The sequence below is a fragment of the Dermacentor silvarum genome, chromosome 1, assembly GCF_013339745.2.
Source record: "Dermacentor silvarum isolate Dsil-2018 chromosome 1, BIME_Dsil_1.4, whole genome shotgun sequence".
Classification (NCBI taxonomy): Eukaryota; Metazoa; Arthropoda; class Arachnida; order Ixodida; family Ixodidae; genus Dermacentor; species Dermacentor silvarum.
This window is the reverse complement of record NC_051154.1, coordinates 139477298-139549386: the sequence shown is the minus strand read 5'-3', so window position 1 is coordinate 139549386 and position 72089 is coordinate 139477298. Positions and strand designations below refer to the sequence as shown.

At 45.3% G+C, this 72089-nt stretch overlaps 2 protein-coding genes across 2 annotated transcripts; both read left to right on the top strand.

The window, feature by feature from the left end:
- Window positions 1-19864: 19864 nt before the first annotated feature.
- Window positions 19865-23029, top strand: LOC119436136 (neuropeptide-like protein 31). The gene is made up of 2 exons (XM_037702899.2): window positions 19865-19970; window positions 22631-23029. Exons 1-2 carry the CDS (start codon window positions 19959-19961, stop codon window positions 23027-23029), a joined length of 411 nt encoding a protein of 136 aa, XP_037558827.1. The 5' UTR covers window positions 19865-19958.
- A 16786-nt stretch (window positions 23030-39815) lies between these two features.
- LOC125942670 (acanthoscurrin-2-like) lies at window positions 39816-45091 on the top strand. The gene is made up of 3 exons (XM_049660927.1): window positions 39816-39896; window positions 43803-44365; window positions 44993-45091. The coding sequence occupies exons 1-2, from the start codon at window positions 39885-39887 to the stop codon at window positions 44331-44333; spliced, it is 543 nt and encodes a 180-aa protein (XP_049516884.1). The 5' UTR covers window positions 39816-39884; the 3' UTR covers window positions 44334-44365; window positions 44993-45091.
- The last annotated feature ends 26998 nt before the right edge of the window (window positions 45092-72089 follow it).

Sequence of the window (72089 nt, the reverse complement as noted above, 5' to 3'; positions counted from 1 at the left end):
CAGGATAGCAAGGACGCAGAAACTCTTTGCACTCACCAGCGTCTTCCTTCACTGAAGTACGCATTTCTGGCCGATGTGACAACACGAGCGACAAAATGTCAATGTTGTTCCCTCTCTCTTACTGATACAATTAATGGTGACGTGCTTCTACGGTGTCCCACAAAATAAAAAATAAATAGAATAAAGTATACAGGTTCAACGCACAAGGTGGAATCTACATGAAGTGAGGCTGTCGTAAAGTGGTTAAGCAGATGGTTTACAACTAACGGCGATGCGTACAAGTTTGTTTAGTTTCAGCCTTTGCAAGATGCAATCTTATGGAATTTGTATGTTTAACAACCTCAAAAGTTCCCACTTTGGATGCTTAAGCATAAAATGGCCCATTGAGCGAAGAAGCCGGCGTCTGTAGCAGCGAAACGACACCTCAATTCCAATAGGTGACCCGTAAAACGAGCAATCGCAGGGAATTGTGGGGCGCGCCGTCTGCTTGCAGCTTCTGGTTCGACGGACGACGCAGCGGCATCGGCGACGTGCCCGGCGCACGTGTTTTTCTACGGGGTTTCAACTGTCAGTCGTGCGAAGCTTTCCGTCCGCTTTGTCGACCAGCAATGTCGTACCATTCATGCAGCTGATTTCTTGCTTTCAGTTCACTCTGGGTGCGACGATGACGAGCCAAGAAAGGCAAGGATACGCTTTTATTCATTAAGGAACTATGGTTTTCGTTTCGGTGGCCTTTTTTGTTTCTGCCAGGTTTAGCTCTACGACATTTGTCGTTGCTTGGACGCACCGTCACTGACTGCTCTGCCTGCGGGTCAGTCAGACAGATGAAAAAGTTATCGTTATCCGATAATTTATCAAGCGTATAGAAGCATTACTCAGAAAATCAGGTGCTGAGGCGATGGCTACAGCAATGCATGCTGTTCTGTGATCGTAGCTAGAAACCGATATCGTTGGTATAATGGCGCAGCTAGCGCTGAAAATGATACTTTTGCGCGCTGTCAACGGCATTTCTCGGTAGACACTCCAGGTTCATTTCAAGTGGTACGTAGTCAGACGTTCTCGCTTTTTTGTCAACAATGGCCGTATCGCCGTCATATTACGGCTGCACATTATCTCTATCTGTGCTGAAGGAGCTAAGGAGGGCTAGTTGGTTACGAGTATTATGTATGTATCTCGCTGTGTCCCTCTTAAATTCGCGCCGTAAAGCCTCGTTTCATAATACCTCTACATGTGCATGCGAGTACTGACATAGTTCTGGTTGCCTGAGTCAATGTTAGAGAAATATAGAATTATAGAATTTCTCGAGGGATCAAATACATGAATAATAACTGCATTGCCATTGCCAATGCCATTGTATATTAGATGGTGCAAAAGAACTATTGAACGCTACGCACTGTGAATACAAGTAAAGTATGTATTTTTTCATTAAAAATATATTCGTATGTTCCCAAAATTGTGGCAGAAATCACTGATATCAATGCTTCCGCATTTTTTTGTATCTTTAATAAGTACAGGAAATATCACGCGAACTTTAGAACTATATCAGTTCAAAACCAGCAACGCAGTGCATGCAGCTGATATGAAAGACGTAAAGGCCATGAAATTAACAAGTTGAGGACAAATATTTTAATGAATCTATGTCATTCACGAACCTTGTTTACATTTTTGTACATATGCAAAGGCCAGGAAAAAACCTGAATGACGCTGTCCTTCCTTGCAATGGATTGCGCAGGAGCAGCTGTTACCAGTCGTGTATTGTGAGTAATTGCACCGAAATTATAGTCGCCACAGTGGGAACATATAAAAAGCAGGAGTTGTGCAAAATATACATTAGAAATGCGAAGATCGAATGGAATATACAAAGGCGAAGATACAACTTGATAAAGGGCAAAAAAAGTGTCGCTGGAAACAAAGTTCACTGCTTGTATACACAAAACCTCGCAACAAGATATTTACATGTATGTATAAGTCTCCAATAAATCTAGGTATCTAAGCAAACGTCACTGTATATAATGTGTCAAACAAGACAAATAAACATGTTGCTCAGTCACAGATAGTAAACTTTACGCATAGAATGACAGACGATCCAGGCAAGAACAAAACTATGATCGCAGAAATCGTGATATGTACTTGGGCCATGCGGCGGTCGCGACAGCACCATATTGGTAGAATAATAAAGGAATAATGCAGAAATCAGTACGAAAATGTGTAACTTAACTACCTGAGAGCGGCAACAAATATACTGCACCCAAAATTAAAGCAGGGTATTGCTTCGGTTCAAAAAAAAAAAAGTAAAAGCAGGTAGCTAAAAAGGAAAGAAAAGGTCAAACGAAAGCCCCAGATGATGCGGCAAGTTGAAATACCCAATATCCGAGTCTGTTTGTTGGGAAACGCTGCGTGGGCCGGGCTTTCAATGGGCAAGGTCGGCCAAATTGGTTATTGATGTCCTCGTAATTTTCGTATTCGCATGATAATTTTGATCATGATGCTAACTGTTACAATAAATGGTAAACATTTCTGCGGTTTTCAAAGCTGATGAACAGTCATACGTTTTCATAACTACGAGTTCTGAAGACACAGAGCTTTTTTACATAAATTGATTTTCGCTGCTTCGGTGTCTAAAAGACAAACTTCACTCGGCGGGGAAGTTTAGCGAAGCGGTCAATGACTTCGGACAGGTTGATGCCGATGTCTCTGTGGGCTTATAAAAGATCCAGCCTAACCATGCGTTCCTCAGACATTGCAGAGCGCACGTAGTTTTCTAGTAATCTCATGTTTGAAAATATTTGCTCTGCGCTGACAGTGGTCACGAGAAGGGTGACTAGAATCTTCAGCAGTTTGTACACATTTACATAGAACCTCCAGTCGCAATGAGAGAGGGCATCTATTACGGTGCTAAAACCTAAATACACTTCTTAGATGTCGTTGGCATTCTTGTTTAGGTACCTTGCACAAACAGTAAGCTGTTCGATTCCAGCAATATACGTCGTTTCGTCAGCAAGTACGGAGAAATAACTGCAGCGTTTACTTTTGCATCTAGGCTTTCTTTGATAATTTCGCCAAAAATTTCTATAATTTGGTTTTGTACATCTGGGCTTAAATACGAGGCATTACTGGGGCAACTTTCCAAATCGTTCTTCAGATATGTATCTCCACAATCAGCTCGCATGCGAAGAAGCGCTTTGAAAATACCAGTATTTCCAGCCGGTGCTTTGCTTTAATCCATAGGACCACTGTCCCTATGGCCACGGAGATCCAGACTTTGTCGCCTGCAAAAAAGAACTGTCGCAATAATAGGCCGCTAACTTTCTTCTGTTTTATTTTATTTTACTTTGCTTGCCTTGGTCCAGCTGATCGATCACATTGGGCGCACTTCCTGAAAATGTTTGGAGAAATTTATCAGCTGCCAGCTGATAGTCACGGTGATATTTAATATTTTCGTGTATGGAAGACTGCGAGCGCGTGCTTCCATCTCTGGAACGGCGTGAATACGAGGGCTCCAGTGCACGCTTGTTGGCCCAAGTTTATAAGAACATTAAACCCGTAAAGTTCCAGAATTGAAAATCTGAAGCACGGCTTTGGAAATGTCAGTGCACTTTTCGCGTCAAAAGTTAATGAGAATTTTATACCCACAAAGTTCGGAATTGATATCCATGCGCTCCGTAGATTCCACGGCCGCTGCGAGATGCCGCGACGCGTCCGCTCGCTATCGAAAAGCCCTTGAAACTTTGTGCTCGGATGGGGCAGGGGCTCCTTGCGTTATGTGACTTCAAGCGCAGAAGCGTTGCCACGAAATCCATCCCAATTTCGCAATGTTCGTGCCGAAATGTCTTTTCGAGCGTGAAAAAGACATTGTAGACAAAATCCCTAATGGTTCCCGGCACCGGTGGTTGTTTTGCTGGGCGCCGGGAAAAAATTTCGAGAGGGGCTGAACCCCCATCACCCCCCCCCCCCCCTACCCCCTGGCTACGCCCCTGATCCGTAGTGCGCTCAGCCATCGCACTCGCCGCGGCAGCGCGGCGGCCACTGTATCTACGCTACGTAGCAGACCGCAGCTACCTGCAACTGTAGTGCGTATATTATGCTATATTACGAAATCAAGCAGCCCGAAACCAGTGAGGAGCAAGCTTCTGCTGAAAAACAGAGCGTTTGAGAGAAAGGTGACTTCGCGCTCCGCATGCGAGCTCCACGCGCCGCGCACGACTGCAAAACTTGGCTGAGAGGTTCACAGCACCGTAGGCTACCCGCGAACTCTGTTTTTTCCCCAAGCCCGAGGGGTGGTTCAGGACACCCTTAAACATAAGCGAGGTCATGTGATTATAGGTCATGGTTTGACAAACCGAACTTTACCTATTTATGAGGTTATACGTGACTTGTGCTGGATTATTTTTATGGCATCGAGATTTTAGCAGAAGTGTATACATGCATGTACGAGACAATGTGGCATTCAATCACCGTCTAAGCCACTCAGGTTTTTCTGTGGCATTGTTTTCATACACACGCACTTTTATTTTCTGTTTTGTTCTGTTATAGATGGACGGCTGTGGAGAGATCGATGTGAATAGTACTTCGGCTACACCATTTCGCTATGTCGTGCAGCAAAAAATAAAGGTATAAATGATATTTTCATAGCCTGAGAATACTTATCTAGATTCCATACACTGTGTGAACTAATTTTATGACAAACATCTTGCACATAACTTCATAGCTATCAAGCATCGTTTAAAGGTCCCCTAATCCACCCAGAGGTCGAAATTTAGTTGTGTTGCAGTTGTGCACGAGTCTACAACGACCACGTAGCCGCGAGAATTTTTCGAAATGGTGCAGGAATAGCGGAGTTACACGAGTTTGATGATCGAAACACGGCCCTCGCTCGTTTCGCTCTTTCCTTCGCTACTCTCCTCGTCGGCTGGTCTCTCCTCTTCGCCGAGTGCTCCTCCAAATGTCACGTGACATTCCTCGTCGGCAACGCACTTCTCAAAACACGGGCCATTTTCGGTTAAGGCACGTCCGCGCTAGCGGCAAATATACCAACGGCGAACTGACCTCCAGTGCCGCAGAACGTCTGCCGCGCGAGAGGTGTCCAAAGTATACGGCAGTTATGCGATTGGCCCGTCGATCGTGCAGCGTCACCACCCGCTGCACGATCGACGGGCCAATCGACGACGCGCGAAGCTGCGCGCCTCCGCCGCCGGCGACGAAAACATCGGCTGCAGCTGCTGTTCCAAGCAAAATTATTTCCGCTATAGATAAAGCGGTGCATAAATTGTACATTTTATGGAAACCAATGTCAGCTGTCAAATGTTTAATATGAACGAGAGCTCCGATACTCGTCGAGCTCAGCTGAAGCGCACGGCTACCGACGGAAGACGACCGGCTCGGCTGTGCTCGCATAGCAGTGGACGGCGCTCTTAATATCAGCGTATTTTTCTTTGTGCACAATTATTGCGAAGAACGACAACAACGATAAGAAAATATTGCGGCTCGTGAGCATCGATAATTCATTTCGAAGCGGCGTCTGCTTTAGCTTTGAAGGGAACCGGAAAAAAATTGAAGGACACTTTGTAAATTCGAAAGGTTGTTCGGCGAAAGCCTGTGCCCATTCGACTGACTAGGCCGCATGCGCATTCGCTCATTCTTCTTCTGCCGTTTGGTAACGGGGGAATCCACATTCTTGGGGCGCTTCTCCGAATCGCTTGCCGTGGAATCATCACCGGGCCGCTTCGGAGCCATCCGACTAACTCGAGTGCTGCAACGAGACGTCTGCCAAAGGAGCGTTGCCGCGCGCACCGCTGTGCCATCACGTGATTGCTGAGAGAGTGTGAGGGGGAGAGGCCACAGCTGGCACCGTTACAGGGCACGGACGGACGGACGGTCGGACGCTGCGAGTATGAGCCATTAAAGGCTTTCGCCTTAAAAGGCCTAGCGACGATATCGGCGCCATCGAGCGATCAGCGGCGGTGAGGCTGCCGCACAAATGAGTCCCGGTCTCATCCTCTCTACGTACGGCAAGAAAATCTCGCCGTTCGCGAGCGAAACCGCTGTCGAACGGCGGCCCGCGAATGGCAAACGGCGTGCGGCGAGTTACCGTGCCGGTAACGTGGACGGGCCTTAGACACGACTCAGCGCTTCTCGGCTACCCGCTGTTTCGTCCGTGCCGGCCCGTGCTCATGCGAAGTGTGCCGCTATGGACCCTGTGTTGCGCGCACGTCTAGAAAGGCCAACACTGTCGCACTCTGTTGGCGCAGCTAATCAGACCGCTAAGCATGACTGTGTTGGAACACGAGCGATTTGGCACTTGCGTTGCGGGACGATTCGCAAGCGCACACAAGCGAGCAACACGGCGAGGAAGAGCAGGGAGCGCGCGTAGCTGCTAGCAGACTAACCGGAAGTCACAGTTTCTTGCTCGACCAATCGACATCGTCTACGCCGGTTGCGTGTTTCTATTTCCGCCCAAGCCCAGTGCTCGACCGCTGGCGCCGCCATCCGCCGCTCGCACGTACCATGTTTTTAGGTGGTTTCTTTCGCCGAGGGCGCTTGAACGCAATCATATAGTTTGTATGAATGCAAGCTTTGTAATCGTGGCTGTATGGCCAACTGGTAAGCTCGTCACCGACTCCGTTTTTCTACATGCTGACCTAGCCGGACGCCCCTATCGTGCTCAAGACTTCAGAGATGCTCTCCGGAAAATTATAGACTTGAGAGAAATAATCTCAATCGGACAATTCCAGATGTCCCAAGTCTGGATGGTGACATGCAAGTCGCCGTCTGCGAAGGCCAGATTAGTCATCTGCGGTGCATTTCTTGTTAAGTTTAAGAGATGTGTTGTGATTGATCCAGAGCCAGCGGAAGTAAAGATTAAGATGCTATGGCTTCCTGAACATTTAGAGGATGCTTACGTACGCGAGGCACTACAGACTTTCGGAAAAGTGCTATCAATATCCAAGGAAAGCTGGAAAGTATCAGATATGGAAGAAATGCGAACTCTCAAACCGAGATGTTGTTATGTCACTTGCTGATGGTGTCAGTGTCGCCGATATCCCACACTTACGGACAGTCTGCGGAATACAAAGTCTTCTACTCATCCCTGGAAGACCACCACTGTGCCTTCGCTTCCACAAAGTTGGTCACATTTGCCGTCACTGTCACACGCCTAGGTGCGACGATTGCCGACGCTTTGGGCACACGACTGCAGACTGTGTAATAACGTATGCTGACAAGCTGCGACATCGCACAAGACCTTCAGATAACGCACTGCAAGAACACATCATGGATGTCACAGAGGTCCTAGAAGCAACGGGAGATCTGCCAGCTGACACCAGTGAAGTTCCGCCACCGGTCAGCGCAGAAGCTAGTGAGACTGCATCGACTGAGATCACAACGGCACAGTCTGATCCTGTGGAAGAGGCAACAAAGGGGAGTGAAGAGCCGGAGACCGTTGAGGCAGTTAGCGGCGAGCACGCAAAAGAAGATATTCCAGTTGCAGAAACCGACACTGCTCAGATACCGAACCAGTGTCCTACTCCTATGGAGAACACACTCTCCAACAACACTTTGCTGAAGCACCGTGCCTCGACAACCTCCGTGTCGAGTGAAGAGAACAGCACGCCAAACGCTTCCAGACAACTGCATCGCCGACGTTCGCCCAAACATAAGGAGAGGCACCAACGGTCAAGATCTAGAAGGCCTGGTGTTGGTGGAGGAGAGGAATCTCCTTCATCCTACGCGCCTGGTCTCACGCAGCATTGACAAGAAACAGTGTGTAGGCAACATGGCGCTCTCGCAGCAACTATCTTTCGCAACACTTAATGTACGAGGGCTTCGGTCCCGACAGAAACAGTTGCAGCTACGCCGACTGTTATCTAGCAAACGACTCGACTTTGTCGCCCTTCAGGAGACAAAGATCGAAAGTGATGAAGACACTGCAACGGCATTAGAGCCCTTTTTGTCCGAGTACAATGTTTGTGTGTCTCATGCAGTTGCGTTATCGGCAGGTTGCTTTTTGTTTTTCAGGAAGACCCTTCCGTATACCGCCTTCACTTATAATGTAGACTCTGAAGGGCGGTGGATATGTTGCGATATTTTGTTGCGTAACGTACCATGGCGCATCGTTAACGTTTATGCGTTCAATGATTCCGCAAAACGAATTGCCTTATTTGAAAATCTAGCTCCTTTATTGGATTGTGACCGTACTGTTGTTCTCTTAGGAGACTTCAACTGCGTGTGCGACGTGAGTGACCGTTCATTACGTAACACCCATAAGGACAAAAGTAGTGAAGTGCTATTTGGCATCACTGAAAATGCGGGCCTCATAGATACAGGAGCATCGGGGCAAATATCTTGTTCATATACATACACTCAAGGAAGTTCACATTCTAGACTCGATCGTATATATGTTTCGACATCGTTGATTTCTAGAAGTCTCCTATGCAAAACTCACCCTATTTCGTTCTCCGACCACTGTATGGTAATTATGCGACTAGGCGGAGACACTCGTGCTAGTTTCCGGCCTCAGTGGGCACTCTGGAAGTTAAATTCATCTATAATTGGTGATAAAATGTTTACTGATCAGGTATGCTTAGCTCTGAAAAATTGCTTCTCTCTTGATTTGCCACTATTCGCTGCATGGGAGCTTTTTAAGCAAGAAATCAGATCAGTTGCCATTGAACTTGGTTCTATTAAGTCGTTTTACAAAACGTATGAAGAGAAGAAATTGTTTAAAAGTCTTTATAGCCTTTATGAGCTTGAATGTGAATCTCCTGGAACGTACGCTGATGACATTGCAAACGTGAAATGTGACTTGCCAAAGTTTGACGCAGTGCGCTATAAGGGCGCCCGTATTCGGTCACGTAATAACCGCGCCTTGCTTTCTGAGAAGTCGACTCGTCAGGCTTTGATTGATGAACGCCGCCACGCTTCTGCGAAAGTTATTACCGACATGTATTCGAAAGACGTATTAGTAACTGACACGAGTGATATTGTGTCTCAATTCGAAGACTTCTATTCGGTGCTCTTCAGTGATGCTTCTGCAGACCAGAATATCAAGCTTCTACAATACTTTGCGCCTTTAGTAACTCCTCTAACTGATGAAGACTGTTCAGTCATTAGCGGTCCCTTTACTAAACAGGAGGTAGAGGTTGCCAATGATCAGTTACCCATGTCAAAAACTCCCGGTCCCAATGGCATTTCGGGTGAATTTTATAAAACCTTTAAGTCCATTCTTACGCCTGTTCTACTGAAGATATTTTTAACAAGTTTTGAACTGCAGGATTTACCACAGTCTTTCACAAAAAGCCACACAGTGTTAATACCTAAAAGTACTGACAGAGAAAAATTACGTTCTGTTGATGGTTATAGACCGATTACATTGTCAAACGTTGACTACAAAATTTTTGCTAAAATTTTGTCAAATCGGTTGCAGGTAGCGATTTCAATTCTTCTTGGTCCTCATCAAACATGTGGTATCAAAGGCCGTTCCATACAAACTAACATACACGTCGCTCGCACAGTTCTTGAGTACTGTTCGACTTCTTATGATCAACTTGCAATGCTCCAGATTGACTTCGCAAAAGCATTTGATCGGGTTCGTCATTCGTTTTTATTTTCTCTTCTAGAACACGCGAATGTAGGATCCACAGTGCTCAATGGCATTCGACTTTGTTATAGTCATTGTACAACCCGCTTTGTTGTCAATGGTAGCCTCTCAAATCCCGTCCACATCCGTTCTTCCGTGAAACAAGGATGCCCTATGTCCCCGCTCCTCTTTGCCCTTTACTTAGAACCACTCTGTTTGAGCATTTTGAACTGCAGCAGTGTTCGTGGTTTTAATGTTTTTGGTAATAAGGTAAAAGTATTAGCATACGCTGATGATATTGCATTCTTCTACAAAGACAAGCCCAGTATCAATAAAACTCTTTCTATCATAGAAGAGTTTGGTTCTGTTTCCGGTGCGCGGATGAATAGCACTAAGAGCTCAGGGCTATGGTTTGGATATTGGGCCATCACACCATCACATTATGCTGGCATTGAGTGGTCCTGTGTGCCACCTAAATATCTAGGAGTTCCACTGCATGCCTACAAGTTCAGTGCACACTACTAGAGAGAGCGCGTTCCAGCCCTCCAGCGCTACACAAATACCTTTGTCCCGCACCGTCTATCAATATTTGGAAGAGCAGAAGCCTGCAACATGTTTTTGGCAACCAAAGTTTTCTATGTCTTTCAGGTTCTTCACTGCGCAAGGCTTTACATTCAACGTCTTCATAGGATTTTTTCAACGTTCATATGGTCTTCCAGTTTTGAACCTATGAGACGCGACAACATTTTTCGGCCAGTGAGTGCTGGAGTGTTAGGGTTGGTGCATTTATATGTGCGACAGTTAGTCTCACGCTTTTTCTTTGTTCGGGATAGCTCTCGTCCGGTATTACGAGCTTTCATGCAGGTTAACCTGGCTCACGTCCTGCCAGAATTGCTGGTGTCCTCAAATATAGTTTCTAGACCTTGTTTATGGGGGTTTATGCGTGAGGTTTATTTTTCTATTTCTGTTCTAGCTGTTCGCTTTTCTAAAGATTATTTGTTTACTGTGTCACGAAAAAATCTTTACAAATATTTAATATAAATGTTGTTCCCTCCGCCGTTTTATCGATCCGTATACTTCACATTACCTGCACATGATGTGCTTGCAAAAGTGCGCAAAATGCCAATTCCCCCTTCCACAAAAACTTTTTTTACAAATTACACACTGAAACATTGCCCGTTAAAACATGGCTGCATAAAAAGAATATTTTTGTTTCGTCAGTTAACTGTCGTCTATGTGACGTGCCTGAAACAATTGAACACTGTTTTATTGTTTGTAAAGATGCCATTTTATTTTGGGATGTTATCCATAGAAATTTGCAAAAATATTTTGATATAAATTTTCACAGTATCCGATATCTTGTTCCTCCGTCTGATGATGCTCCATTCGATATGTTTTTACTGATAGTCCTGCATAGCCTAGGAAATCTCGCATGCAAGACCGAAATGCCGAAAAAACAATTTCCTCAAGATCGTATTTCGTTCAGATGATCAGGCACTCAAAGGAAATTTACGACCAAGAAGAATGTAAGCCGGCTTGGTAACCACTTTTGATTAGGTGTTTAACTTCCCCTTAAAGGTTTTTGCTGTGCAGGACGGTGTTGCTGTGTGTGACGTTATCTTCATATGGACTGCTCGTTGACGTTTGATTACTTATGTCCACCTGGTGCTCATATTATTGTAAATAGTTTCTGTACATACATCATTCCATTCATTGTAATAAATACCATGTTAAAAAAAGTGGCTATATGGCCTAGTGGTTACGACGCTCGCTTTCGGACCAGGCGTACGCGGGTACGAATCACGCTTTGGCTAGTAACTTTTTTTTTCTTGGTATCACGCTTTTTTTCCTCTCTGTTTGGCAGCGCGGGCCGCGGCGAAAGCCGCGGTGCCGGGCGCCGACGCGAAGCGGCGGTCGTTAAACCCAATTAAAATACCACCCCAAGTAAAAATACCAGTCAGGTAGACTGCTCCCTCCCTGATAGTGAGATTATATATGGATTATCAAAACAGTGATGCGTTTATTTAGGAATGGCATCGATCCCTTAGCAGCAGCCACAGTCGTGCCTAGTCACCACCAGCCCAGCGTGTACGCGCGAGAGGCGCATGGCGGCGCCAGCGGTCGAGCACTGGTCTTGGGCGCAAATAGAAATACGCAACCCGGTTGACATAACCAGATGCACCCTGGTGACATCGTGACGACCGCTAGGGATACCGGAAAGGCCAGAAAAGGAGGACGGCATTGTTTTCTTTTTTGTGCGCGTGTGCGTGTGTGCGTGTGCGTGTGCGTGTGCGTGTGCGTGTGCGTGTGCATGTGCGTGTGTGTGTGTGTTTGTGTGTGTGTGTGTGTGGCGCGCCCGCGGCGCATAGCGCTGCAGCGTTTGGCATCGTTGATCGTGACGACATTCTGAACTCCATGCGCGTGTTTAGTTGAAATGTTCAAAAAATATCTGAGGTGGTTTAGGGGCCCTTTAAGAATGCGTAAAGTATTACTAGATAGCCCAACATGTCCACGTAGAGCGAGAAGCTTTGTGCGTGACAATGGCAAGGCGACGCCGCGACGACGATGGCACAACGATTCATTTATTGCACTCCAGCTACGAAACCATACAGTTCATAACAGGCCGATCCAAGAGGTCGTGCAATGTCACGGCGTCTCAAGCTGTTATCTCCTCCGAAAGAAAGATGGGAGAACTTGGAGTGCTCTCGCACAAGGGCAGCGGATTGTTGCTATGCGACGAGACGCAAGCGCCAATGACCTTAAAGCTTGTACGTTGGACGGAATGTGGTAAGGCTCTTCTCTCGTGCCAAGCCTGTTTCTGGAGCATAATGGTAAGAGCATTGGGCGGTTGTAGTGGGCGACCCCGGTTGAAATCCTCCCCCCCCCCCGCCCCCCTCAGACATGTTTCCTTATAGGAAAAACCCAAAATGAGGCACGTTCCTACCTACCCCAAGGTATCTAGTAAGAGGCAGGAATGCTTCGCATTAAAGGTTCAGTTAGTGCGTACCACGCGCTATTTGGAATATACGAGAGGAAGAAACGTACGACATCAAGGCAAAACATCTTACTTCCCACCGGCTGCAGCGTGGATGCGGGTGCGGCGCGGAGGCCACCCCAATACCGGTGAAAAAAAAAACAAAAAAAAAACACGGGAAGTAGCTAAAGTAACTTCGCATTAAATGATGCTACTGGGTCAGTTGGCGCATTGAATTATAGGCGTTTTATATACCAAGCAGTATTTAATATGTGAGTCTGTGACTCCCTGAGGCCTATAGTGAACCTGCCTGAGTCTTATGTTGGTCAGGCCATGTCCAAGTGGGTTCTGTAAGCTATGATATTCGTAAATTAGTCCAAACGAACCTGGCTAGATATGATTTCTGGTGAATCTGACTGTGATTCTGTGAATGTTGTTGCTGTGACTGTTTTGATTCATTTGCAAATTCTGGTCGCGATCGTTCCTAATTACTTGTGCCTTCTTCCGGCAAATATATGTATGTACAGGGTGTTTCAGCTACCTTGGGCCAAGTGTAAAAAAAAAAAAAAACATAGGCGCTACGCACGTCGAATTGGCGCAGTATTGTTCTGAGCCCTATGGAGCACGTCATTATATTTTTTCCAATTCACTAAGCTGAGTAATTAACAAAGATTGCTTAATTACCTTTTTAAATTGTAACTCTAGCGAACAATCTTCAATAGAAAAGTTGTAGCACTTGTTCAGAAACATCGGATTATTTCATCTATGCGTAGATAACTGCCCTGTTTAATTTTTTTCGGGCGTTTCTTTAAAGTGCGCAAGATTTTAAAAACTACCACGTGACTGCCGGCTAACGCGCCGCGCCTTTAGTGCCCTCAAATGTAAGTTCAACGAATTAGCAAAGGCTGCTTCGCGCACAAAGGTCGATTGAACAGGATGTCGGTGATTGCGATTGACGTTATGTGACAAAAGGGGCGTACCGTTTTAGGAGAAAAAAATGCTTCAACGAAAAAGCGGCCGCCACGTGCGAATGCGATACGGAACCGGAGGCAGTATTTGACGCAGCGCAGGCATTTTGTCTTAATTTTTCTCGGACCAATGAAGAAGCACGATGGAAGGGGTGAGGGTGACAGTGTGATGAAGGACGGAGATAAAATCCACGATCGCCTTCAATAAAAGGATGTAATACTTGTAAGTTTGGTTACGTCTTTCCAAAGAGTGCAAAACTCCAAGTCGAACGGATGCTAGTCGGAATCTTGAATGAGTGTCTGAAAGGTTCTCCCTCGTACAAGTTTGTGTCCACGGACGCCTCGCAGAAAGATGAGAAATCGGCAATATGCATTTGCTCTGAAACACTACCATGGAGCTTCGCTATACGTCTTCCGGATTACACTTAAATCTTTTTGGCAGAATTCATGTCCATTTCGTTGGCCCTATACGAAATTCCCAACAATGTGTCAGACGTAATAATGCTCGCAGACTGTCTGTCAGTTCTTATGTCGTTAGAAAGTACAAATAATTCTCTACTGCACCGGTCGCTGCACGTTTTTTCATTCCACCTTTATTTAAAGTAATTCGGTTTTTGTGGATACCTGGACATTGTGGACTAGCACTTAATGAGATTGCAGACAACTTGGCAAAGGCAGTGCTTGATAGTCAAGTAGGCTTCTTTATACCTAACTTTACACTGCTGGCGGTGACAAGATTCCGAAGACAATAAAAATTCTTTGGTCGAAAAAATGACCCTCCTTGCTTAGCCGGATTACAGATATTTAGCGTTCCCGTGGAATGTCCGGTTGTGTCTTTCTCAGCAATGCGAAGTTTCGATTACCCTATTAGGATGTCCAATACAGCAATTAAATCTGTACACAAGTAGGTGTGGGTTCGCACCATCGAGCCTTTGTGCGTCATGTGGAGACATGTAGGGACCATTTCCTCATCTATTGCCAAAAATATAATTCCGACAGAAAGGTCTACTTAAAACAACTTCTATCGCCTATGGGCTTTTCTCTCTCAGTGCTTAATATTTTACCTTTTGGTGCAAGTACGCTTGGTCGAGCGCGAGAGGAATCGTGTCAGATTGTGCATGAATACGTCCTCATTAGATCGCATTTTGTTCATAACCTAGCGGCTTCGTAAAAAATTGCCGTCATCACTTTTCAACAACAACAAAAAATTATAATCATTATTATATAAGCATAGGTAGCACCGACCACTCAGTCAACTGGCAGCAAGGACTCACATTATGTTTCAATTGCGAACCTTGACCAAACCTTTCTTGTGGGTACATTCCATATGTTGAAGGCAACAACAACAATAACAACAACAAAGCGTTTGCATGGTCGGCTTTTGACCAATACCCCAGAGTGGGTACATGCCAGTATCGAGTCAACGAAAACACAGCCCAGCCCTTTGACAGTCCTCGAGGGACCACTCCGTCCTGGTTGCTACCTGCGGCCTGGAAACGCTTTCTGCGCATCCCTTGCCATGGATCTCTTATCCGTGACATAATCGACCTCTGAGCAGCCTAGGCATGCTTCTCACGCTCCCTTGGCCATGGTTACGGCTGCAGTGAGTACCGTAGTCCACCGCCGCCTGATTGCGCGCGGATTTCGCCCCTGGCTCAACGGGCGGCACAGCCGACAGCATGACAGGTGTCATGCGAGCCATCTCGCTGCTGTCGCAGAAGCTGAACTACATCGTTTGAGCCACCTGTGGTTTTCCATCTACAACCTTACCATCGCCAGCTCTCTAGGAACTACTGGAGTTCCATGAATCCCAGAATGACCGTATTTTGTGGGTGCAAGCAGCCTACGCGCTCGGCTGGTTGCAGCGGGGCGGCTTAGAGGCGGCGCCAAGGCATGAGACAACTACAAAGGCCACAATTTCCGGTCCTGGGCAGAATGGAGCACAGCTTTGATGCCTGTTTTCCGCACGCTAGCGTATTTCCCACTTGACGCGGCAGTCGTGCCCACGAACGACCCGACAAGGTCCGCAGACTGCCCCACCGGAGATTCCGCTGGCTCCACCCCAGACGGTGAGAAGCTCACGGCCGACCATCGCTCCCGCTTCCACCCACCACCAGGTGGCGCATCACAAACCAACACCATCGGTTCCACCACAACCCATGAACACGCCGCAAAAAACCGCTGCTACTTTGACATGTCAGTCTCGCCAGCCGAGCTGCTGCGACGGCAACCCAGCGAAACTCGAGAGCAGCACCATCTCGAGAATTAAACCAGTCAAAATACGAAGAACAGAGGAGACCCGTGGCAGATACAGTCGTTGTTGTGCCACGTCTCTCCTCTCTTGTTCTTTTGACTGGTTTAACCAACTGACCCAGATCGCAACTCTTCAGCACCATCTCGCTGCTGCAGCTGCACCCGGCAAGGTTTTGGCAGGAGGGCCTGCCCGCTGCAGACCCCGGGTGTGAGCTATTTTTTTCTGTCGTGGATCTCGTACTCTGCGTCGTCATCCGTCACCACACCATCATTGCCAGAGCACCCGAGAACACTTCCCGTCCACCGCAGTCGGAGAAGCGGCTCTCAAACTCATCAACACCTGGGCACATGGAGACACTGTCTCCTCTAGTATTTGACGCGCAACCACATAGGAAATCCGACCTCTCCGCGGATTCCCACAGGGAGATGCTTTCTGGCCCATCGGAGCCACGTCCTCGGGTTTTAGCGCAATCATTGGCCGAATTCAGAAAAGTTCGCCCCGCGCTGAGTGAGGCCTCGTTGAAGGAAGCGATGGCGACTAACACGGCTAAGGTCATCAACATCGAAGACCTGTCAAGACGCGCAAGACACGCAAGAGACCGAAAGATGCATAAGAGACTTGAATTTAGTTCCATGTTGGATTGGGGAAAGCCCGAGCTAAAAGTGAAAATTATTTAACTTGACAGAGGTTCGGGTCCCCTTTACTTGCGGTCGCTCGAGCACGCAAATGGCACGCAAGATACCAGACCCGCAAGAGATCATCGGTTTCGAAGCAGCTGACCCGTGTTCCACCTTCGGAGAAGGACGACTGAGTAGCAGCCGGCATATCGTCTATAGCTCTGCCGATTCGAGCGCGTCGGAGAGTTTTGATCAGTCAGCAGCAACACTGCGAAGACGCACGCGATGGCTGCGCAGCGACTGTTCAATATACAGGATCTCTTGCAGTACGTTCCCACTGCGACGGGATAATCATCGGCGAGACCTGTGACCAGCGTGCAAGAGTCAGTGCCGCCCTCCAGAAAAACGCTGGACGGCTCACCAATGACAACCTGACTCCCTGGAAAAGTTGACTTCATGCTAAGTTGCACGGGCTGCAAGCCGTGCCGGAAACTTGCAGCGTGGCCGAAAGCAAAGACGAAGGGCACTTGACCTCGGGCGCTCGCACGGCGATCGCGAGAAATGAAGACGAGAAGAAACTAAAGACGGCGTTCGCATTGAGGATACCAGGTTAATTATCTCAATCAGTAATTCGACAGTTAATCAAATCGCTGATCGTGTGTTAGAAATTATTCTATATAATTACAATTATTTTAATTCAGTCTCTGCCAAGTAAGTATATTTCCTAATTATCAAACATTTATACGTTACCCTGACTTTCTCCTTAAAATTTTTCTATCCATCTTCCTTTTACCCACCCGATTCTTGGCCAATCGCCCGTAGTGGGTTCCATGAAATCGCAAGCAAAGTAAGCAAAGTAAGCAAGCAAGCGAGCAAGCAAGCGAACAAGCGAGCTAGCAAGCGAGCAAACAAGCGAGCAAGCAAGCGAGCAAACAAGCGAGCAAACAAGCGAGCAAGCAAGCGAGCAAGCAAGCGAGCAAGCAAGCGAGCAAGCAAGCAAACAGCGAGCAAGCAAGCGAGCAAGCAAGCGAGCTAGCGAGCAAGCAAGCGAGCAAGCGAGCGAGCAAGCGAGCGAGCAAGCGAGCGAGCAAGCAAGCAAGCAAGCGAGCAAGCGAGCAAGCAAGCGAGCAAGCGAGCAAGCGAGCAAGCGAGCAAGCGAGCAAGCGAGCGAGCAAGCAAGCGAGCAAGCAAGCAAGCGAGCAAGCAAGCGAGCAAGCAAGCAGCTAGCAAGCAAGCAAGCTAGCAAGCAAGCGAGCAAGCAGAGCAAGCAAGCGAGCAAGCGAGCAAGCAAGCGAGCAAGCGAGCAAGCCGAGCAAGCGAGCGAGCAAGCGAGCCAGCAAGCGAGCAAGCGAGCAAGCAAGCTAGCAAGCGAGCAAGCGAGCGAGCAAGCAAGTGCGCAAGCAAGCGAGCAAGCAAGTGAGCAAGCAAGCGAGCAAGCAAGCGAGCAAGCAAGCGAGCAAGCAAGCGAGCAAGCATTTTTTTAACAGTTATTTTATATTTCCCTTGCTTCCTCTATGTACTCACGCATGTCAACCCCTTATCTAATAACCCCCTGAGAGGGTCATTAAGGCAATAAAATGAAATGAACTGAAGTTCGCCTCCGAGTGGGCTCTAAATGGATCTAAGTTAGCACGGCTGGGTCTAATTTCTGGTGAATCTGAGTTAGAATACGCCAGATGAGTCTGATTTCTAATATTGAGTCCGGGTGAGTTCGGCTGAGGCTGATCTTGATGAGCGAGTTTCAGCGACCCCAAGGTGAAATGAGATTTCGCGACTCCGAGTTCTGTTCTTTTTGCGGACCTACGACATGGGCGACAGGTGAAAGAATTCCTGTAACCTAAATTATCCGCAGCCCCGCGCCCATACGCCCAACCAGCATATCTCTCTTAGAGAATGAATAAATCGATCAGTCAGTAACCTATTCGGGCAGTTAATAAATCTGTTTGGTGCAATTGATCACATTCATACAAATAGTACGTGTATTTTTCATACATTCTTGTCGCATACGGTCCATACACCGTCTATATATAGATAAGTCATTGAAAAGTTGATTTCCATTTGTATTTGGTACTATTTTTACTTTTTGGATAATTTGCTTTTGAAGATTGCCAAAATATCGCAACTTCTGTTGTAAACAGCCCGGCAACTACACGCTCAAGGAAGCTAAATTTTGGATAAATTAGAGTTCAAGGAATTTCCATTTAGGGCGAAAAATGTCATTCATGTACCGCTATTAGTTTTAAACTGCAGCTACAAACTTGCGAACCGGTGGTTTGTGGACAGTCGAAATGCATCAGTTAACAAGAATCGTGAAGCCGTAAGTCCTTCCCGCAAAAATGGGTAAAAGTAGAACCATATTTCTAAATATTGCTTAATTTCGGCCGCATTACTAGGAAAACTAATAAACTTACATGGATGAAATTTTGCGTCCTGAATGGAAATTATTTAGCTTCCATGAGCGTGTAGTTGCCGGGCTGTTTACAACATAAGTTGCGATATTTTGGCAATCTTCAAAAGCAAATTATCCAAAAAGTAAAAATTCAACATAATTTTGCTGCGTCTAGGAAATAGATAAATATATCCTAAAGCTACAGAGCAAGCTGCAATGCAGTAAATGCGGTAGTTTCTTCTAAATATGGTCACAACTGAGACACAGTTCGCAAAAACCATGTATCTCATGCTTGTTCTTGAACATTTATTTCAAAATCTCATTAATCCATTTCTTTCTATTATATATAGTTGGAATCTACAAGAATTAAGCTTTTTTATGGTATATACGACAACTTTATATCCTAAGTAGAAGAGCCGCCACGGTTGCTCCAAAAATACTGAAAACAGGGGGCACGTGCCGCCGGAGTGGCATCGCCACTTTAATCTCGCAGGCAGATGACACTATCGGCAGTTTTAGTGTCGTAGCTGGAACGAACAAAAAAAAAAGTAGTTCTCCCCAAACACCTGCCGGGGTTTTAATCCATGTGGTGAGAATCAGACTCCGATATTGGTTCGGAACGGCCGGCAACGCCACGAACGGTGAAAACCGGCTTTCGTACTTGGCATTTCTGCTGTCTACACGATGATCACCCCTAATGAGCGCAACTACCGATTTCGAAAGTTCCGTCTTGCACATTTAACCCAGCGCCGCCGCGACCGCAGCTAAAGGCGGTTGCGACTGAATGAAACTGCGGCCAAACATGCGCGAGAATTTTGACGGCCTTTCATTCTGTGTGTTTTGTCTTTACCGCCGCGGTGGACAGCGTGGGTCGCGCGCGCTGTGGAATGTGAGGCTGTGGAATATTTGCTACTTCGTATCGCTTGTATACATCTCATTTCCGGGGAGGAGGAGGGGGCGGGGGGTTCTGTCGTCGGAGGGCAAATGAAGAGAGGGGGAGCAGAGGCGTGGACACCCCTTCTCTTGAGGCTGGACCTTTTCTTGCTTCTTTTTTTAACCCTTTCCCCGAGCTGGGTTGGCCGGCACGATTTTGCCCTTGGTGTCGCCGGGGTATATAAGTTGGCCCCTCCAGCACAGCAAGCATCAGAGTTTCGCCAGAACCTCCTGAGGAATACCAGCACCATGAACACCCTCGTGAGTTGCATTCGTTTCCCCTGAGGTGTCGGCGGAGGCAACACCGCAGCGCACCTGCGATGTGTCTAACCTTTCCTCTAACGGCTTGCTTGTATCGCACCGTGAGCCAGTCACCAAGGCGAACTCAAGCGCGACGCTGCTCCTAAGCAGGTCCCTTGCCTTGATGACTGGCATGTGGACATTGAGACGCTTTTCTCGGGGTGCTTAATCATCTCAGACGTGGTATTTAAACTTTGATGCTCACGTCTTTGACCAATACCCTCATTACATTCATTTTTGCATGTAGCACTGGTGTTTCTGTGCTTACCATGGGGCACGTTTGCTTACATACTGGGAGGTTCCTTGTGAATTTCAATCAATATTGCAATATATACTTTCCATCTATACAAAATACAGAAACAGAGGTTTGTGAAAGAAAGCTCCTAGACAGCTTGACTAATTCACAGGCCTTTATAGGCACTTCGGAATGGTGGATACAAAAATAGTTGCAAGAGAAATCATTATGCAACCTACTACGACGCAACCTCAGAGCAATGCAACCCGCAGTCACGGCAAACAATCATAAAAATATTGATGAACAGAAACAGGTACTGTGTACTTACAGTTTACTAAAACAACAAATGAAATAAATGAATAGAGGAGTTTCATTATTTATTCATATGTCATGCGCTGTTACTTATCAGTGATTAGGTCACAATCGCTATGCTCGTAGCTGTTTTTGAGTAGGCAGAGTGCAACAAAGTAGCTGTTTGCCTAGATATAAACGAACAGCCGGTCCAACCCACCTTTCCCTGTTTCGGGTAGTGTAACTTGGAACTGTGTTTTGCATATGGGCTACCACGGGCCATACTTTTCTGTTATTTTTAGTCTCATTTCTAATTCGATGCTTAGGCTATACCTATGCAGATTATATATGATAATTACTCCAGCACTGCCAAACAAGTTCCCCGTTGGAGAGCCATAAGGGACATTACGAATAAAGCGAAGGCATTTTTGCTATAGTCTATGAATATGTGGAAGATTCGAGTGACGTGCAGTATCCCACACGAGAAGACGACAATAAAGGTGCCAGTATAACAAGGAGTTATTTATTGACCAGCAATTTGAATATGGCAAAAATCAAGTATATAAGGCGACGAATTATACCAGTTATGTTTTTTTTCCTAAATACCTGCTGTAATTATCCCAGGACATAGTGCAGAAAAAATCAATTGCAAGAAATTTAAATTCTTCAGCAAAATGAATATTGTGTAAGTTCATTATAATGTTACCGTGTGGTGAAATTATTTATAAGGTCTAAATGTTACACCTCTTGTGGTGTAAATATATGTTCTATTACGTATACCACCTGCTTGTTATAAGCTTCATAAGTTGTTGACCGTGCGTAGTCACCAAATATTGCCTCAGTAATTGGTGGCTCTGCCGCATTTCCAACGAACGCATTTAAACCTTGCCTATCTATCCTCCCCTCTAAAATAGTAAGCACTGAACAAGTAGGCCCTAACGAGCAATATGCAGCTCTTCTTGTATCTCTCCTTCTCTGGTATCTGTTGCATGAATGCGTTGCAGAAACAAACCAACAAAAACCGTCATTAGCACCTCAGCAAGCACTACACAAACCATAGCTCCTTTCTTGAAGGCACAAGCGAGCACTAATGTTTGCGTTGCCGGTGAACGAAAATAGTGCTCAGCATTGAGAAGACGAACCGCGATCACCCGTCATATCGTAACCCATTGATCGAACATTGACTCGTGTAACGGAAAAGGAGAAGGGAGCCAAATAGGTGTTGACTCAGATCGTATCTGAAGCGAATAGGCGCTTTACAGCCCCGCCTCCTGCGTTTAGGCGTCCACAGCATGCGAGATTGGTATCGAAAGGAACGTGACCGGAAAGCTAAAATGCGCGCGGGCTGGCAGACTTCTCGTGGCTGTCGCGCGCACGGCAGCCTTTAGTTTTAGTCTTCAGCTTGAAAAGGCTCGGTGTCGAACATTAACAGGACATTGTCATACTCATGAATGCGCATTTCTAAATGCTAATTTTATAACACTACAACGGCCACTCTGGACAACGTGAACGAATGACTAACAGAAGAAAAACGAAGGAGACGCGTGCGAAGTAAATACCTGTTCAACGGCGATGGCCTGAATCTGCAAATCGGTTCTTGTGTGCGAAGAAGTGGGTTGACTCTACGGTAGAACCTTGGTAGGATATCTACTCAGCAAGACGCGTTGATGGCAGCACAAAGCCGTCGCCAAAGGGCCGTGGTTGGGATAAATACGGATTACTTATTTTATGAAGTTCATCTGTTTATGACATCTCGTGATCGCGTAATATCGATGTCGTGTTAACTGTTTTTGGAGTAAATAGACCTTGCGGTCAAGGAGGATCCCGACGGCAAGAAGAGAGGTAGAGGGGAGCCTTCTCGTGAGTATAAAGTAACAATAAAATATGGGGATTCTTGTTTTCAGTGTCAAACTCGCATATTTCTTCCTATTTATTCGCACTACATCAGCTAGCATCAGATGCAAGGCCAATAGGTATGCCTAAAGATTACTACTAATAAAAAGACCTGACGTGCACAGTCCTCCTTTCGTGTTAAATGCAGATCACCCAGAATGTAGTTATGCACTCACGACGCCTTTCGTTTTGGCGCGCGCAGATCGTCTTCGCCGCCCTCATCGCCGCCGCCAGCGCTGGCTTCGCCGGATACGGCTATGGCGGATACGGCCTCGGCTACGGCCATGGCCACGGCCACCACGCTGTTGCCGTTCCCGTCAAGACCGTCTCCTACGTGAAGAAGCCCGTCGTCAGCGTCGGCTACGTCACCAAGCCCGTCGTGACCTACGTCAAGCAGCCCGTTGCCACCGTCTCCCACACCGTCCAGCCCGTCGTGTCTGTCAGCCACGCCCTCGTCTCCGCCGGCGGATACGGAGGATACGGAGGATACGGTGCTGGCTACGGCGGTCTTGCCGTCGGCGGCTATGGCGGCTACGGTCTTGGCGGCTATGGCGGCTACGGCCACGGTGCTGTCCTCAAGGGAGGTTATGGATTCCACTAAATCCTGGTGTAAACTACGACAGCTACCTTGCTTGTACCTCCGGTGAGTGCCGATTCTTCGTTGATTTGCACTTTTTATTCAGCCTTGAGTTCATTTTACCGTTCACAGGCTCCAAAATGCCTGGAGTAACAAAGTTACAATTTCAGAATACAAAATTGTGCGTGGGAAAAAATGGAGTAAAAGAGAAAAGGATCGGAGCCAGCCTAGAATAAAATATCCTATGTGCTGTCCTACACTAAAGAAGTGAGAGGAGTATGAAAGGATACGAAAAAGATGGGGGCAACACGCACTTATACGCACGCAGCAAGCTAGAGAACCGAAGGCTGTACCACAGGCCAGTTGACAAGTACACAGTCAGAACAGAGTGAAGCATTATATATATATATATATATATATATATATATATATATATATATATATATATATATATCAAGTGAGTAGACAGGCACCAGCTTGATTTAAAAATATACTTTCTCAAGTAGTCGTGACTACTATATTCTTTCGTAGCGTAAGATAACGGCATTTTGGTAAATGCAATATCTGGGAGAAAATGTTTGACTACTAATATTGAACATGGGCAAGTTAAAGCTTTCTGCTTCAGCAGAAGGTGCGCACACTTTAAATATAATCATTAACAAACCAAACCATCTCTACATAGCTTTGCCAACATGAACACAAGACTGGAAGCCTGAGGCTTAACTATTTTGCATCCTGATCCGTACGCTCGGATTGGACCTGTGAGATCGTGTTGGTGAACAAAAATGTCTCTTTTTTGCTGTTTCAGGTGCGAGCACATGGGTTGCGAAATCGACGAAAAATTCCACGCCTGTAGCATCCCGCTACTCGTGTATTTATTGTGTACAAATAAAAAGCTGCTGTGATTAACGCATGTATCCCCTTTTGTATGTTTCTTTGACAGTTGTCATTTCGGCTCCGAAGCCTTGACAAGCAGTTTATTGTCTGTTCGGATGCTTTGTTTTATTGCACTAAACTAGTGCCCTTTCCAGGAGAGTTTTGCAGAATAAAATAAATATCCACGGATGCCAATATTGCAAGAGTTGTGCAAAAAAAAATAGTCCTAGCGAACAGCAAGGAGTTGGCATAATGCAAAAAAGATGCACGAGCAAAGCTATTCTTGTTCTTTTTAATCAGAAAACTATTAGCCTAGCCAGAAATGTGAAATATGTGCGCAGGAAAGCGAAAACGCAGCAGCTCCATGCAAGCATTGGCGCGAAACTTCACCCAAGTACGCATTTATAACAGCTGCGACAACACGAGCGACAAAACGCCGAAGTTATTCCCTCCCTTTCACCGATACAGTTAATTGCGCAGTGCCTATAAGGTGTGCCGCAGGAAGAAAAAACAAATGCAGATCCAACGCATTTGTTGGAATCTACGTGAAGCAAAGCTTAAGAAAAGCTGTTAATAAATGGTGTTAAACCTAACGGCCATGAGTACAATGTTGTACACTTCAATGCTATGCAACGTGCAATCTCATGAATGTTTATGTTTATCCATCCGCAAAGGAGAAAACGTTGTTGTCATGCAATTTTTATGTTTATGCACGACCCCACTCACAAGCTGCGCCAAAATGCAAACTCGGAATTATGCGGATGCGCAGTGTCAGACATATACACAACGAAGTCACTATGACGACGGCGATGTATGATGCTTGTTGAGAGAAGAATCGTGATGACAGGACTATGAACAGAAAAATACGACACGTATCAAGCAACCTGTAGGGTTTATGTACCTCTTGTATCAGAGTGGTACATGCCCATCCTGGAGGATTGCACAAGAACGGCCCATTCCTCATTGGCACTTACTGAATGGCTAAAACAAAGAAAATAAAGTAATTGAATTGAATTCTGGGATTTTACGTGCCAATATCACGATTTGATTACGAGGCACGCCGTAGTGGGGGACTCCGGATTAATATTGACCACCAGGAGATCCTTAACGAGCTCCGAATGCACGGGACACGGGCGTTCTTGCATTTCGCCCCCACAGAAATGCGGCCGCCGCTGCCGGAATTTGATCCCGCGACCTCGTGCTTAACAGCGCAACACCATGGATAGCCGCTAAGCCAACGCGGTGGGTAGAAAATATAACGTAAATCAAGGAATTCGTACAATAGATTTCACCATTCTATTAAGAAATCTTTGAGTCGATATTATACTGAGAGCCGACAGTAGATGCATTCTTGACAGACTTCTTACAGTATACAATTTATCTTCTTATAGATAACATATTGGAATAGATTTACGTTACAGGGCTCCTGGCTTGCGCAGACGCCTTTATTGTGGCTACAGTCCCCTCACGTTTATTAAACCGTTTGAGTGCGTGCGCCTGTTACCATATTTGACCCATTTTCTCTTTCCTAGTTTAGGGTCGCAAACCAGCTGTGCTGTTCTTGTTGGCTTACCTGCCTTCCATATTTGTTCCAATGTCTATGACGTCAAATTTATGTAACCGCCGACGCAAGCATCGAGCGGTGACCCGCAGCGTTGTTTGAACCGCCCAATTGAACGCTCTCTCTCTCTCTCTCTCTCTCTCTCTCTCTCTATATATATATATATATATATATATATATATATATATATATATATATATAGGTGGTCGCTTTTGTTTGCTTTCAAAGCGAATACCGTTGTCTACCTTGGCAGGTTTTCTTATCTAACTGGATGACACGAGGCGAGGAGTACGCAGAAAGAAATGGAGAGGGTTTCAGTTGGGCCGAGCTAGCGCAGTGAACGTAGATAACCGTTGAGGAGGGCGGTGCCAGCGTCTGCGATTGACACGCTTCCCCTTGAAATAGCTTTACTTTATAGCACCCACTTTTACGTTAAAGTTCTCCAGTTGACTGGTGCCTAATGCATAAACTGCAGAAAGTGTCATTTTGTTGCTTTCTTTTTGTATTGACTCTTTGGGCACGTCTGTGAAATGTGTTCCGCCGGAACATTTTTTTTTTAAATCACCTCACGTTATCACCGTTTATTCATTGAACAATTTGTTGCATCGCCGGCTTCTCCACAAACAATAGGCGTCAACATTTCCACTTTCATGCGAATAAATCAATGAATCCACTCACTGACAACCTTCTTCAGTGATTGCAATTGTAATGCATTCACGGCAGTGCCCAGCAATCGAAACGTGATACTTAGACTGCATGGCGGCCGGCCCTTTGTGCGCCACCGGTGAACGCTGGGTGATCGATGACGCCTGAATGCGGTCACAGTCCATCACAAAGGCGCTCGCTTCCATTTGACGCAAAAATACATCATATCAGTGTTCCCAGTACCCCACTGGTGGCGCGAAAAAGTTCCAGCAGCCACGCGCTTCGAATATCGCGTTTAAATCGCTGAGCCCTGTACCTGTACGGTATAACGTTACCATAAAGAGAGAGGGGGGGGGCTATATTGGCGAAAAGGTTTGGCGCTATCTTGCAGAAGCCGAAGATGCCATGTGGTGAAGAGCTGAAGGATGAAGCTACTGAAAGATGAAGAAATAAACTTTATTGATAGTTACTTCCAAATTATCTATTACTAGCAATCGAAGCAGTGTGCTGACGATGTACCGTGCTGCATCGGCATCGATTTTTTCATTAATGCTTCAGTGGTGAAGCCAGTAAATTTTTCCCCGGGTGGTTTGTACACCTGGTGCCAAAAACAAGCAAGCAGTAGCCTTAAGCGGCCAGCAACGCGCTCACTCTCCAATTCTCCAATCCTGACTATTGCTCAGGCCCAGAAACTTGGAATTCCCGCGAATGCGCAGAGTCCCTCAAAAGCAAGATCTGTTGTATTTGAAAAGAAACTTCCAATCAAGAATTTCAGCAGTGTCATAAAGAAAGCCCCAATGAAGGAATGACATCTCGCAAGCCGTCTCAAGGGTTAAATTATGCGGAAGAATAAATTTAAAGTTTTGTGTTTATGTTGGACATCCCGGCCGTATTTCTGGTCAAATTATATGCACAATGATCTTCCGATTCTTCCCACATAATATTAGCATAGTTGCAAAGTTTCAGTTAAATGTTTCCTGTTTGCAGCTTCGGGTGGTTTTCACAGATATTTCCACCAAATTCCTTAAGATTAACATGAATTAAAATCAAGGAAACTTTGCACGGAGAAACTTGAAGGTGTTAGAAACAAATGCTGGGATTTTGGGTGCCAAAAACAAGATATCATTATGAGGTGCGCCGTAGAGCAGTACTCCGGGTTAATTTTGACCATCCTGGGTTCCTGCACCTAAAGCTAAATACAGGTGTTTTTTTTTTTTTTTGCCCTCATCGAAATGTAGCGGCCATTATATTTTATATGTAGACTGCAATAATTATTCACGTGGTTCAGTAATAGCAGACCGTAGAAGCAAATGAAATGTGACGAGGCCACGGTGAAAGAAGGCGATGTGTACGCTTCTCGCCACAGAAAATCTCTCTTCCCTTGTCGCGACCAGCGCCTGCAATAGGAATTCCTCCCTTGCCTTCTCCCAGATAGGACTTCAGGCCCACATGACGTTAACGTAAAAATATGCGCCTTACTTTTTTCCTCTTTTTCATTTTTCTTGCAGTGCGGTCCATTTCCAGAGGCGGTTTTTCGCGCTTTGCTTTTCATGGAAATTCCCGAGTTGTTCGCGCTGCTGCTGGCTATTTGTGCACTGCCGGCGGTGTATACGTGTGGCGTCTCTGGCGGGGAGAGTGGCTCCTCGAGGAAAGGCCTGCGCCGGCTTTTGTCTGAATTATCAGCTGTTTTCGCACCGTATATCGGTGCAATACATTGCATATACGATCGTCAGCCCGTGATCTGTACATCGAGAATGCCTGTTTGAAATGGCCAATCCTGGTCATCTAAATGCGTTTTTTTAATTATTAAGTTACAAGACAAATAATCACTGTGCAGTTTCACTCGGCGGTTCTTGCGAAGAAATACGGACAATTAATATATCACTGCTAGGCTTATTATTATGCCAATATGCATTGAAATTAGGGAAACTATAGTCGTGTTTGGCTGCTTCATCACCACCCGCCACACTGTTGCCTTTATTATTCGAAATTCCCATGATGACTCAACAGTGACGACGATCCTCGTGCGCGAAAGATTGGTGAACTGAATTGAGTCAATGCGAAAAAAAAAAAAACAGTGCGCAGTGCGCCAGAATAAAACCAGGCTACTCAACCTAAATTTGCCAGCGAGCTTGAGCTCCTGTCGTCGAAATCATTCGGCCACGGCCTTAACAAGCTCGTTGGCTTGCTAGCAGACTTACATATAATTTAGCGTTTGATTTTAACTTACGAAATAGTTATTTTACGATAACTTTTTCATGTCTCTAAGAGAAACACTGTTACGAGCTGAAAGTGGAACGTTTGAACATTGTAAATTCATTAGAACATTCTAAGCGATCCCCCGCATTTTCTTAAGAAGTAGTTTTTTTTTCTCTGCAGGAAAAGGAATCAAAATTTGACAGTTTCCTTAGCTGTCATACAATAAAAAAATATCTCCCCCCCATAAACAATCATCCACACACGCAGCCCCTCAGCTCTACGTGTGTAATAACTACTTGACTGTTATGCTTACTGTGCATTGCCTCTGGGGTTTAGTTATTGGCGAAAAAAGGTGCTTTCCCATAAAAAAAACGCGCTTTTGTTTGCTCGTGCCCCATTTTGACAATGAAGATCATATTTGCCGCCGCTGTATGCGAGCCGGCAGAAACGTTCCAAGATATTTTCATAATGTGTCATTCCCTTCAACTCCAAGTGGGCACGGGAAGCATGGAGATCCAAGAGGCATTGGGATTTAAAATATGCCTGGGGGTGATACATATGAAGAAGGTACAGAGGTAAGCAAGAGTAGGCCGGAGGATTCACATGTTTTCAATTCCCACAAGTTTTCATTTACGGTAAGGTGACACCTGTGACTATCACTATACAAAGTGACAGCTTCTATATATCGATCTCCTAATTATTTTCTGGACTCCATTTGATTGCACATGATAGAACTTATTTCATCCTATAAAGCGTTCTAGCAGCGCAAGCAAGAAACACGCACACAGGTAAACACAAATCCACATGTGCAATCAATGCCTTCTTTTGTCAGTGTTCCTTCTTGAGCTACTAGAACACTTTGCGATGTCATTAGAACAAGTCCACATTGCAACGCTCTTGCAACTATCATCGACTTAAGTTTACCCGTTGGCAGGAACCTCCCCAAGTCAACCTCGTAATATATTGAAAAGTAAAGGCATACAGGTTCAAAAGATGACAAATTCTACAAGATCTGCAAGTTTCACATCATCATCATCATCAGCCTATTTGTATGTCCACTGCAGGACGAAGGCCTCTCACCGTGATCTCCAATTACCCATGTCTTGCGCTAGCTGATTCTGACTTTTACCTGCAAATTTCCTAATTTGATCACCCCACCTAATTTTCTGTCGTCCTCGACTGCGGATCCCTTCTTTTTGCACCCGTTCTGTAACTCTAATGGCCCACCGTTTATCTATCCTATGCACTAAATGGCCTGTCTAGCTCCATTTTTTTTAACCTAATGTCAACTAGAATATCGGCTATCCCCGTTTGCTCTCTCATGAACACCGCTATCTTCCTGTCTCCTAAAGTTACGCCTAACGTTTTTCGTTCCATCGCTCCTTGCGCGGTCCTTAACTTGTTCTCGAGCTTCTTTGTTAACCGCCAAGTTTCTGTCTCATATGTTAGCACCGTTCGAATGCAATGATTGTACACGTTTATTTTCAGTGGCAGTGTTAAGCTCCCAGTCAGGATTTGATAATGCCTGCTGTATGCACTCCATGCAAGCCATTTTTATTCTTCTGTAAATTTCCTTCTGATGGTCTGGGTCCCCTGTGGGTAATCTACCTAGATAAACGCGCTCCTGTACAGACTCTAAAGGCTGTCTGGCGACCATGGATTCTTTTTGCCTTGCCAGGCTCTTGAATATTGCCTTTGTCTTCTGCACATTAATATTCACCCCCACTCTTGCACTTTCGCGGTTAAGGTTTTGAATCTTATGTTAATGCCCTCAATAAGGTTTCACATACTTTAGGCAAATTCGCCGATAATAGAAACTTACGACGTAATTTGTTATTTACCACGTGTGAAACATCCTCATTCCGACATAAAATCAGTTGAAGCCTTGTATCGCGAACGTCAACGTAATTGTAATACTCGACAGAACGCAAAAAAAAAAATAAAGAAATGCCTACATCTTTTTATGTCAGAGAACAGGGAAATTCACATGTATCGCACTTATCGATATTCTATTTACTGCGGCAATATTGCACGCTTCCTAAGCCACCTTAACGAAATGAAAAGCTACGTATTTTTTTACAGCCAAGCTAGCCTCTCGGTGGTCGGCATTTTTCGTGTCCGCGTCCGTGAGCAAGAATGTGGGCCCATCCCGGCGACAGCACAGGGCAGGAGCAGTGGCTCGTACCCCCGTAAGACAGGAGGGAAAGGAAAAGGAAGGAAGGAAACGCAAGAGCGTCGACCAGACGCACGTCCGGTTGGCTATCCTACACGGGGGAAGGGGTTTAAAGGGATGAAAAAAAGGAGAGAGAGAGAGAGAGAGAGAAGAAGGTACTCTCAGTGTTAACACGTGCGGTTGTCCATCACTTCACAGTCGGTCACTGAGGCCAGTCGATTTCATCAATCGTAGCAATGCCCGCGTCACTTCGTAAGCCTGCGACGCGTGGGGCCATGGTCCGAGAACCTTTGTCTCTGAAAATGGTCTGCTGTCTAATCGGTTTACCACACTCCGAGGAACCCGTAAGGCAGGGGCTTCAAGAACTCAGCAAAGTGAGACGAACAGTGCATGCATCCTTTGGAATCACGCGTACAACATACAGAACAGCAAACGTTTCAACAAAAGAACAAGCACAAAACAAGCATTCGAACCGCATAATTGATGATAAGGCGCTCCTGATAGCAATGCGAAGCACGTAGCGCTCCCCGCACACGTTTGCCGCATAAGATTACTGTTACGCAAGCTGCTGTGGCAACGGCAGCTTGCGACGTGGGGAGTGACGTCCCTAGCCTTTCTTGCATAGAAGAACCAGCCTAGCAAATGATTTCAATGTTGTTTCAGCACCGCTATGGGCGGCGGCGTGCTGTCCAAATTACCATTACTACCAAGACTACCATTACTCTAAATTACCATTACTGCCATTACTCTAAAGCAATGAAGCATTTCATACCCCCCTCAGCAGTTGTAGTGGTGGTTTTCAAGAGCCTCGCTGGACAGCCACTTTCACAAGGCCGGGATGGCGAGTCATTTTTTTTTTGTTTTTTTGTTTTTTGTTTTTTTGTTTTTTTTTGTTTGTTTTTTTTTGGGGGGGGGTACTTGCAGGAGCTGAAGTAGTGACACGAAAACACAAATAAGACAAATTAACATTCAATTGTAGCAATCACAGCCTAGAGATTACACGCAACAATCTATTACTGCAATCACCGGTACTTTCAGCACGTTAAAATAGTTATCCCAGCGTGAAATACCTTTACTACTGTATCGCGCCTTCCTGTGCGTTTTTTTTTTTTGCTTCTCTTTGCTTGTTAGACTACTCCTAAATCAAGATTGCAGCAAAGAGGGAAAAAGTAAGAACGAATGCCAACCCACCATGCACTTTCAGTCATGTAACCCACTTATTCCACAAGGCCACACAATAAGAATGAAGGAAGAATGCCGGAAGCATTGCTGTTTGAGGCTAATTCTTTTTTTGCGTGTGTTCCGAGCAGTGTTGGCGTGGTTTGAATGCTGAGCAGAAAAACAAAACTTACGCTCCAGTAGTAACAATTATGGTACGCCTGAGGTACGCTGTGATTCCGACGCTTTTTCTCGTTTTCGTTTCTTTATTCTCGCGTCCCCTCCCGTCACACTTAGCTCACAGCGTCTCACGAAAGAATTCCACGCAATGATTCGTGTTCCTTGCCTTTCGCATTTGACATGCCATTACTATATTATTTTCTTCGGAAAGACAAACGGCGGCAAAAGCCAGGCTACGCTCGACAACAATGCTTCGCATTAAAAAAAAAAAAAATACTGAAAATAGCGCCGACGTATAACTTCGGAGACACACACACACACGCACGCACGCACGCACGCAAACATATCGACAGACTTCAGCGATTGCCTCGGCTTTGATTTCACTTACTGCGACAGCTGAAGGTTTTCACGAGGGCTTGCCTTGCACAAGGACAACATGCCTTCATGTTATCAAGCACAATTTCTTCTTTGCAATGTGCAGAGCACAACGTCGTCTTCGCCAGCAGTCGCCTCCGAATAGATCCACAGACTGAGGTGCACTCTCAAAGTCCACGCGGCGCGCGAAACCCCGCAGCAAATGCCAAACGCGGAGACTGTGAGGTAGCTCAATGGTTGTCCAATTTTTAGGAGTTCTTTCGGCGGCACTAGAGTTCTCGCGATGTAGCGACACCCTGGACTGACGGCATCACTGCAGTTTTTTATCGTAGAATAAAGTGATTTCTCTCTCTCTCTCTCTCGGTGACTTGCAGAAGTTCCAGAATCGGGGGGGGGGGGGGGGGGATGTATTGCTTACGTGGGGTTACCCTCTTTACAAGCCGGGTGCTCTTTATTTCTGTTCACAGTAAATGATTTCAGGGAACCAAGGAATAACTGAAGTCTGAAGCAGCTTCAAAGAGCGTACATTTCTATTTTGAAAAAAAAAATCACCTAGTGGAAATTAAATGGTACGTTTTGGTTTCACATTGGAAATGTGAGTCGGAACTAGGGCACTGTACAGGCTCAGGCTTACCCAAAAGAACGGGCCGGCCCAGCCCGGGCTCAGGCCGGGTGACAAAGGTTTGTAGCTTGGCTGGGCTCGGGCTTAGGAGCTTCGGGCTCAGGTTGGGCCCAGGCTTCAGTCGGACCCGTAATAGACCCGGTTATCGTATTTGCAACTTCTAAAAACAATCAATGTCCAATGCATTCAGGCGACTAGATGATTGTCAACTGAGCGTACAAGCGCTACTGGAATACCGTCCCTCGATCATCGGCCCAGAAGGCAGTGAATGCCCTTTTGTGCTTTCTGATAACGACTGGCTCGTGTGAACGCATTTGACTGCGTGGTGCCATCCACGCACGTGCACACATTCACCGCTTTCCTCTCTCCCTCTTCTTTCTATTCTCCAGTTCTCCTGCCCCCAGCATAGGAATGTTAACCATGACGCCTTTCTGGCTAAGATCCCCGCCTTCTCTCTTTCATTGCTCTCTCTCTCTCTCTCTCTTGCAAAACTATAGACTACAAAAATTGCCGGCCTTACAGAATTTTGGGTCGGTGGCGCCTATGAGAAAGCAAGAGCAGGCACGCCACGACACAGTAACGCACTCCACCGATTAGTGTACGTTAGCGGCGCCCTTCGTTCTCTGGCGAAATGGTACCAGTGGGCCGTGGCCTCCCGCGCCCACTCACGCCCCATTTTTTCTTTCTTCACAGCAATGGGAAACTATGGTCAGCGCCATTCCCAGGTTATCAAGACCTCGGATTTCTCGAGGTGAACTTCGCTCTCAGTCGAGAGACGAACAACCCGGCGTTCGAATGTAGGTGGCGAGATGGGTGACAGCGGCCCCGCCGTACAACAAGGGAAAGCGCATTAGGCGGTTATAGGGAGCGCTTAATGCGCTCCCTATAACCGCCGATAAGGACAAATTTCAATTGTAGCAACACTAGCAAGACGTCACAAAGTCGGACCAAAATAACGACGAGTTAGACAGGTATTTGCATTGCGATGGCGTAGAAGAGATGGGACACCTTCTTGGGATAATGGGAGGCTCACAAAAAGAAGTCTGTAGAGTGTTTTCAATTGCCAAAAGTATTCTTCGTATAACAGCCACATGCGCAAGCAGTGAAATAAATTTTAGTGCAGCTGCTTACAACTTTGAAGAGCAGAACAGGTTCTCAAAGCACAGTTGTTCGACAATCTTTTGTTACCACGCAAAAATATTTATACTTTTGGCAGCAGTGAATAATGTCCGCCTTGCATTGCCTTACCTGTGATCATTTAATTGCACGAACAAAAATTTAGGACATTTTCTTAGAGCAATGAAATATTTCATTATTGTAGCAGCAAATAAATTCCAGAATAAACGTTCACAAATAATGTTGCGTGCTAAGCCATAATGGAACTGTCCACTGGTTTAATTTACTGATTTAGCGTTGGTGAAAGGGTTGTGGAAAATAAAACAGAATGCGGAAACATTCCATCTCTGCATTCTTGTTTTGAACAAAGTTTTGACACGTTGTATGGCGTGGTCCTCCTATTCATTGCATTGTGTTCGTTCTTTCAGGCATTACGCGGATTCACTAGGAATTAGCGTCAAAGACGAAGCGTGACATTTTAATTTGATGGTAAAAAGGAAAAACTGCGTTGTCTACGCTGTACATGCATTGTGCTTAACATGCCACATGTTCCGATAAAAGTAGAGACAGCCGAAATTCACTGATATTACAAACCAAGGATGCTTGAACTGCTGACTGAAACATTTACTGATCAAAATGAAGCCGAATAAACCAATAAAAATGTATTTCTCCACGTGACAATATGGTCGCAAATTAGCGTTGCTCTTGTGTGTTACCTGTTCATATGGAGCTAGAAGTGCTTCTAGCGGCAGTGTATTACGGAATTCTGAACGCCCGTGTAATTAAATATGACCCCAGTCTAACCCCAGTGTAACTAAATTTATATTAGAATCAATTTCATTCCATTTTTTTCGTTATATATTGATGTACAGCTATTTTTCAAATGTAGTACAGGTGCTGATGCATATCCCACCGTAACGCACGAGCATAATGAACAGGGGGTGTAATTGTTTTCGTTCTCTTTTACTTGTTCTTTTGTCAGCAACAACTTCAGCTGAAAACATGGCAGTGAAATCTGTTTCTATCAAAGAATTTCAGTGTGACTGATCTCTTCACAATAACTGAGAACTGGACCTTGCTTCGTTTAGGCTCAAGTGCTAACGTGCCAAGCAAGGCCAGGCGGGTCCCGAATCTTTCGTGCCCAAACAGGGTAGGGGCCAGACTTGAAACCAATGGGCCGGGCTCTGGCGGGCCAGCCCATGAAAATTTCGGTCTCTGACCGGGTCGGACCGAGAAAGAAACGACCCGTGCAGTGCTCTAGTTGGATCTCTGTCTAAATATATTTAAATATTTAAAGCGAGCGTGCTCTAAATAAGAAATTTCGCTCTATTTAAAAGCGGATTTTTTATGTGCTTGTCATTAGCTACAAACGTCCAATTGGCATTGGCGATCTAACTTAACAACACCTTCTTTCAGTGTGACTGATGTGTGACTAACTTAACAACACCTTCATTTTCAGTGTGACTGATCTCTTCACAATAACTGAGAACTGGACCTTGCTTCGTTTAGGCTCAAGTGCTAACGTGCCAAGCCAGGCCAGGCGGGTCCCGAATCTTTCGTGCCCAAACAGGGTAGGGGCCAGACTTGAAACCAATAGGCCGGGCTCTGGCGGGCCAGCCCATGAAAATTTCGGTCTCTGACCGGGTCGGACCGAGAAAGAAACGACCCGTGCAGTGCTCTAGTTGGATCTCTGTCTAAATATATTTAAATATTTAAAGCGAGCGTGCTCTAAATAAGAAATTTCGCTCTATTTAAAAGCGGATTTTTTATGTGCTTGTCATTAGCTACAAACGTCCAATTGGTATTGGCGATCTAACTTAACAAGTTAATTAGCGAACGTTAAAGTTAATTGTGCTCGTTGATTCTACGGGGACTTCTATTTTGTACACCCTTGTTGCAAATCTTGTCTTTCCAAAAGCGTTATCGTGCCTCGAATAACTATTTTTATTACTTAGAGACAGCCGTACTCGCTGAAACACGCAGTATATCTAACCTATAAGATCAAACCAACGACCTTGCATTTCAAGCCCGGCAGAACTTCTACGCCACTGTCACGTTCTTAATGCAATTAGCATTATAAGGTACTTCACTGACAACACAATCTTACGTAGTTAAAACAAACCCTTTCAAAATTCAATATGACACTAGTATACACCTCATGTTTGAGGTACCGCACTCGAATTTGGGAGTACAAAGAAAAAAAACTGCAACAAGAGCAAACGTGTAAACAAAAGGCATGTAAATGCAGTTTAATACAGGTTGAGAACCAGAAGTCATGAAGCAGCCATATAGAATATAAACAACTCCTATCACGATACTCAAAAGTACAAAAAAAGAGTTGTGCACCGCGTATGTTTAAAATGAGAATATCTGGGCAGAAAATACACATTATATTTTACAATATCTGTTTTTCGCGTTCTTCAAACATTTCAGCCGTACTGCATTGCAGACCAGACAATAACAAGGCAATTTCCTCTTTTATAGCTTTTGCAAGAAATTAATTAGCATATGTGCTGATGTTCGGCTGGTGAACTTTGAACAATACGTCATGTTTTCGCCTTAAGGTGCTGCTCTGCTGAGGTGTTAAGTAGGTAGCAGTGTTAATGTGAAAATAGCGCTTAGAAAGCAAGAGTAAGAATTTTAGTCAAGCCACTCGTCCACGCTCCACTAGAGTCGGTAATTTAATTTGGATTGCGCAACAATTTGACAGGACACACAGACGAGAAACACACACAACAAGGCGATGTTGTGTGTTTCTCTTCTGTGTGTCCCGTCAAATTGTTGTGCAATCCAACTTCAAGTACGCATATATCAACACGCCCAGTCTTCAACCTCGGTAATTGAAGTAATTTTAGCTTTTCATTTACTGAGTCCGTAGATGAGTATATAGACAAGATTAACCGCACTGACCTTACTTGCACCCTCTCCAGCTCGCTCACTAATCCAAATTGAAAGGGGTCCTATATGGCACCGGCATACCCTAAAGTTGGTCTTACATAAATTAGGAACGCGGTTTTGTTATATTGTTATATGGACTTCCAGCTAAGATATTGTGTTATTGTTATCCCTAGGTACTTAGGTGAGTCGACTACGGAAAGTTCCTTTGAGTTTATGATATAATTAGCAACAACTACATGCTTCGTCTTGTTCGTAACGCGAAAAACTGTTTGCTCTTCATTTATCTTCGTTTCACTAGCTTCACACCAATCTTCAATGGCAAAAACAGCATCACTTAGCAGTCTTCGGTCTTTCTCGTCGTTAATTTTCCGGCAAAGGAAACAATCAGCTCTGAATAACCGCACATAGGTTTCCTCATTAATGCTGGAGGCTACATCGTTAATGCATGCTAGACACAATTTGCAGGACCTTAAACAGATCCCTGTGGTATCCCTGAAGTCACGTTTAAAATGTTAGATCATGTATCGTTTACACTTGCATTCTGCGTCCTACCAGACAGAAAGTCGAGGGTACATTTCACAAAAATTGTAATCATTTTTAGATGTACCATTTCGCTGATTAACATTGAATGAACTACTCTGCCGAGCGTAATAGCGGTAATAAAGTCTGGCGATCTTTTCTATATATTTTTATGTGTCAAAAATTATCTACACTGCGTACAAAAAAGGGCACCTTGTCGCTCAATTCCCATACGATTGTCAAAATCAATCAGCTCCTCCAAACTCTTTGCCTCTGAAGATCCTATTTGTAACATGCTTTCTTTCATTGAAATTTTATATTTGTGAATATCATGTGTCATCAAGTTTTTTTTTAAATAAAAAGTACACGAAAAGATGAGTGACATACTCAAAAATGAAATAAAAAAAAGAAAATAAAAAGATCAAGAAAGAAAAAAATATAAAAGAAAAAAGTCTGTTCAGTCAAATAAACAAAAAAAAGAAAAAACAAATATAACAAGAAAAAAAACAAAATAAAAAGAAAAAAAGAAACAAAAAATGCATTTACAGACACTAAATGAAGATGAAAAAAAAAGAGGTAAAGAAAAAGAATGTTTATGACATAGTTCTGTTAAATTTGCTAAGATATCTGAAGGCATCAAACATCATTGTAAGGGCTTCTGCAGGCTGTGGAAACTGGTAGGGGGGAAAAAATTCTACATCTCCTTGAAGAAAGAAGACGTCATAAAGCATGATGGAAGACATCAACAACACAAGATAGGCAAGACAAGAAGGACAAGACAAAGAGGACATCAGCAACAGAATACTTCAACATATATATTGTTAGTCAAGAAAAGCTCAAGACCAAAATAGACATTATATAAATCTGCATGCAAAAGAAAGCAAAGAAGAAACCATGTACGTCAAGACAGTATCACTCTATATTCTGTATTATTGGAATTTTGCACATTTTCAATAAATCCCGCAGCCATCCGCTCCCTTGGCCGTGGTTTCCCTGGTGGTAGACTTCCCCCCCCCCCTTTTTTTTTTACAATATACAAAATTTAATTGACTACCGTCCTTTTCATTTATCTTTCCAATTTGGCAGCCTGCAATACTTAGGTGCAGCAGGCAGGGCTTAGTTTATTATTTTAATTATATTATTTTTACTAATTTTTATTGCCCAACACAATCTTTATGTCTCTTCTTCGAAAACCTGCCCGAAAACTAAATCAAATGCAACTCAGACAAGAAAGACTGAAGAATTGCGAAGGCTCGCCTGGATAAAGATACGAATAGTTGATTTTATTTTTAATAAGGGGCTCCGAATTTTGACTAGCTTTACCACAAAATCTCTCACGAAATCGCAGCTGGGTGCTGGGCAAGAGTTGAAAGGGCAAGGGAACAAAGAAAACCAACGGTGCAGATGCCCCCCTTCCCCAATTGCAGAAAAAAAAATAAAAAGCCATGCCCGAGCGACAAAACATATCTAGAACGTTTAATTTCGGCCAGGTTTTCGCTCGACTTGTTCGTTTACGTCAGGCCTGAGAACCACTCTGAAGTTCCAAAAATGGAGCCCTCCAGAGGACAAGTCGCTTCCTTGTGTATACCTGCAACTGTGCCTTTAGAAGATTGCTGAGTGCAGGCGCTTTACAAAACGGACTAAAACAGCGAGATTCGCTCAAGCACTTAAGATATTGTAGCTCCTCTCACTGGCTCGGTATGAACGCGCCGCGCCTGTATACTCGCATTACGCGAAAGTGCGGTCTATGTGCTCCGGTCTTTGTTCCAAGTCGAGGGTCCACAGGCAACTAAAAGCGGTCCTTCTTTTTTTTACCTGCTTACGCACGCCACGGGACTCACGTCGTCTGCGAGCAGGGAGGGTTGTTTTAGCCTAGTTCAATACACACCGGTCACAATCCGGGTCTTACTCAGCGGGGCGTATACCGTCAAGAGAGGGCGAAGGATGGATAGAGAAGTGGGCGGAGGGGGGGGGGGGGGGGTAAATCGCGTCCCCCCCCCCCCCCCCCGTCCTGCACCAGACCGCGAGCTGCAATAACGAAACAATTGGCACGATTGCTCCTGCGATCGCCCGGAGTCCCACTGGCGGGTATGTCGGTGGCAGGAAGCTCGCTTTGGTTTGCTTCGCGCTTAAATTCCCGGCCTCAGCGAGCGGTTCGGTTCTGAAAGCGCGAAGTGGTGCAGAGCGCGCGCGAGCGCGATGTAATAAGGCGTCCCCTTGCCCGTAACGTGCGCGTGCATGATTTTTTACCGAGACTTCCGTCTTCCGAAGGCAAAGTAGAAAAAAAGGCGAAGACCGCAAAAACCCTCCGTCCCGGAGGCGTTGCACGTGAGCCTCCTTTCATCGTGTGGCTGAAGGCTGGGGTTGGGGGGAGGGGAGGGGGGCAGATTGTGGGAGGAGTAGGGGGGGGGGGGGGGTGCGTGATCCCCCGGATACTGGGTCAACTTTCACCCACCATCTCTGCCTGTCTGTATAAAACTGCGGCGTCAAACTCCACTGTGCCACACACGCCACCGGGTCTCTCCTTTGCACCGAAGACACAAGGAATACCACCACCATGAACGTTCTCGTAAGTGTGGACTTTCGCGTTTCGACGTGCCGCTCTCTCGCTACGTGTTGGGAGAGTAGTATGCGGCAATGATGCATCTGCATGCAAACGATGCGGTCGTGTGCTTGTTTCGGCAAAGAAGTTAAGCTCCGAACCTCGCCGCGAGCCACTGAGCTTAGACACCATGCATCACTCCACGTGCGATGTTGAACCGAAGAAGCCGCGAGATGTTAGTGAATTTCTCCGCGGAAAGCCCAAGGAGCTGTTTTATAACACCTCCGTGGACTTTCCTTGTCCGTGTTTCTCAGTGAACTCTGCCAATCAAGAAACACCTTTGGCCATGAGGTTATTGCTTATATTGCATGCATATTCAAGAAGCAGAGTGAATTGACTGTTCTCGAAGTTTTTTGTTGGTGGCACTGTCCTGTGTGCTGCTCTTCGTGCACATCGAATGAATAGGAAAATATACGAAGATATTGTATGTTGCGTAACTAGCTCACACTTCATCTCAAACCAGTAATGGTCTGTCAGCCTACGTAGCTAATTGCGATGCATACGACAGCGAAATGCTTTTCAATCACCACTTAAAGTCACATATTACGTGTATGCCTTGGGAGACCTCTCTAGTATTCTTTAGGTAATTTTGCTCTTTCCCTCCCAGCGCAAGGGCAAGCGCATGCACCTGTTATGGAAGGCTATCTTTACCTCTATGTGGAGACTTTCATCTCTTGCCCCGGCAAACAACATCCCTCCTTTATGAAGCGCGCGAATGTGCATGAACCGATGCTTCAACCACACTAGGGAAACAATATAACACTCGGTGGACATATACGTTGCGCGAAAATGGGCATAATAATTCAGTTGAAAACAGAGCCATTATTCACCATTGAAAAAAAATCTCCAAGCTTGTTTTTGCTTAATGTATTTGAAACAACAGTGACGCCTACGTTCATATACATATACGTGTGTCCCAGCTAACATCCGCCAAGCTGTTGACCGAAAAAGAAATATTAAAGAAAAACAGTGCAAAATGCAATTATCAAGTCTACTGTGTTCTTTCGTCAGACCTCTGACGACACAACACCGTAGGTCTTAAGATCATATAATGCACCGTGTTTTTGAAATCTTTCTTTTTCGTTGAATAGCTTGGCTAACTTTAGCTGGGACACCCTATATAGATATTAACAAAGCCAGTTTGCTCCCCAGAAGGATGTGTTTGTTATTATTATAAGTTAATTGGCTGTTTTCGTGTTTTCGCGGATATGCACAATCGCTAGTTGATACAGTGCTTCATGCATGGAGAATTTTTTTTTAAGCTACCACCATACCTGTAACGTTAGCACTGCTAAAGCATAGCTTATAGCATAGCGCAGCTGCAACTAGAACTTAATCCCTTCTAACCAGATGGCGATTTTTGCTAATCCGCCGCCGCTTCACCAACTACCTGCATCTGCCGTGAAGCAGAATTATTGGAACTCCATAACCACAGCCAAGAGTGGGCCGAAGGCACAGATGACGTCGTTAGCCCTTCTAGCCTGTTGTAGCTCAAAACCGATTACTTTGCCCATCGTAATTTTCTCGAGATTTGCGTCGCTTCCGTTAACCCCAGAGAGAGAGGGAAAAATAAGATGGGTAACTAGTCCTCGCCCGGTTGGCTAGCCTACTCACGGGGAAGTGGAAAAGAAAAATAAGAAGGAAGAAGAAGTCGCAGTGAATGAAACATTTGACTTTGCAGATGGCAAGAAATGGAACCAGGCAAAAATAATTGTTCTTTTATACGAGCCCTGGAATGCCATAAGCACCATAGCCGGGTGATCGTGTGGAAGTGGCTGACGCGGCTTGATAACAAGTCACTGTACCCCCTCGAGTAATGCTAAAATGGAACGCCCAAGTTTCTTTCAAAAGCTAAACACATTTTGGCCAGCTTAAAACGGTTTCACGAGATTAAATGTGCAAGGCGAAAGCTACTTGTTATTTTTTAGCATGGAAAATTCGAATACAAGATTCGCGAGTAGTCGTTGCTTAAGAGCAAACTCGGTGCGTCCTCTAATATTGCTCGAGAAGTTTGTTAAAATAGAACTGGTACTGTAAGAACTTAGACTGTGATCTTGTTCTCAGCAGATGGAGGCACGCCTCCACCTGTCTTGTTGGCTCCCTTTCAGAGTTTTATTTTGGGCGAAACACGAGCAAATATATCCGTAACAAGGAGGGTTCCTTGTTGACATTCCTCGGAGGTTCCTCGATGACATTTTATTTGCGTTCTCAAGTGTTCCCTTCGCACTGCGGCTTATCAAAGCGCCAACAAATGACCGTTCTCGCATTTGCAGCGCTAACACCCATGGCGGTGCTATGCCAACTTGTCTTGCAGAACAGACAAATACGCTACCCGTGCGCTGAAAATCCGCCAAGACAACACCGAAACGCCCAGGGTTATCCAGGATTCGGATTTTGAAGCGAAGTAATCAAATCTGGACGAGGGAACCGCGTTTTTATTAAGGTTGTGGGGGTGGGAGGCAAGCTCAGTCGCTTTTCCTTTTCGCTGTATTGGGCCTTATATACAGTACGTGGCAGAAGAAAATGGTGTTCAAATATTTAGTCAATGAAGACCTGGAACTTCAAGCTAATTTTGCCGGATCTCTCTCTACCAAACCTACGTCAATTTGTGGTAATGAATTTTATTCTCCTATAGCTGGCAAGCACTTCAATGTTCTTGACGAACATCTACATTATGTTTTTTAACGAAATATGTAATCTTGAATTGCTTTCGAAACGTTCGAAGATGCACTAATCAAATCGTTAACAAGTTCACTTCAAGCAGCCTCCGTAGATTACCTGGAAGGAATTCAAGGTGGGTAATAAATTTCGTCAGCAGCTTTCGGAGTACTTACATAGCATGAACGTTCATGCTTCTTCTTTCGTAATTTTCACTGCGGTGCCCACGAAAGCTTCTCACGTAGAGAAATATGCACAAAATCTAACTATTACTGTATGGGTTTGTACCCACCACACGGTGCAGCAAAATTTAATTTCTGCTGTCGCATAGTTCCAGGCGAAAGTATGGGTGCGGGTAGACTGGGTAGGGCTTAGAAAGGAATTATGGGAGTGCTCGGACAATTTGCCTTTTACTTGTGGTGGCGAGGTGTCGCGGGGTGTCGCGGGGTGCGGAAAAATCGCTGCACCAATACGCCAATCGCTAGGTAACATTAGACAGTTTTAGTTTAGCGTTTTTACGCTCCGCATAGCTGCTGAGCGGAGCGGAAGCACGAATGCGCATGCGCTCTCCGCTTAGCCGCAAGCGGGCTAGCGGAGCGGGAATCACGGTCCGCTTACAAGCTGCCTAAGCGGAGCGGGGAGCGTTGCTGCCGTCTTTCGCCAGCGAGTGTGGTCGATGCACGCGCCCTCTCTCGCGCGTGCATCGAAGCACCTTGCATCGAGGCACCAGTCGCGCGAGCGCGAATAACTTGTATAATACACCTCCAACTGGTTGTTTAAGAAAATAAAGTGAACCGCACAGCTAACAAAAACGTCGCCTGCACATTGGCGTCACAAAGGATTGGGTAGGATTCGAAATGCAACCTCGCTGGCTATCACATGGCGTTCACCAAGTCGAAGCTTCATTTTCCACTCGATAATATGAACCGGTAACGCATTACAAGCACCCGTCTAGATACTTCATGAACAAATAAGTTATATATATTCATTGTAGTTTGTAAAAGTGACAAAATGGTTTTTTTTTATTTTGTTTCACTACGCTGAATTTGGCCAGAGGGCGCTGCAACTACGAAAGGTCCGCTCCGCTACGCTACACGCATAACTAAAACGTGAAAATCGCCCGCCGCTCCGCTGTGGCTTAGCGGGGCAACTCTGAGCGGAGCGGACCGTAAAGACGCTCAACTAAAACACTCTATTAAATGTGCTGATGCGCAGGTCATCCTCACCACGCTTGTCGCGTGTGCCTACGCTGGCGGATATGGTGGCTACGGTGGAGGCTATGGAGGTGGCTACGGTGGCGGCTACGGTGGTCACGGTTACGGAGGAGGCCTCGGCTTCGTCGGCGGCGGTTACGGCGGTGGATACGGAGGTGGATACGGAGGTGGCTATGGCGGTGGCTATGGCGGTGGCCACGCTGTCGCCGTTCCTGTCAAGACGGTCTCTTACGTGAAGAAACCGGTCGTCAGGGTTGGCTACGTAACCAAACCTGTGGTGAGCTACGTGAAACAGCCCGTAGCCACCGTTTCGCATACAGTTCAACCCGTGGTGACTGTAAGCCACGCTGTTGTCAGCACTGGAGGTTACGGCGGCGGCTACGGAGGCTTCGGCGGAGGTTTAGGCGGCTACGGCGGTGGTTACGGAGGCTACGGCGGTGGCTATGGAGGCGGCTACGGTGGAGGCTACGGTGGAGGCTATGGAGGAGGCTACGGCGGCGGTTTTCTGGGAGGCAAAGGCTACCACCGTTGAAGCAACTTAGAACAACTCAACATTTCCTAAGGGTAAACTGCTTCTTCGGCAGGACTCACATTGTGCGTTAATGAAAAGTTGAAAATGGAAATAATTTCAGTGACAATACGCGGTGCACAGAGTTCTTATTTTCCCTCATGATCATGACCAATGCGTAGCCCACCGTTAATATAGGCCTCTGATTTTATTATGTGCAGTCTGTGCCAAGATAGTTTGTTCCTTTTCTTTTTCTTGCGGAAAGGGGGGACGCGAATAAATGTGCATTATTCACAATCAGTTTCACTTGTCAGCAAATCAGCTCATTCCACGACTGCGTTGTCTCTACGAGAAAACAAGATTTTCTTTTTATACTATGGACACTGATAGAAACTTTATTGCAACTCTGGTGCATTTTTCGTTCCAAGTATTGGTATTCTTCTTTATTCAGGCCTGCTTGAGGAGTATTTTTGCTTACAGCCTGACTAACAACGTGTGCACGCATTATGCCCGATGCACCCTGGTCTATTCGCAGTGTTTTCAAGAATAACTAACTAAAAATAGCGGGAGTCAAAATACATATGTTGCACCGCCACACTGACGTCTTGAGCCCAAGAGATGCAATATTTGAAAGGAGGAACTTGCACATGATCTCAACGTGTTTTCTCTTCGTCTTTTCTCAGGTACAAAGCCAGAGGGTCCTACTCAGCGTCGACGAAGCAAACCACCTGCGGCCAAGCCCATTTGGCATGTGTATTTATTTGAAAGCTGCATTAAAGCGAATGTTTATTTTCTTAAAGAATATGTCACCGTTGGGCTTCTTTCGTGCAGAATTCCAAAAATAATTTGAATTTTGAACTGTTCGGTCACAGAAAGGTTAAATTGGACTTGTTTAATACATGAGACTATTCTGGGGTCTCCACAGATGGCTTTTCGCACCCAAATGGTCCTCGAATTTTTCCTCTGAAAGGTATGCTCATTCGTTAGCATCTCCTGCATCTCGTCAATTGCTACATTATCTCCATTCAAAAGTAAAATGGCTAAGCAACCTGCGAACTTTTCCGCCAGGCCAACCAGTTAAACCTATACCGTTCTCCACCTTGCGATTTTCAGGACGGCGTACAGCTGCCGGACTGCTTGACAATTGAAAGTACGAGCTCTCCTCTCTACGTCAATTACTCCAAGTGTAAGCTACACAGCTCCTATGGAAAGTTGCTTTAATTATGCTTATTAGCTTAACTACATTTATAGGGAAATATTCTGTTCATTCGATGCATTATTCAATAAATCTGATCTTAATTTAACTTGTTGCAAAACGCTGTCAATGAAACTTAATGTAAAGAGGTGCAAAGTCATGAGAATAACGCGAAAGACTGACACCTCCTTTGTAAGCTCTTACTTACGCGGTTAGCGCGGTTAGCGTTTTTAGTAGTACTAAAAACGCTAACCGCATGATTGGCTTTTTGCGTCGGAACTTCTCACTTGCCCCTGTACCTCTTTAAAGTTACTATTATGTAATACTTTGGTGCATCCTAAGTTTGAATTTGCCTTCTGTCTGGGATCATTCAATTGATTCCCTGGCCCTGAACCTCGCTTCCAGTCAGAATCAATCTGCACGCATACTTCATCCATTCTAACTTCTTTCGTTTTGCTTGTTCTTTCACAAAAGAAAACATTACACCTCCCTGATCTCTCATTGCGATGTGGCCCTTCTTGTCTACGTCTCTTCTATAAAATTTATCATTGTAAGATGAGACTAAAACAAATCCCTTTTAATCAACCCAGTTTTATCACGCAAAGAATCGGCCACGAGTTAAAAAAAGCCGGCAGATCCCATGCCCTGTGGGAATCGATGTTATGCGAAGCAGTGTGCGGGGAGCCTATCAAGTTAACGAAACGACCATGAGAGCACCAAGACGTAGCCGGCTGTTTCATGACCTACATGACACGCATGTCATGACATTCATGTCATGAGTCCTCAGGAGTCCCTTTAGCTTAGTCATGCTCATGACTATGACTGCGACCATTAGCCTTTAGCCTTTTCCTTCACTTACTACCACGTCCGAACCCATTTCAGTGGTTTTTGAGTGTTAATCTTTTTTCGCTGAGTCATTGTCATTTTTGCTCAGTCATGGTCATGACTATGACTTCTCCCATCATTATTTAGTGTTTCCTTCACTTAGTACCCACGTCCGAACCTATTTCAGTGGTTTTTTAGCGTTAATATTTTTTAGTTGAGTCATTGTCATTTTTGCTCAGTCATGGTCACGACTATGACTTCTCCCATCATCCTTTAGTGTTTCCTTCACTTAGTACCCACGTCCGAACCTATTTCAGTGGTTTTTTAGCGTTAATCTTTTTTTGGCTGAGTCATTATCATTTTTGCTGAGTCATGCTCATGACTATGGCTTCTACTACCATCCTTTAGTGTTTCCTTCACTTAGGACCCACGTCAGAACCCATTCCATTGGTTTCTGAGTGTTTACGTTTTTTCGCTGAGTCATTGTTATTTTAGGCGCCTGTTTTATGACCTACATGACACGCCTGTCATGACACTCATGTCATGACCTATCCTTTATGTTCGCCATACACTGTTGTCATACTATGCCAATTTTGGTAAATAGCAAGTTAACGATACGACCATGAGAGCACCAAGACGTAGCCGGCTGTTTCATGACCTACATGACACGCATGTCATGACATTCATGTCATGAGTCCTCAGGAGTCCCTTTAGCTTAGTCATGCTCATGACTATGACTGCGACCATTAGCCTTTAGCCTTTTCCTTCACTTACTACCACGTCCGAACCCATTTCAGTGGTTTTTGAGTGTTAATCTTTTTTCGCTGAGTCATTGTCATTTTTGCTCAGTCATGGTCATGACTATGACTTCTCCCATCATTATTTAGTGTTTCCTTCACTTAGTACCCACGTCCGAACCTATTTCAGTGGTTTTTTAGCGTTAATATTTTTTAGTTGAGTCATTGTCATTTTTGCTCAGTCATGGTCACGACTATGACTTCTCCCATCATCCTTTAGTGTTTCCTTCACTTAGTACCCACGTCCGAACCTATTTCAGTGGTTTTTTAGCGTTAATCTTTTTTTGGCTGAGTCATTATCATTTTTGCTGAGTCATGCTCATGACTATGGCTTCTACTACCATCCTTTAGTGTTTCCTTCACTTAGGACCCAGGTCAGAACCCATTCCATTGGTTTCTGAGTGTTTACGTTTTTTCGCTGAGTCATTGTTATTTTAGGCGCCTGTTTTATGACCTACATGACACGCCTGTCATGACACTCATGTCATGACCTATCCTTTATGTTCGCCATACACTGTTGTCATACTATGCCAATTTTGGTAAATAGCAAGTTAACGATACGACCATGAGAGCACCAAGACGTAGCCGGCTGTTTCATGACCTACATGACACGCATGTCATGACATTCATGTCATGAGTCCTCAGGAGTCCCTTTAGCTTAGTCATGCTCATGACTATGACTGCGACCATTAGCCTTTAGCCTTTTCCTTCACTTACTACCACGTCCGAACCCATTTCAGTGGTTTTTGAGTGTTAATCTTTTTTCGCTGAGTCATTGTCATTTTTGCTCAGTCATGGTCATGACTATGACTTCTCCCATCATTATTTAGTGTTTCCTTCACTTAGTACCCACGTCCGAACCTATTTCAGTGGTTTTTTAGCGTTAATATTTTTTAGTTGAGTCATTGTCATTTTTGCTCAGTCATGGTCACGACTATGACTTCTCCCATCATCCTTTAGTGTTTCCTTCACTTAGTACCCACGTCCGAACCTATTTCAGTGGTTTTTTAGCGTTAATCTTTTTTTGGCTGAGTCATTATCATTTTTGCTGAGTCATGCTCATGACTATGGCTTCTACTACCATCCTTTAGTGTTTCCTTCACTTAGGACCCACGTCAGAACCCATTCCATTGGTTTCTGAGTGTTTACGTTTTTTCGCTGAGTCATTGTTATTTTAGGCGCCTGTTTTATGACCTACATGACACGCCTGTCATGACACTCATGTCATGACCTATCCTTTATGTTCGCCATACACTGTTGTCATACTATGCCAATTTTGGTAAATAGCAAGTTAACGATACGACCATGAGAGCACCAAGACGTAGCCGGCTGTTTCATGACCTACATGACACGCATGTCATGACATTCATGTCATGAGTCCTCAGGAGTCCCTTTAGCTTAGTCATGCTCATGACTATGACTGCGACCATTAGCCTTTAGCCTTTTCCTTCACTTACTACCACGTCCGAACCCATTTCAGTGGTTTTTGAGTGTTAATCTTTTTTCGCTGAGTCATTGTCATTTTTGCTCAGTCATGGTCATGACTATGACTTCTCCCATCATTATTTAGTGTTTCCTTCACTTAGTACCCACGTCCGAACCTATTTCAGTGGTTTTTTAGCGTTAATATTTTTTAGTTGAGTCATTGTCATTTTTGCTCAGTCATGGTCACGACTATGACTTCTCCCATCATCCTTTAGTGTTTCCTTCACTTAGTACCCACGTCCGAACCTATTTCAGTGGTTTTTTAGCGTTAATCTTTTTTTGGCTGAGTCATTATCATTTTTGCTGAGTCATGCTCATGACTATGGCTTCTACTACCATCCTTTAGTGTTTCCTTCACTTAGGACCCACGTCAGAACCCATTCCATTGGTTTCTGAGTGTTTACGTTTTTTCGCTGAGTCATTGTTATTTTAGGCGCCTGTTTTATGACCTACATGACACGCCTGTCATGACACTCATGTCATGACCTATCCTTTATGTTCGCCATACACTGTTGTCATACTATGCCAATTTTGGTAAATAGCAAGTTAACGATACGACCATGAGAGCACCAAGACGTAGCCGGCTGTTTCATGACCTACATGACACGCATGTCATGACATTCATGTCATGAGTCCTCAGGAGTCCCTTTAGCTTAGTCATGCTCATGACTATGACTGCGACCATTAGCCTTTAGCCTTTTCCTTCACTTAGTACCACGTCCGAACCCATTTCAGTGGTTTTTGAGTGTTAATCTTTTTTTCGCTGAGTCATTGTCATTTTTGCTCAGTCATGGTCATGACTATGACTTCTCCCATCATTATTTAGTGTTTCCTTCACTTAGTACCCACGTCCGAACCTATTTCAGTGGTTTTTTAGCGTTAATATTTTTTAGTTGAGTCATTGTCATTTTTGCTCAGTCATGGTCACGACTATGACTTCTCCCATCATCCTTTAGTGTTTCCTTCACTTAGTACCCACGTCCGAACCTATTTCAGTGTTTTTTTAGCGTTAATCTTTTTTTGGCTGAGTCATTATCATTTTTGCTGAGTCATGCTCATGACTATGGCTTCTACTACCATCCTTTAGTGTTTCCTTCACTTAGGACCCACGTCAGAACCCATTCCATTGGTTTCTGAGTGTTTACGTTTTTTCGCTGAGTCATTGTTATTTTAGGCGCCTGTTTTATGACCTACATGACACGCCTGTCATGACACTCATGTCATGACCTATCCTTTATGTTCGCCATACACTGTTTTCATACTATGCCAATTTTGGTAAATAGCAAGTTAACGATACGACCATGAGAGCACCAAGTATTTCTTTGGCTACCTCCGTGGCAAAATTTTGTCGTCTCACACCGATAAACGAAGGAGTGCGAGGAGGATAGTGGAGAGTGTAAAGCTTGACGTCAAAGGTTGCGAATTTCAAATTTTCACATTTATTTACCAGACAACATGCTGGAGGGTCCTCTGGGCTAAAAGCCGCGGCTTGAAAGGGCCCAGGTGATCGTCACATGGCAACAGCTGTACAAGGTGCATAGGTTGAGATTATACAAAGGTAGAATGAAAACAAGCAGATTACAATACATATAACACAACGTATACGTAAATCGCACAAATACACTTAAAATTACAACGCATAAGGAAATGCATATGCAAATTACAAGTACAACATATTTATCAGTCACACCAATACAGTGAAAATGTAGCAAAAAAATTAATAATTTGCAAGCAGTGCAGTCGATGTCATTATAGATATTTAGCCCTTTTGTAGCACACAATGGAGCAAAAGTACGAACGTAACTGTTTTTTACTCCAACTGGTTGTATTTTCATATTTTCTTAGTGTTGCAGGAACGTTGTATGCCAAACTTTGGTACTTATATGTTGTACGAAACCGAGGTACAGACCATATGTGGGTGTTTCTTGTGGGTACTGTAATAACACGATGCTCGAGACATGATAAGGCCTTAATGAAGTTCAAGAGTTCTCTGCTGGAAAAGTAGAGTGTGTTCAACAATCGATATATGGGTAAATGTTAGCCTGTATCATATTGAACCCTTAAAACACGTTGCGGGGGGGGGGGGGGGGTGGTACCCAAACGTTCAATATTTCCAATGTAGCGGATTATCATTTTATTGCGACAGCAATTATATGGACACTCCAAGTGGATTTCTTCCGTTGGCGTCGTCCTCGCCGTCGCCGTGAGGTTCCGTATAAATTCCAAGGGCGATAAAATAGTCTCCGCGCGCTATATGCTGTATGTGCGCGTGAAAGCACGCGAGGGACGCGCGCTTTCACGGGGAGCGAACGCATGGAGAGCAAACGCGACGTCTTCCGTTGCGCGAAAGGCCATGGGGGGATGGGAGGGAGGGGAGGGGGGCGACGATGCGCTGCGACACCAAATGCGTATCTTGCGACCGGGCTCAAGGGGAACTGGAATTTCACAGGCGAAAAGAGGAAAGCGGGAAGGCAGCGCGCGAGGGAAGAGGTGCGGCTTCTGTTTAGCGAGCAACTGCCTACTTGTACTTTTCGCGGCTGCGGGTGGTCACGCGCATCGTATCTTGATCTATAACCCGGCTCCTACCTTTGTATGCGCTGTGCTTTCACCGCTCAGTCTCCGTTGAAGCGACTGACCACACGAACCTTAGCTCGCTGCTGCTGGCGCGCTTGTTCACGCCAGCGTTTTGACAGCGGTTGTGTGTGGTCATCGAGTACGATCTATTCATGTTTACTTGTGCAAGCAGACACCGTACTTGTTAATTCAGTTAGTAAGCGAATGTGTCCAGATTTTACAGCCGATAAAACTACTATCCTTACTCCCTATAGCTCTCTACTAATTTGCTATCGCAAATAATTAACCGATAGTGACGACGACGAAGTTGCTCTTTGCTAGAACGCATCTATCTCGGCTAGCTATATTTCGTCCAATTTTCCACAATTTCCGGGGCGCTTTATGCGTCCAGCCTTACGGCTATGGACGCGGAGCCTCCCGCAGTCCTGTGTGGCCAGAAGTCTACCACGGCGAGCTCTCAATTGACAAGGGGCAACCGGTCCACCAGTAGTGAAGACTCCACTCAGACTCCTGCTCTCGTTGCCATGGATGCGGATCCTGCAATCCCGCCAGGCCAGAGCTCCTCAAGCTCCTCAAGGAAGCGAGGTACTTAGTCTAGCACCAGCGAGGACACTGAGATTTACTCAGTCACAGGCGACGACTCATCGGACGACAGCTTTGTATCTGAGAGGAGCCGAAAGGCAAAAAGGAGACTCATCAAGACGTCGTCACCCGGGAGTACATCAACCCTGCATGCAAAGCCTGAGCGCTGGCCGCACACCATCCTTTTCATACCTGTGGCTTATTCCATCAGCTTTAGAGGATTAAACAGGAAAGCTCTCTCCGTTTTCCTTGAGGGAATGGCGCCAAACAAAATTAAGGAGGTCCGAATAAACACGAGAAAGAATGTCTTGGCTGTCGACACGACCCGGGGAAATGCGCTGGATGAGCTCCGACAGATAACAGAATTGGGAAACATCAAAGTAAGACCGGTTATACCAATGGAGGAAACCTGCACTGCCGGCGTAATCTACGACATTGACCTGGCAATTACGACCTCAGACCTGCCCATTCTGATTAAACCGGCGTATGAAGGAGTAGTCATAACGCACGTATGCCGTCTCGGAAACAGCCGCTGCGTGAAGATAGTTTTAAAGGGCGACTCTATCCCTTCGCATGTCAAGGTCGGTAACTTCCGACATGTTGTTCGGCCGTTTGTCCCTAAGCCGCTTCAATGCCACAAGTGCTTCAGGATTGGACATGTCAAGGGCGCCTGTGCAAAATCTACAGTGTGCTCTCGGTGCGCGTAGTCGCATACTGCAGACGTCTGCCGCGCAACCATTATTAGATGTGGCAACTGTAACGGTTCGCATTAAGCCACATCTAAAGACTGCCTACGGATCAAAAAAGAATTTGCTATCCTGAAACAGATGGTTAGAGACAGCTCATCTCACAGTGAAGCTTCTGAAAAGATCCGGCGTCGACGTCGTCATCGACGGAAACGTACAACGCAAGGTGCTGCTAATGCACAGATTGTGCCAACGAGATCAGCTTCAAATACAAGCAGACCCGAGATCACAAGGAGACCTCCAACGGAAAATCCTTCCCTTGTAAACGACTGGCCGGCACTCCCGAGCACCCAGCCTTCCAAGGAGCCTACACGTTTGATGCCTCTATCGAAGCAACCTTCATTTGATGTTCTACCAACAGTAGACCGCCAAGTCATTCCGATGCTGCGGTCCATAATTGATGTCATCAGAGTAATGCTGACCAGCATGGAAACTCCATCCGCTCGAAGGGGACTACAAGTGCTGGACTCGCTGAGCCCAGTACTAGCAACCCTCGAGTGAACCATGGCTGACAACCACCAGTCATTTCGTAAGGAGGTCAGAGAAGCATCGATTATTCAGTGGAACGCCAGAGGTCTAAGATCTCGCATTGCTGATTTTCGCCAGTTTGTACATGTTAACCGATTTTCAATCATCGTTATGTGCGAACCAAATTTAACACATCCTATCAGACTATCCGGCTACCGGTAAATTACGTCCTCAAATAACAACGGAAATAGCAAGGTAGTCGTCTTTATTCGCCGTGAGCTTACTTACGTCATCCAGCCTGTGCAACCTCATGACGACAATGTATGTCTGCTTAACCGTCCAAAATAGAAAGCTCACCTTTACACTTGTAGGCGCGTACCTATCTCCATCAAGCCCGTTTAACACCAAAAGACTAGAAGACATAATAAAAGCGTCCCTTAGTCCTTGGATTATCACCGGGGACTTTAACGCCCATCACACCATTTGGGGAAGCTCAAAAGTCAAGGCAACCGGACGAAGACGCGCTTCATTTTTCTCCAATCATGACCTCTTGCTGCTGAATGACACTAGTCCTACGTTTCTACGGGGCACAGTGTACAGCAGCTGCCTGGATTTGACCTTTGTATCACGCCGCATTGCCACGCGCGTTAAGTGGTTTTTGGACATTGAGACACATGGCAGCAATCACATCCCCACTTACCTCAAGATCGACGGCATGTCTAACACTCACCCGCCAAACACACTACGAAGAATTGATTGGACTGTGTTTAAAAACCACCTGGAGGACGCTTGTCAGAAAGGTCTCTTATCTGGACTACAGGAAGCTATTAAAGAAGCGACGCAGACCGCTATGTGCACGCTCATGTGTTCATCGAAGTACTCGCAATTCGACCAGGAGTTGGAGCGACTTCGTGCTATTCGTCGTCGCGCCGAACGAAGATACCGGCGCACGAAGTCCATTCACGATCTCAGGACAGCCTGGCGCACTCAAAAGGAGATACAACGCCGCATAGATAAATTGGAATCCGAGCGATGGACAAAGTTTTGTGAGTCCCTTGACCCCCGCAAGCCACTGTCTCAAATATGGAGAACTGCGAGAGGCCTACGTTCTGTTCCGGAAAAACGCTTTCCATTCAAGGCACTAGCACTTTTCCAACGCCGACAACACATCGACGTAGCGGAAAATTGCTGTGCCATGATTACAGGCCAGTCAGCGGGATCAAATTCCCTTACCTTTGACTACGTTCCGGACACACGGGACTCAGGCATGGATCTGCCGTTCACCACTCAAGAGCTCGACGCGGCACTTGCCCTATGTAATCGGTCATCTTCACCTGGACTAGATGGTATCTCTTACCGCACCTTGTGCCACCTCGGTGAACTAGCACGAACTGCCCTGCTGAACAACTTCAATGAGTCCTGGGAGAATGGAAACGTTCCTCAAGAATGGAAGACCAGCCGCTTGGTACCACTCCTCAAACCTGACAAGTCTCCTCTAGAGATTACTTCCTACCGCCCAATCGCGCTGGCTAGTTGCATTGGGAAGGTGATGGAACGAATGATCCTCGCCAGACTTGAATGGTACTTGGAACGCTATGAAGTTTATCCAGACGCAATGGCTGGCTTTCGACGTCACCGATGTTCCATTGACAACGTCATCGATTTGGTTACTTACGTTCAACATCAAAAGACGTGTAAGCGATTATCTGTCGCCATGTTCCTCGACATCAAAGGAGCATATGACAATGTTCTTCATGAGGCTATATTAGAGGCTCTGGAAATGGTTGGCCTCAGCGGTCGGCTTTATCGTTGGACACGCAGTTATTTACATATGCGGTCTCTATTTGTGAATACTGAAGACGGCCCAACTTCTCAACACTATACACACCGTGGAGTACCACAGGGTGGTGTGTTGAGCCCAACACTCTTCAACCTTGTGCTCATTGCTCTCGTAGAATGCCTACCAAATACGGTGAAGTTGTCAATATATCCAGATGACATATGCGTCTGGCCATCTGGCGTGACGCGTCCTCAAGTACGTGCAAGGCTCCAAAAATCTGCGGCGTTGATAGCGACGTACCTTAATGAACAAGGCCTCAAGGTTTCCCCAGAAAAATGTGCATTGGTCGCATTTAGCCGGAAACGAATGACACCATACACCATATCCATCGATGGACAAAATATCACTTACGTCAGAACGAACAGGTTCTTAGGGGTAATCATCGATCGTGACCTCGGTTGGAGTCCCCATGTCACCTACCTAAAGAAGCGCCTGACAGCCATCTCTGATCTCTTCAAGTTTCTTGGAGGAAAATTCCGGGGTACTTCAGTACACGCGATGATGCAACTCTACAGGACGCTGTTTGTCGGGTATCTGAGGTACAGCTTGGCAGTGCTGACCAATACCTGTAGAGCTAACATCCGTACAATCGAAAGTGCTCAGGCACAGGCACTTAGGGTATGTCTAGGGTTGCCACGATGTACATCAACATCAGAAACCATTGCAATTGCGCATGCTTAACCAGCCAAGATTCACTTTATTATGGAAGCGCTCAGAGCACACGTCAGGCACCTTGCTCGCGTCCCTTCCCACTATCTAGCCTCACTGCCAGAAGACCGACCACGTGCCTCTTTTTGTCAGACGATACTGCCTTATCGTATATACCTTCCATCAGGTTACACAGCTGCAACGAGAGTTTTGTTTTCTCCTTGGTGCTTGGCTCAGCCACAAGTTCAACTGAAAGTGCCTGAAATTCGAACGAAAGCCGAACTCTCATCACCAGCTCTCAAGCAAGTTTCACTGATCATGCTGTACGAAAAATAAAGTGATCATACCCATCTATGCACTGATGGTTCAACCACCATGGACGGTTCTGCAGGATCAGTATTTTTTCCTGCGAAAGTCTCCACCTTCAAGTTCAAGACATCCCACCAGACGACATCGACAGCCGCGGAGCTTGCTGCTCTTCATAGCGCACTTCGCATAATTCGTGAGGAACCACCTAACAAATGGAGTGTTTTAAGTGACTCCAAGACAGCGCTACATTGCTTGCTTTCCGCCTTACGCCGTGGACCCTATGAACAACTAGACCTCGAAATCCGAGAGCTCCTTCATCGTCTCGTCGAGCAAGGACACGACGTCACCTTTCAGTGGCTCCCTAGCCACTGTGGTGTAATGGGCAACGAATATGCCGATGAAGCTGCTCGATCTGCTCATGAAGACGGCGCACAGGAACCAATCCCGCTGTCAAGAACAGATGCAGCAGCGAAACTTCGAGTGCTTGCAAACGATGCCACACAATCGTTATTGAACACACCTAGTTTGCAACACACACGTCTGCATCGACTGGACCCCTGTATTCGACTTCGACCTCCACCTGGACTATCCCGACCCGAAACAACGGTACTTTGCCGATTGTGGCTTGGTGTCACATTTACAAAGTCGTTTGCTTTCCGCATCGAATGGGAGGATAGTGCTGCGTGTGATCACTGCGGCGACGAGGAAACAATCGAGCACGTACTATGTCACTGTCCCCAATACAGCGCACATAGGCAGTCACTCGCGACCGCGCTGGCGCGTCTTGACGACCGGCCGCTTTCGGAGCAGACAGTCCTGGGACGCCGGCCAATACAGTCGTCACACCACAAGTCAGTCGAGGCACTCTTGAAGTTTTTGCGATCGAGTGGACTATCTGACAGACTATAGTGCTCACAGACGTTGTCAACCTCCTCTTTTTTTTTCGTGACTGCTTTTTCTCTTCCCTATTCTTTCCGACTTTCATTTCCCCTTCCCCTTCCCCCAGTGCAGGGTAGCAAACCAGAATCTTTTCGGGTTAACCTGCCTGCCTTTCCCACCACGTTTCTCTCTCTCTCTCTCTCTCTCTGCTATCGCAATTGATGCTTCGCCTTTCGGGCGAAACTGCGACTTTTTTTTTTGTAAAACAAGAATTTTATGTATGTTTCTTTTTGTTGTTGTGCCTTATATCAACGTACAATAATTTAAATGTGAGTTTTGATATATTTGAAGAAATATTTGAAGTTTGGCCCTGAGCGACAGAAGATAACGCAGCGATACACGACGTCTGTTACAGATGAGATTTTCCTGCATAGGTAATTGACGTGGGCATCCCAACTTAACTTCGTTGAAAAGTAAACCAGTGGCGCACCGGCGGGGAATTCAGTTGGTGGCTTGAGGTCGAATTTTACTGATTAACAAAAACACTATCAATGTATTGTATTTATTCACTCACGCTTAAATTCAAGGTGGGCCAACCACGTGCTCGATGGCTTTGCGTCGAATTCCACTGAAGCAGCTGTAGGGGGGGGGGGGGGGGGGGATGCTGCAATTTTCGCCGATAAGGGCAGAAATTGCCAACCCCCCTCACACCAAAATTTAACCCCCCCCCCCCTCCCCTGGCAGAGATCCTGGGTGCGCTACTGAAGTAAACCCCAAGTATTTTACTTGTATCAACAATATCTATTCGAGTGAATCTGGAATTAATGGCTGGTGGTAGAAACTGTTTTATTTTTAGCACGAAATATCCCAGCTTTAGTTTTATTTGGATTGCTCTTAAGATTCATTTTTGACCACGATGAAATCTAGGGAAGCAAGTCGTTAGCTTTGGACAATAAACGATGCAAGTTCAGAGTATCAGAGATAATTATTGTTTTATCGTCTGCGTATCTCACGTATTTAACTGGTGTGCCTACGTTTATTATTTTTTATATAAACACTCAACATAAGGGGACCCAGAATACTCACTTGCGGTACACCGCAGGTGAGAGGCAAGAACGACGAGCTCCATTTGTTGATGTGTACTCTGGCATCTATTTTGAAGGTAATATTGAAGCAGAGATATGCAAATACCAAGAATGCCATATGATTCTAGTTTGTGCAAAAGAGCATATGGCCCTGCTGAAATCGAAAAAAAAATACCGAGTATGAATTAGTTGTTTTTTTTTCAATGTGATGAACTATAGCTTCTTTCAATGTCAGCAATGCAGTTTCAGTAGACACGCAGCTTCTAAGGCCGTATTGTGCATCTGTTAAAACAATAAATTTATTGAAAAACAGCGTTATATTCGAAAAAAAAACTTTTTTCTAGGCACTTAGAGAAGACAGGAAGGACAGAAACAGGTCTGTAATTTCTTTCTATGTTACAATCTCCTCCTTTAAAATTAACCGATACATTAGGTCTTTTCATAGCTTCTGGAAAAACTCCAGAGTCGATAATTAATTAAAGATATATGCAAGAACTGTGATTAAGTGCAAAACATGCTTTATTGAAAGGATCTGCAAATTATCGGCATCGAGTGATTTAGTATTATTTAAGCGCATAAAAATGTGATGCACTTCACTTTTATCAGTTGCATCAAGAAAGATGCTATGCTTCATATTACCAAATCCGGCAACCAAACCTACACGTTCATTACATGCAGTAACTCTATTTATAAAGTGGTTGTTGATGTGATTTTCGAATGATGTGCCGCTTAAATCGCGACCGCCAAGTGTTCAGGAATCAGGCAGGGCGTTCTTATTTTCGCAGCCGAGTATATTATTGATGAGCTTCCATGTAGCGTTAGGCCGTGGTCGACTAGCATTTTCGAAAAGACGACGATAATAGGCTTCTTTAGCACGTCTAAGTTCAGCATTTATTAGATTTCGAAGCTTCTTAAATTCTTTCAACACTTCCGTAGAGCGTGTGCGCAAGAATGAATTATAACAGATATTTTTACTTTTTATCACTTTGAGATGCTCACAGGTTACCCAAGGTGTTTGGCCTTTTTTGCTGGTGTAAACGTTTTGAAAGGAAAATTCTTGGCGTAAATACGCACAAAATTTTTCATCAAGTCCTCATAAGCGTCATTTGCAGTTTTCTTCTCGTTTACAGATGACCAGCTTTGCTTCATTATGTCAATTTTGAATAATTCAATACTCCGAGTTGTCATTTGTTGAATAATGAGCAGCTCCTGTCATGAATTTCTATGCAGTGGTTCCTTATGGTAATTTAAAAAGGCAGGGCAGTGGTAACTAATATCAGATATGATAGTACCGGCAGTGCAGATTGCGGTGTCAATATTTGTCACAATAAGATCTAGTGCCGATGCTGTGGATCATGTAATACGAATTGGCATAGTAAGTAAGATAATAAATCCAGTGGGATGTAACAGGATGTTTAGGTCACAGGTGGCTTTGATTTCTTTCACCACATTAATATTGAAATCCCCTGCAGAAACCAGGGGAAAGTTCCAAACATATTCCAAAAACGTTTCATAGATCAGCAAAAAACTGGCAATAAGTTCGCTTGGTGGTCGACAAAGTATAGACATCAGCTCATTCTTACACCGATATTCATTCTTACATGATGATATTTCATAATCATCAGTCATCAATCAGTCATCAGTTACTACAGTAAATTGAGGGACGACATGACAATGCTTTTTTATCGTAATCAGCAGTGCCACACCCCGCCTCCTTTGTTTGGACGATAAGGGAGAATAAATACATCGTAACCTAGGGGGGGGGGGGGGGGGGGGGGGGGGGAGGGGGCGAACACAAACTAGAAAGCCTATGTAAAAAAAACACTATTCGAAAATGGTTAATCAGAGTACTGTCAGACGAGTAAATGTCCCGTTTCAAATATCTCCGCTCTACTGCAACAAAAAAATTTTTTTTTCTTTATTACAATCGATTCGTTCGTTCTTGGTGACCCTTACCAACCAGTGATTCTGGCGCAAGACTGTGCAAGCCAGCTATTATGTCATGCGGAATGGCGCTGCTCACTTGAACGCGGCGGTTTCATCCGAGTTTCTTTATTTCCTCGCGTGCTTGTTCAAAGTGTGGCATGTCATCATCATCATCAGCCTATATTTTATGTCCACTGCAGGACGAAGGCCTCTCCCTGCGATCTCCAATTACCCCTGTCTTGCGCTAGCGTATTCCAACTTGCGCCTGCAAATTTCCTAACTTCATCATCCCATCTGGTTTTCTGCCGACCCCGACTGCGCTTCCCTTCTCTTGGTATCCATTCTGTAGCATTAATGGTCCGATCGGTTATCCATCCTACGCATTACATGGCCTGCCCAGATCCATTTCTTCCGCCTAATGTCAACTAGAATATCGGCTATCCCCGTTTGTTCTCTGATCCATACCGCTCTCTTCCTGTCTCTTAACGTTAGTCCTAAGATATTTCATTCCATCGCTCTTTGTGCGGTCCTTAACTTGTTCTCGAGCTTCTTTGTTAACCTCCAAGTTTCTTCCCCATATGTTAGCACCGGTAGAATGCAATGATTGTACACTTTTCTTTTCAACGACAGTGGTATACAAGCTCCCAGTCAGGATTTGGCAATGCCTGCCGTATGCACTCCAACACAATTTTATTCGTCTGTAAATTTCTTTCTCATGATCAGGGTCCCCTGTGAGTAATTGACCTAGATAAACGTACTCCTTTGCAGACTCTAGAGGCTGACTGGCGATCCTGAATTCTGGTTCCCTTGCTAGGCTATTGAGCATTACCTTTGTCTTCTGCATATTCATCTTCAGCCCAATTCTTACAGTTTCTCGATTAAGGTCTTCAATCATTTGCTGTAATTCGTCCCGATTGTTGCTGAATAGGACAATGTTATCTGCAAACCGAAGGTTGCCGAGATATTCGCCGTTGAAAGTGTGGCATGTGCTCCACTTCAAATTTTCCGTGACCTAGCACACGGAATTTATTGGCGAAAGGTGTGAATGCAGACTTGCAAGTTCACGCTGAGGCATCCGACGGGCTGTGTCTCGTGGTGACGATAAATGCGGAGCGCTCCGCGAAGAAATGTCGTGCTATGTTTTTTTTTTTTTTTTCAATCTAAGTAACACAGGCTCTGAGTGTCCTACATGCAGCAAAATTAGTGAGTCTAATGTTTTCTAAATGATAATGCAGTGTAATGTTTCTTTGTCTGATAACTGCTCGATATGATTACATGGTGTCGCACGGAATTGCGAATGATTCTGTGAAAAGGTTTCGCATATGTTGCTATAAATTACGACTGTGTGCTGGCCTCAGTACTTTTCATTCATTGAAACATATGGTTTGTTTGATCAAGTATATTGGTTGCATTATTCTAGTCAAATAAAAGTGAAGTGGCCTTTGAAACCTCTTTGGCACTGTCATTTATTTTCATGTTATTCGCTCCCGTTTCTAAGGAACCTACTGGAGCAAATGCCCTCAATAACAGCCTAATTATGTTCACATTAAGACATACGCCACTCCTATGTAGTTTAATGACCACTGGCGCTTCAACTGAGGCGAGCCGCAAGCTCGCCTCGGCCTCAGCAGAAAAATAACTGCTGGCGTAGCGTTCGAAATGCCTGACACAAAATAAATTCAAACATTCGCGCCAAGCAGCACAAGATCTCGACGTCACTTCCCCTTCCTGGTGTGATATCGTACTTCTTCCTTTGTTTTTCACAGAAGTTGTCCTCTCGACACATAGATGGCGACGATTGCCACACGTCGCCATTTTCTTGACATGTGCGCTCCTATGCAAGCTTCGCTACCAGTTTACATACACCTTGCAAGTAGCGTTCTTGCTGATCAGCAGTGTGCCTGCCACATCGTGGTGCATAGCGGTCAGACCAAAACGGACAGTACACGTCAAGCTAAAGCTGTCGAATCATTTCATTAGGCAGCGGCAAACGTCGACGGTTTTCCGTCGTTCTGATCACGTGCACCATCAAGAAGTGACGCCTACAGCGCCGCAGCCGGCTTTACTCATCTCGGCGCCACTCTGAGACGCCTGACAGCGGCCAAGGCACTGTTTCTGCTAAAAAGCGCCTGTTGCCTCGCGTGCTGCCTCACCCCCGCGTGTTGGTAGGACGCCATTCGAGCAGCTCGAGCGCAACGCTAAACCTTAATTAAAGTTAATTGTAAGGTTTCCCGTGCCAAAACCACGATTTGATTATGAGGCACGCCGTAGTGGGGGAGTCTGGATTAATTTTGACCACCCGGGGTTCTTTAACGTGCACTCAATGCACGGTACATTCGTGTCTTTCCACTTCACCCACATCGAAATTGGGCCTCCGCGGGTGGGAATCGAACCCGTGACCTCGTGCTTAGCTGCGCAACGCCATAGCCGCTAAGACACCGCGGCAGGTAACGATAAACCTTGCTTTCGCTTCCAACGCTTCGCTCTTCGGCCGAAACTGTCACGTCTTTTTCGTTTTTTTTTTTTTTTGTGCTTAGTGCATAGCGGGTTTTCTTTTTATTTATTTTTTAAAGGCCTGCCTACAAGATTTAAATAAGGCCTGCACCAGCACCTCGCACGCTCGGGGGAGCAAAAAACGAACAACTCCTCTCTGCAACACGCAACTTTACCAGGGTCATGAATTCCATGCTCCCTATATTTCTGGAGATGATAGAGTTACTGTATATGCTACCAAAGGTAGCATATGGTAGCATATTCAGTAACTCTAGGAGATGAGAGTTCGCAGCGCCACATCAGTGTTCATGTATTTGGAGGGGACATTAAGGCAAAGATGGCGGCGTGCAATGCCGATAGGGCCACAAGATATTGTTAGGGACTCAGGAACGACCGTGGGAAGCAGCCACCAGATTCAAATCCTTTGTTGTCATCGTTCAGTTAACGTTTGTTTCACCTTTCGGGTTTCGCGCTTTGTACCACTAGCACGCAGATAAAAAAACGAGTAAGCAAGACAGCAAATAATTTTTCGTTTGTTTTATTAAATGTGACAGGAAACATTTATAGGACATGTGTAAGCATTTGCAAGCATTTAAAAAAAAAGACTATTTGTAATTTTCGGATCGACGTCCATATTGAAAAAAAAAAGGTGACTCAACAGCGGTTGACATCGAAGAAAGACAAGATCTTCGGAGAACATTAGTGTACCATGTGGTTTGCTTAGACTATTGGTCATATCCGTAAATGGTGCCGAAAGCTATTCGTGAGTTACTGCAGTTTTTCAGGAGCACCGGCCTCAAATACCGATCGTAATACTGCTGTGCGTCCTGCTGTGCGCGCAGTGCTCATTTTCTCTCTCTCTCTCTCTCTCTCTCTCTCTCACTCTCCCTGTTTTCCTCTTTCGATTCCCTCTTTCTGTTACGACCAGTGTATAGTGTTGCGAACCCGACGCTCCTCTGGTTGACCTCCCTGCCTTTCCTGTCTTTGCTTTCTCTCTTCTCTTGTTCAGACTGCACTACGTTCCGGATTGGTCAACATGTTTAGACTGCACAATTTCGAGAATCGGCTCATCTGGATGTCATTTCGGTCCTTTTGCGGTAATTATGCGTATTATTACTGCTCCGTACATAGCTCTACGCTAACTTAGTGCGTCTGTTTTATTCCATGCATTATTTTGACGCCTTTTTCGTTGTCCTAGGCGCAATAAGAGACCTGAAATCGTCTAAATTATGAGACGAAAGCATGGCCAGCAACCCAGATCCCACGAACCCCAAAATTCATCGGAAGTCGCCAAAGGAGACCTTGTCTTCAGAGCGCTTATTATAGATATAGGCAAAACACGCGTACGACTTAAATAAAGTTATTTCACTCACTCACTCAGGACACGTGTCGCACAACAATCGTGTTCGTCGATTTTTTTTTCTTCATATGATTGAAACTCCCGAAAGCCTTCAGTACTCTATCGAAACATTACTTGGCATCCTGCTTGCGCACTGTTGATGTTACCAGCCGATGGCTCAGTGGGAACTCGGGACTTCATTCCTGCGGCTTCTCAGTATGCTCGTCGCGAGTTCAACCTGTAGCTTTTTCAACCTTGCACAGGGCTGGTGGGCTGGAACGTGGGTGATTAGATAGATAACTTCTAATCAAACAAAATGAAGAACTCAGCCACCCAACAAAATGCATAAAAGCGATGTCTCACGATTTGCTAGCGTTTGAACTCCATATGGCTACATCTCAAAGTTGCTTTGGGCGTCCTGTCATTGTAAACATATAAAGCACGGCACCCTAACATCTTCCATAGTCCATGGAGCTTCTAACTGGCCATGTTGATGTCATGTTGATTTAGCCACCTACGTAGGAAACGCGACTCGAACTGCTTAGACTTCTATGTTAGAATAAAGCACTTCTATGCTTCGCCTGACATTGTAACAGGCTAATAGTTCTCTCATGCACACTTATAGTCACGACTCTAAAACAGATAAGATATTGTGCCTTTTGTCCTTCCTAGTTTGGAAGATATTATTTCTGCGAGTTTTGCATCACTGAGTGCAGCCAGCCTTCTACTTGCACTTATACTTGAATTCGCCAAGGATACACAGCGAGGCACGAACTTTCCGGCAGTTTTCTAAACAGAAGAAGACAACGGCGTTTCCTAATGCCGTTGCTAATGCCTTGTCTTAATTGTGTACAACATACTGGCACACACGCCGCCGCTGTCAGCTGCACTAGCTCACTCTTCCCACAGACAGTATACACAGTATACATCTGCATACATGCCGGTTGGCAGCTTTGTTCTCCACGGAATTGCGCCGCAAAACAACAAACACTACGCAAGTGTCCTCACTGCAACAAATATACGCCTTCAAGAGCATCATTCCTTTAATAAATCGAATTCATTTCTTTGGCTATTTCTGCCATTTTGAAGCGAATAGCTTTCTTTGGTTCCCTCGTCCATTTTCGAATGCGAAAGGGTGCGTTTAGGGAGCCTTCACACACACACGCCTATCCGTCCAGCGTGTGTCTGAAGCCTCCCTAGGCGCGCTCGTCGCCGAACACCAGCTATAGCTTTGAGACATACGTGCTGTCGCGAAAAGTTTGCGGCGTCTGAAGGTTTAGACGAAGTGGTCAGTGGTGGCGCTGTGTCGCCGTTTCCCTGCCGCTAAATATTTTCTTGTCTTTTAGTCCATTCTTTCGAAATGCAACTCTCCTTTTACGGCTAATGCACGCTTCAATTTCATATACTTTAAAACCTATTTGTGACTACTCTCCCAGTTCGTATATGGCACTCAGCGACCGCAGCTTCTGCAATATAAGCCTATAGTAGCTTGCTTCAGAAATAGATTTGTTTTGTTGTTTTTTTAATAAAGAAATACGCGCATGGAGGGACCTTAAAGGGAATCTCCACCTAGTGGATTTCCGCTGAACTATTACGTCATGGAGGGACCTTTATCTTTTTATGCATTATTTGCCAACATCGACAGCTTCAAATGGTCTCGAAGCACCGAGTCCGCGCAGTTGTCCTCGGAAGGTTGCCCACCTCGATAGCCACCCACGCTTCCGCCCCAACCCTCTGCGAGCCTCTTTGTTGCCTGCTGACGCCGGGCATGGGATGCGCCCCCAGGGGTCTTTCCGCCGTCGTTCGGGGGGGACGGCGCTGTTGAAGGTCAGCGGAAACAGCATACGGGAGGAGCGGGCCGCGGGAAGCAGCCGCTTTGTTCAGCTGGGCTGCAACGCGGGGGGAAACGCTGCCAGTCTCTCTCGAACGCTCCCGCTCCTCGGAACCGAATCCGGGAAGCCATACGTGACGGGACTTGCGAGGTTATCAGCGAGGTCGCCGCCGCTGTCTACTACTGGACAACGAGTCCGCAAGGTATTCTTCTCGGCTTCTCATCGCGACTGCATGTCGCGGCGCTTTGTCAGCCGCCTATTTCTTTTGTGTTTTAGTACGCGTACACCGATGCATACAGCTGCTAGTTTTACTGTGGCACCCGTCGTGGTTGCTTAGTGGTTATGGTGTTGGGATGCTAAGCACGAGGTTGCGGGATCGAATCCCGGCCACGACGGCCGCATTTCGATGGGGACGAAATGCAGGAAACGCATGCGTGTACTTCGATTTAGGTGCACGTGAAAGAACCCTAGGTGGCAGAAATTAATCCGGAGTCCCCCCACTACGGCGTGTCTCATAATCAGATGGTGGTTTTGGCCTATTGCACGTAAAAGCACTTTTTTTTTTTTTTTTACTGTGGCAACAGACAGTGGATAACGTGAGGCTCGTTGGTTTTGAGACATGGCCAGAGACGCAAGGACCAGCGCTATTACAGCGAATTTCATCAAGCACGGAGAAAGTAATAAAGTTAATGCACTAAGAAAGTTGACGTGATTGTTAAATCGCGAGTAACATTTTTGAGACCTGAGACGTTGCGAAAAAAAGCATTTTTCTGCAACCTTCGCTTTCAACCTAAAATTTAGCGGTAAAATGCATTTGTGCACGTTCAACCTATGCAGTGCAGGTCACTTTTGCGCGTTACAAGGGCATACTCCAAGAACGTATACATTTTTGGAGTAGCTGTACTGTCCAAACTTTTGTACATGGTAGTACGTAGATGCCAAGTGTGTAGGTTCTGCGTGTTATACTTTGAGCCATTGCAATAGAACGATTGCATTTAACGTCCCAAAGCAACACGGGGGCCACACCAGGGATGCGACAGCGGAGCGCTCCAGAATAATTTTGACCACAGGGTGTCCTTTAAGGTGCACTCAATGCTCGGTACAAGTGCATTTTTTTTTCATATCGCCCCTATAGCAATGTTCTTGCAGTTGTCGGGAATCGAACCCGTATCCTCGTGCCCTGAAAAGGGGTCTCTTTAGTTAGTTGGTACATGTCAATAAATTGGGACAAGAAAAAGCACAAAAATAGAACACAGTAAAGACGGCAGGAGAGTGCTCACTCACATCTGTAGTTCTTTATTCATGAAAAACGCGTGCATATATGGACTGGCAATCAGACATGCGCAGATGCATTGGTCAAATGTGCTCGCTCCTTTTTCGTGTGTGTGTTTTCTTTTTTGTGAAAGTTATGCCCTGCAGCAGAAAGTCATAGCCATAGAGCCACCACAGCGCATTGCAGTTCTTAAGGACAGCGTTAAGGGCCCCGTGTCGCAGAAAATCCAGTGTCGGCGTATATTTAGGTATATATATATGCGACGGCTTGCTATGTGACATGCGGTATATGTGGGTTATACTGCCGCACAATTCTATCCCTAAAGTTGCTCATACCGTGTCTTACATTCTATAGTTATTCCTCGGAATTTTGAAAATGACAGCCCACAAACGAATTTCACGAAACAAAACACCGACAGCACATGCATATTATGTTAAATCTTCTCAGAATGAAATATTAAAAGTGCGAAACGATAACAGAAACCTGAAAAGGATGTAATTTTCTTGGCACGGCTGTGCACTACCTCCGGGATCGGCCCATGCTAGAGGCCGCGTTTCTACCAGAAAGCTGGCCTTCATGCATAGCGTTCGCCGCCAGCGTTTCCCGATAAACATTGTGGTTAAATAAGCTATATTTTAATGCTATCGCCTTCTACTCTTAAAGGCAAAGCTCGTCCTCCAAGATTTTTTTTTTTTCGTGCCCACATGTGAAATTAGCAAAAGTTACTGTGAGGCGCGGATTATGGTGGAAACTCTGTAAATGTGTCCAATTTACGCAAGTTTCTTCCACGGCGCTCTGAACTCCATTGCAAGAATGTCAAGGTAGGATCTTGTTTTCAGCGTTTTCTAGTGAGCCATGAATCATAATTAGAGAGTAATTAAATAGATATTTATTGTGCAGTCAGTCCCGTTGCTCTGGAGTAGACAATATTCAGAGCTCTCCACTGCGACACCTTGTATAACATCTCTGTGTTGCTATAGGACGGTTTCTTTTTCTTTCTTTTTTTAAGCTATGATTATGAACATAAAAGTATGCACTCGATTGCCCAAAGCCAAAGATTGTAACAGGACCTTCCGTTTAAAAAAGTTGTACAAGACGTGGGTTAACGCAGTAAAATGAAAAAAAAAAAGCACAAGGGAACAAATTAACGCGCGAAAGGCATTACATTGGTAAGTGACGATAAACACAGAAGTACATATATCAGAAAGCATAACTATATATATACAGGAGAACATATTATCGGGCATGAAACTATTATTATGAAATGTTAAACCCTATTAACCGACTTATGTGAAACAAACAATTCTCGAGCACAAATTGTGGTACCCGGCATGTTGATCCGGACAAGCTTTACGCCGAGGTAGGTACCGTTGCCCGTTTAAGTAACTCAAAACGTTATGCCATAGAAAAACATTCCGGTTCATACTTGGCATCCCATCGTACATATAGGTAATATACAGCTATCTTCTTTTTTTAGTATAGTTTAATTTGACAAGCGCAAGTATTTTTGCTACAATTAAACATTTCCTATCGTAAAGGTAGTGTTTACACAGAGTAACACAACACTCAAATTATTTGAGAAAAGCACAATCAGCGTTCGGAAATATTTCGAAGAATATTCTATTTGCATTCGGTTACAAAAATCTGTATTCGCAAACGCATTTTGGCATCTTTATTCTCACCTTTCATGCTTTAACTTTACTGACCTACACGTAGCATGCGAAGTAGCAATATGTATTGTTTTTTGTATGTGCCGCATTTTCTTACATCTCTACTAAAAGAAAAGGTAACTTATAAGTTAGCCCGAAACTAAAACGAAACAAACAGCCGTTCATGCTTAAGTTATGCTACAAGCGCTCTCTCATGCAGAGACAAAAAATAACCTGTAAAGCTTGCTGTGGGATAGCTAAGGACACTTCTTGGGAAAATTTTCATGAGTTGGGCTCGTCTTTTGAAATGTTCCTTAACCCCACAAAGCCCAATGTATCATTGTTGATACGCTGATTTTGGCACCTAAAACTCTGATTTAAGCACTGTAAAACCTATACAGGGCCCATACACGTGTTTTTGATATACCGGAGGGAGTTCTCAGTTGTGGATAGTTCGGCAAATCAATTACAAAGTAATTAATTACCGTACTACTTAATGGGTACACAATTATTGTTTCATTGCTTTATTTGTACCAATATACCCCCCTATAGCCGTAAATAAATGTGAATAAGCTGTTTTATTTTTCTTTGATGTGGAAAATCATTCAGGCTTTGTGGGGTTAAGTCAAACCACTTCCTGAACTCATACGGTGGTGTCTAAGGCTGGCATTTCATTTTTTACAGTGACCCTGCATTTTAAGGGTCATTTGAGGGCAGGAGTTTACTTTAAAACCGTCCTCAATGCTTCCTCAGTGAAGGTAGCCTTCAAAAACCAAGCCTGGTAACGATATTGGACAGAAAACAAGTAATATCTTATTAATGGAACAATCAAATACAGTTAATCATTTTATGAGAGCCTTCAAAACCACTTCAATAATTATAATTCGCTTTTTTTTCTTTTGTGGTGTTAACTGAGGTGTGCATTCTGAAAGTATTCGGCCGGAAGTGCAAGAATGGTGTGGTTGGTGTGCTTCTATTTCTCCAACTATTTGTGCCCATCGCCCGCAAACATCCCCACTGCTGTTTTCTTTATTTCTTTAACAAAAGAATATCTTGTAACTATTTCTGCAAAACAGTTTAAGTGCCTACTCGGTTAATTTCTGCGTGACAAAATTAATAAATAAGCAGCGTCGACAAAGTAGAACACGTGAGCCGATAGGAAATATTTCAGGCACGGAGCAGACGCCCTCGCTTCACGCGTTTCTCGTCTCTTTTAGCTGTGTGCCTGACGTTCCCAGCAATAAACACAGCGCCGAGACTTGCTGGGTGCGCTTCTCTTGTTGGTATGTCTCTTCATTTTAAGATCTGCTAACATTAATCAGCGCAGAGTGTTTAGAAAACCCATGCCTATTCCGGGATCGTTCCATGTAGAGCACGTAGAGGGTAAATTTGTTTACACGCCAAGAGTTGACACGACAGCTGGGTACCAGTAAATCCTCGTGTAAGTAAATTGCGTGGGTCTGTCAGTAAATCTCGTTAGATCCTTCAGCACGTCTTCTTCCAACATATATCAAACGCAATCGTATTGGTCCAACGACGGAGGCGCACAACGCAGCCCGAACTGTCGCTCACCGCGCAATATCAGTACACCGTGTGGTGACTCATGCATAGAACTCAGTGCAGCGACTGCTTAGAAGTGCGGGAAAGGGCACATTCGGTCAAGGGAAGAGGCCTCAAGGTAAATGTAGTGTGCTACCTCTAACTGAAAAATACATGTACCCAAGGAACTTTGAGCAAGTGACATGGCCTTAGTGATGCACGTTCTAAAATTGCATCAAGGCCTGACTTCTTCACTGCTTTGCGCGTAGAACTGTAAGCAGCATCGTTGGCTGCTACCTCAATGTTTGAAGGGTGCCATTGAAAAATTACGGTGAATTCAGGCCTGCGTAAGTTCTCGGTTGCGCGTAATGATCGATCTTTCATTCATAAGGTGCGCAGGGCTCACGTGAACTGCAGTGTGGTGGTGCAAGACAGCGGACTCAAGTGCTCGCTGTATGTGCTCTGTCTGTTTTGCAGTGATCATTACTTGCTAAAGTACCCTAAGTTTACTAGAGACCCGGGAACTTTACTAGATTAAGTACAGGCCGGCATCGAACACGAGCCCAAATGACATTGCGTTCCCGTGAGGAGACTGGCTATTTAGAAGGGAGGTACTCGATCAACTTTACCTCAAAGCCCTCCATGGATCAGTGTTACAGAGTGAATGTTGAGCCGTTATGACGAGTTGTCGGGCAAATTAGTATGGGTGGTGCAAAGCTTTAACTCTCCCTGCACCCCGTTCTCCCCCATAGATCTTGTCTATACGCTTCATGATGCAATGCGGACGCAGAAGTGGTCCGCGCTCGGATTGTATATTCGCAGAGTGCTCAGCGCCTTACACATGCGGCAAGTCACACGTGATCAAGCTATATATGGCCGACATAGCGCGCTTGCAAGGCAATCTCCGCCTCCCCTTTTCTCTCGCTCTCTCTCTTGTAGCAGCAGAGAGAAAATGGAGCAGCCGAGCTATGTCCACCTTAACAGCAATGCATTTACGCAAGTACAACAGTACAAACAACAACCGACTTGCACTTTTGTAAGCAGTGGTGATACCGGCCCGCCATTTCTGGACTGTGCCAGACACGTAGGATAGCCTTACGTCTCACCTCACTTCAACATTCGATCTCTATTGTACATATGTTACAGGATTAGGCTCCTGACCATCGCTTGTTTGTTTGTTAGACGGGTGACCAAAGAAGCGTTTCGAATAACGCGCGCCGCACGTGGTGGCGGTTTGTTCTGATCTACCGCAGCCTCGGCGGAAGAAGCCCCACCGGTTGGCTTCACGCAAAACAGGTGGCGCCATAAGCTCGCGCCCAGTTCGCGCGTGCAGCACCCTTCTCGGTTAGTTGGATTGGATTCGGGAATGCTAACGTTGATTTACCTTCTTTTTGATGATACGCACTACAGTAATTGGCAAAGATTCGGAAGAAATTAGAAAATATTTGAAAGAATGGAAACATTTCGGGAATGAGAAATGAAAAACGACAATGGAATAGAAATTAACAAGAAAATAGCCTCGAAACAATTAGAAATTCTTGGAAGCTTTTCTTTCGCTATAAGTAGCTCTCTCATTCAGGAGTGTAGCTCACTCATTTAGGAATGTATGCATTGCACTGCGCATTTTAGTGCTAAGTTCCACTGAGCGAACAAAATCACACTTAAATTTCAGGGGGACGAATTGGAATATTTCTTGCTGCGTTGTTGATCCCCGTTCAAGTACATGCAGTTCAGCTGAGAAAAAAAAAACTGTGGTTCTACAAAGTTCAAGCTCGCATGCTGCACTAAAACGTACTAGTAATGAACGCAATCAGTCACGTTTGTTTCATTATGAATGATGGGCATTATAAAAAATTGTGCAGAAAGCACCGACAATGACTTAATTAATTATGTGGTTTTACGTGCCAAAACTATGATCTGATTATGAGACACGCCGTAATGGGGGACTCCAGAAATTTGGACCACCTGAGGTTCTTTAACGTGCACCTAAATCTAAGTACACGGGTGTTTTAGCATTTCGCCCCTATCGAAATGCGGCCACCATGGCCGGGATACGATCCCGTGACCTTGTGCTCAGCAGCCTAACACCATAGCCGCTGAGCAACCACGGCGAGTACAATGATTGCCAACGCAAGCGAATAGCCCGAACGAACGAGCCAGCAAGCGAGCGAGCTAAGTCTAGCGACAGAGGCTTGCTCGAACTTTTTCAGGGAAAATTATTCGGAAGAATACTCCTCTTTGCAGTGGCGCACCGACGGGGGGGGGGGGGGATTCGCGGGTAGGACCCCCCCCCCCC